Raw genomic sequence first — 56,540 nt, 5'->3', positions numbered from 1 at the left:
ACTTGAATGTTTATTTCATGTCATATTATAATGTTTAATGACTGTCCAGACATTAAGATGTGAATATATTAGAATATATTATATATAGAATACATTAGATGTGAATATATTCTCGGTGTAGATGCGAATGTAGATGCAATAGCATTTAATTTCTCAAAGCTCAAAACAACAGCTGACCAAAGTGCTGTACGATAAATGTGAAAAAGAACTACGTGTGTGTGTGTGTGTGTGACCCCACTATTCTAATCTTTAGCCTCTGGAGGCGCCCCTTGCTTTGAGCAAAGCTTTATTGGATGGTATTCACAGCATGTGAGGAAAATTATAACTAAAGTCCTAATAATAATTAAATCCCGGATGTGGGATTTAGGCTCTTTGAAGGGAGCCGTTTCCTTCAAAGAGCCATTTATTGAGCCAAGACTCTCATTCATAATTATTTATTATTTAATTTTATTATTAATTCTTTAATTATTTATCTTAAATATATATATATATATATATATATATATATATATATATATATATATATATATATATATATATATATGTACACACAGTACCAGTCAAAAGTTTGGACACACCTCCTCAGTGGTTTTTCTTCAATTTGTTTCAGTACAACTGAATACATCCACACTATGAAGGAATATATGTGGAATAATGTAGTAGACAAAAAAGTGGTAAATAAACCAGAATATGTTTTATATTTTAGATTCTTCAAAGTAACCACCTTTTGCTTTGGTGACAGCTTGGCACACTATTGACATTTTCTCAATCAATTTCATAAGGCAGTCACCTGGAATGATTTGTCATTAACAGGATTACCTTGTCAAGAGCTAATTTCTGGGATTCCTTTCCTTCTTAATGTCTTTGAGACCATCGGTTGTGATGTGCAGAGGCATGGTTTCTACAAAGGTCTATACAGTGGTTTCACTGTGTTTGATCTCTGTTATAATCCATATTATGGCAAGAACCAGTCAACTAAGTCTACAGAAATGACACTACATCGTTACTTTAAGAGTTGGTAAGTCCATCAGGAACATTTCAAGAAGTTTGAAAGTATTCTCTAGTGTAGTTACAAAGACCATCAAACACGATGTTGAAACTGGCTCTCTTGAGGACCTTCTCAGGACAGGAAGAGTTACCCCAGCTGCATAGGATAAGTTCATCAGAGTCACCAATCTCAAACATGAGATTTTTAGTTACACTTGCCATGTTTTTGTGAGATGCAGTAAAGGTGAGCAGATGGTTCCTATAAAAAAAAAAAAAAGTTGAATGAACTTAAAATTTCAAGGCAACAAACTTCGATAAAATTTTAAGTTGGAAGCTAAACTAAATATTTTAAGTTTTGCTTTTGCGTTTGCTCAAATCTAAATTAGGATTTTTTACAACTCAATTGTAAGTTCCACTAAATTATAATTTTATATTGTAGTAACTTTCATTTCTACTTCTGGTAACTGTTCCATAAGTTTTACTAATTTAAAAATGTGCATGGTTATAACTTCCAATCCTTACTTGCTCAAACTCTTTCACAAGTTGTTATAATGTATAATTTTACACTGTACTAACTCAAATTCTTTCACAAAATCCCCTTGAATTTGGTTACGTTAGTATTGCAGAATAATTTAAGAGCAATTTAAAATTGCACACTGCACACCACTTACTCAACTTCATAATTGAATTTCAATAACTTCTAATCAAATGTCAGTCATACTCATAAATAATTACAGATGCAACATACATCCTCAAAACCTTAGTTTTATTTAAACTAGCAGCACTGAATCCCTTCCAGCGTGGGCGAGGCAAATGAAAAACAGCTTGTGCTTTTATCAATATAAGAAAAATGAAAGACAACTTGTGCTCTCATAAAAAAGAACAGTTTGACAGTCCTATGCAGTCTTGAAAGATGTGATTTCAAAGCACTGATGGTTCTGAAAGTGCAGCAGTCCCTGTGTTTGCAAAGCCGTGTTGAACCTCCATGATGTGGCCGATAATGTTTCAGCTGAACAGCTTCAATGGCGTTGGTAAACTTGCAGAACTTGAACTGCATTCATTTCAATCTGAAAAACAAAGATGACAATTTGCTGGGAATTAGTAAGGCTGTTGGCCGAAATTCTATACATTACACATATATAACGTTTTATAAATTTAATGACAATGCAAAGACTAGACTAGACCCTTAAGCTGAAAAGAGTACACATCCAATGTTTTTATTTTTAATAAATTTTGCTGCAGTAAACATTAATTACAAATAACATATATTATTTAAGGTTATCAACCTATATCTATACCTAAACCCAACACCTACATCAGATCAGGTTAAGAAAGTCAGCAGTCAGTATAAAACAGGGCAGTCAATGAAATGCATTTCAATGTTTTTAAACAGAAGGAAAATATATCCAAGCCTGGGAGCCCACAGTGGGTCATAGTACAAATATTTAAACCTTTTTTTAATCAAAAGCAATGTAGTAAATTTGAGGTAGGCGTGTATTATGACCAATACAATATTTTAAATAGGTAGTTTAGCCTTTCCTACCATTGCACTATAATAATTTTATCAACTCTGACATGACTTATATCTTATCTTTTTAATACGTAAATGGTAGTAGCATGAAGTGTTTTATTGAACTTGGCATGATGTAAATGTTAATACAAAAAAGTGTGACACAAACTGCTCCATGTTGTCCTGATACTTAGTACATGAATTATCAGCCAATAAAACCCTAATGGCTACTCCTTTAGCTGCAGCTAGTAGCATGAATTAACTGAATACTAACCAGTAAAAGATAACATGTCTTGTCCTGTTTGAACAGTATCAGCCCAGATAAGCTAGCTGCTAACTCATGCAGCAGTTCTGCTGAGTGAAAAGCTGTTTGTGTTTAAATGTTGAAAATGTGTGGGTTGCCTCCTCCATAAATCTACAACATACTGCACAACACTAATCAACACTCCCATACCATTTAAACTTAATTTAAATAAAAACTTACCTGCGTGGAGTCCAGCTGGAGGCAACACAGCCAAGGGAGACTTAAAGTGAAAATTGCAAACTCAAAAAGTTGGTTTTCCCGCATTTTTCAACAAAGAAATTGAAGTCAGCAGAACTGTTGTCCCTTGTATTGAACTCCAACTTAAAGTTATCATTTTTAGCGACTCACCTAATTGTTTTGGATAAAACAACTTGCTTGTTTTGTTGTGATTACTAACATTACTGCTTTAAATGCCATTAATACATATTTTCAAGTTTAACCGACTGAAAGGACAGTTTCAGGTCAACCAATACAAGTTGGATTTTTTGCAGTGTAGATGTGTGGTTTCCAAGGTGAATCATGCCGGAGAAGACATGGTATGGTATGAGGGTTCTTTGCAAGTGAAACAGTTGATAAATTAGTCAACAACCAAAGAACACTTAACAAGCATGGCTACCACAGCATCTAAAATATAAAACATAATCTGGTTTATTTTAATACTTTTTTGTTTACTACATAATTCCACATGTATTCCTTCACTGTGTGGATGTCTATCTATCTATCTATCTATCTGTATAAATAATATATTGCTTCACACGCCAAATGAAGCCAATCATTAAATGCTTTAACACAAAAATAAAAATATTTGTCACCTGTGGAATGGACATGAATGAAAAACACCATCCTATGAAAATGACTTCTGGAAGGTATGTGGAGTTTCTAACTGACCCCGTTTCTTCCATGGTACAAGAAGAGTTGTGCTTTCTGAAACAAAATCGTGTTCGTGCATTGTTATGCATGAAGATGATTTTGTATAAACAATGATGATGGTTTTCCCGATACTGCAAGAAAAACCTCTGCATTACTGGCTGCATGGGCATAAAAGGGAGACAAACCCATGGTATGACCCCATCCGCTCTTGACCTCAACACTATTGAGAGCCTTTGGAGCATCCTCAAGCTTTAGATTGAACCCCACTGGAAACATTGATCATTGCTGGTGCCTCTGGAGTCCAACAAACACCAATGTGCAAGATTCTCTTCAGGTTTGCAGTTGTGAATAAATCTATTTGGCTCATCAGAGCAGGAGGCAGTTCACGTCCAAAGAGCATCTCTGGGAGACTGTTCTGACATCCTGCAAAGAAATTCAAGCAGAAACTGTCCATAAAAAAAAAGTTTTTCACATTGAACAATACAGTCTGTCACATCTTTAATGGAGTTTAGTTCAACCTCGCACATGTTATTGTAATCCCGCCAATTACACCATGCTGGAAGTGGAAAAAAAGGCAATTGGAAACATTTTGAACGCTTTTTCCAAGGTGTAACTAAGTGTAAGTGGCATAGTGAGTAATGTCAATATGCTTAAATACAGGAGGTCATGGGTTCAAATCTTGATGTGGGGCAAAAAATATCAGTTGTGCTTTTTTTGTTTAATTTCTTAACTTGTGCAATTTCATTTCAATCATTTAGCATAGTTAAATTAATGGGCATTGACATTTTTGCTATTATTTCAATAATAGCTGTTTCTAGTTTATACTGCATCATATTCACCACACTTTTCCTATACTGATGGCATAGAAACTACATTTGGTGCTGGTTATGCAAATAGCCAAAATACTTGGGTATTTTTTCCCTATTTGTTGTCCATCTCTCCTACTCTTCAACTTTATTCTAATTCAATATCAGTGTGAAGTGCATGTGTTTCCAAAAAGACATGTTTCCAAATTATGCAAGATATGGAACAAACAGAGCTAAAGCAGACAAAGATGTATGAACAGAGGACATTTCTTTTCAAAAGAAATGGGAGGAGCTTAATGGGAGGCGATGAGTCTGATGAAACAGGTATTTAACATATTTCATCATCCATATTTGAAGCATATAAAAGCCAGGTTTTAAATGACAGTTTGCTCATTAATTGAGACAACTCCTTACATTTTCAGAACTCTTTTGACGACATGAACATGATGATCTTCGTTCAGGTGCGCCTGACCCTGTGCTGGATGCTCTCTGTGGACTCCATGAGGGTGAGTGCAACTTCAATCATTCCAAAACTTCTCACCAGTGAAGGTATGTTTGAGCAACTGATGGACAATTGAGTCCACGAGTGGCCGCAAAAACCAAAATAAAATGCACTGAAGTCATAATTTTCTTGGATGGATGGAGGAACCATCAACCACCTTTGCACATGTGGTGGCATATTGCAAATATGCCATCCCGGCAATTTAACCCAGGGAATAATTTGATCAAATAAAGGCACCTAAATTTGTTTTAATAAAATACGGGATACTTGTTAAACATTTTTTTTTAAAAAACAATAAAATAAATTTTTAATGAAAAGGCTAAAATAGAAAGGAAACTAGTAAAAACTGCAGTCAAGGCTGTATAGGGAAGGCTGGGTAAAACAAGGGTGGCATCTAAAAAAAAGAAACAAAAAAAAACCCCCAAAAAACCCTACAACACATCTACGACTCACCCTCGTGCAAGATAGCGCACAACAACCAGAAAGGAGATGCCGCCACCTGGAGGACCTAACCACCACTGTCAGCTCTCATCTGCTGAAAAATTAAGAGTATAAAAAATATAATAGCTACATATAAAGCACTGCTCACACTAAGATCAGCAGCTATATAAAGGCCCCATTAAGTGGTGAACTAAGAAGATTAATTAAACTTTGTTTTTCTTTGTATTGTTTATAGATCCCTCACAGTACAGTGTTCCCATTAGACATGGCTGAGCAGTCAGTGGATGACATGTATGATGGCTGCAGCGACAAAGCATCGATGGACAACATAAAAAAGAAGAAGAAGAAATGCTGAAACATGTGCTGATCAGAAGTATAGCATCAGGAGCAAAGAGGACATGGCTCTGACCAGAGATCACATGCAAGCAATCTGTGTGTACACAGCTAATGATGTGTATGCAGATTTCAATCGAGCAGTCAGAGAGAAAAGGAATGATTATGGTAAATCTTTCCAGTTCCATATTTTACATTTCCTGTTGACAACAGCCATTAAGGTCTTAAATCCTAAAAACCGCTGTCGCACCACCTACAGACGGACTGGAGCTGCATTTACTGGTAAAGTCAACCAGAAAATTCGTTTGGGTTCCTTTGCATCCAGCTCTTACAGAACGGACCTGGTCCACTTCGGTAAAGAGACATGCTTTAAAATGAAGACCTGCTTTGGTGGATATTTGAAAAGCTATTCAGTGTTTAATAAAAATGAGGAAGAAGTGCTCATCCCACCGTATGAGGTGTTCACTATTAAAGACATAGTTGAACCACCACGTAAAGTCAAAGGTCTGGAAGACTGTAAAGTTGTCTATGTCTTGCAGAGTGCAGGAAACAAAAGTAATCTGAACTGCAAGTTATTTAAACATTGTTGACTGGTTCATTTTGGGACGAAAGTTAAAAAGCTTTTTAAACAAGTCTCGTTTCAACTTCTTGTGAGCAAAGCCATGATAACATCTGGTGCAGATGCCAACACTCAAAACAGTGGCTGTGGATTTTTAGCTTATTCTTAGTCTTCATTTAATTCCTTGTAATCTTATATTGTTCATACAACATTGCGAAAGAGTTTCAGAGTTTTGGGAAATTTTTGAATGTATCCTGTATTTGTGTTCTGCTCCTCGTCGTATGCATCTCAGTTACTCAGCTTCTTTTTAGGTCTTTGTATCTGTATAAATGAATAGCTATGGTTTCTCGCTTTATATTTGCTTGCCAATGGATTCTTTATAATTTCATGCCAGTAATACAATACAATACAATATAACTGAATAGTTTAATAGGAAATATTCTTGTCCTCATATATGTCTAACATTTTTGTGCCTTTGTTTCTCATCCATGAGCATCAATATTGTCCTGCAGCTGTATTGTTTGTCCAACAGAGCTGCTGGGCTGCTTCATGTTATGAGCCATTTATGCAAGGAATGAATGTGTAAAAATCTAAAAAAAAAAATCTCAATATTATTGTGTGTGTGTGTTAATACATGATTTGCACACTATGTAAACAATTTGTGTCATTTTGGGTATAGTTGTATGTGTATAACATGGTTTGTAAACTGTATAAACTGTTTTGAGAGCAACTTTGGGTACTGGCAAAAGTATTTTTAAATGCTCACACAAATATTTAGAGATTGCAGTTGCAGTCAAAAATAAAAAGCATATTGCAGTTCTTTCTGTCTACTTCTCTGAAATTTCTAAAGTATCACCTGAGAAATTTGAAATGATTTCCTTTGGAATATCTTTAACCAAAATCCCTGATAAATCCATGAGTGTTCAGTCTGCGCACTTTCACTATTTCAAACACTGTGTTTAAGTGAATAGTGCATTTACACTAACATTTAAGCAAAAACTCAGTGTTCTAAAAGTACCAGAATGCTGGCCTAAAAGTGGCCAAAAATCCAGTGTGAAACAGTGAACACCATTCACACTTTCCAGGTGAATACCTTCTGCATTAACTGTATTTTTGGCACTTTGTTGAAGGTGAATAAATTTGGTACACAATTCCCAGGTTCTCTAAGAAAGAAAAAAGCAGAACACGTGAACACAGGGGGAAATGAATATTTTTAAAGAATATTTCATTTTTCTATATTGTCCAAAACCACCAACACAAAAGTGGCCTCTAACCTTATTTAACCCACAAGTTTCTTATCAGCCAATAATCAATAATCAATATTTAACGCTAATATTGATAAATTGTGGTTTAAAAAAATCATTTTCTCATGTTCAATGAGATATATTAACAGTATGAAGGACAAACAAGAACCGAGTTCAAGTCTGCCTGGCTTAGATTAAATGAGAATTTAATGGATTCCTTTAATCAGAACAGAACCTGCTCGTTGTCAAGCTGTGCTTATCATTCCAGATTCAGCTCCCATCATGATCTGTCATGCAAGTGTGGCGTGGAGCCAAGGGAGAACTTTGATTGTCCAACAATGCCAGACTGAGGGGGATTGTACTCTCGCCCCAGTCACGAGAACTGAACCACAGGTCCCGTTATATACACCATGGTAGGTGGATTCGTTACAAAAACCACAATATTTTATTTAACAATTCAATAAAAGTATTAAAAATCTCCCACCCTTTTTGTGTACACAGGTACAATTAGCTTGGGTTTTGCCCTGAAAACAGAAAAGAAACATGCAAAGAAAAATAAAACAACACACCTCAGTATGGTTATTAGAAATGCAGGCACAAAACAAACAAACAAAACAAAACAAAACAAAAAAGTCCTGTTAAAACCTGGGCTCTAACCACAGTCAGTGCTAGAGTACCCGTGGTACTTCAAGATGGGGGGATACACAGTTCAAAGTCTGTATATATAAACACATATATATATATATATATATATATATATATATATATATATATATATATATATATATATATATATATATATATATATATATATATATATATTTGGCAGGTTGGTAATAGCATGGGCAGTAGAGTGGGCCATCAAATAACTGTAAGGTTAGAGGCTCAAACACTGCTTATCCAATTTGTCTGTCGTTGAGCAACGCACGTCACTGTCAATGCCTCTTTAAGGTTCAACATATGACTATAATTGTCTCTCTTCATACTCATGGATAGAGCAGAATATGCTGTCAACTTCAATTTTCATCCTTGACTGGCAACATCAGCAGGCAGTTTATTGGTTTATTTTCTTTCAGAGAAGGGAAATTATCAATAAATTGATAAATTTATTTATCAGTTAACTTGTCATGAAATAAGGGAAGCAAAAAGTTTGAGACGTGACCAAAATGAGGAAACTAGCTTAGACTGTGGCTGAGAAATTTATTTTAAAGAAGTCTTTTGTGCATGTCATGTTTGTAAGAACCTAAGCACCAAGGTTTTAGAGAAGTTGTGTCTGAGAACAAGTTGATTAAAAATTAGGCAAGGTTTTTAGGGAAGTCTAAGTGAAAAACAAGTTAATTGGAAACTTTATTTTTTATAATTAGAGTAGCATTTAAGGGCCATGATATATTAAATGGAAAATACATTTTGGCACTTAAAGCACATTACAGTACAGGAATCACAAAAAGTAAATGGTAATAGATGTAATACAGACTGTTATAAATTTATTTGTGAGGGTGTAATTTTTTTATTCTTTAACTGAACTGGAAAACTGCTGATCTTCCATCTTCTTGTCTTCAAGCTCTGGTCTCATTTTAATTCAACAAAGAATATTTTACACTACATCATATTTACCACACTTTTTCTGTACTAAGTAAGGATTACACACGAGGAGCCGTGCATTAGACGGTTATAATGCACAACAAGGAGTGTAGAACACCATAATGCGCAGCAAGATACATTATAACTGTCGAATGTGCAGATCCAAGTTCTTTATTTTATACCATGGTTCCACACAGTAAACATTTTATGACAAAGTTTTATTTCTTTTGTTACAACACTTGCTAAATATGTTTAGTATAGGAATGATTTCATGTTGGCCTTGCTGTAATCTTTATGCTAAACACCATGGTCAACCTATGGCGCGTTTGTCTCTTTCACCTGTCCAAAGCCAGCTGATCTGAATCAGTTGATTAAGGTGTTGCCATGGTGATGCCCCATAAAGGAGTGATGTTACACTGATTTAACTTGCAGAATTACGTGAGCGTATATGAAAATAATGCACGCCAGTTGTCATTAGAATTATCACTGACCATGGTATAATGTAATGGCATTTAATTGATCTGTGAGGGACCGAGCCGAAAAACCAGAGAAGCACAAGGAATGTTTTTAGAAAAATATAATGTCTACATTTATTTAACAAAACTAACAAAATAAATCTTTTAGTGCAATAACTTTGGGCCCATAAAAGAGGTCAAAGAAACAAACATCAACCTAGGCATTAACATAAGGAACTCAAACACTAACTGACCTACCTAACTGACACACAAGGGACACATACATACTTGCTGATCAGGCCATTTTGACACATGAGGGGGGAGACAAATACAATACTCTATACCAACTGTAACATAAACTTAACTTATCAAAAAGTGTTAGATGTAATCAGTTAAGACAATAAACTTAACAATCTGAAAATCCTAAATAATACAAACCAAGTGACAAACAATCAATAGAAAAACCTAAACCCCTCCTACACTTCCCTCCTATGAAAAAAAGATGGTTCTGCCTAATTAGGCCTCAGCCTGATTTAAGGAGCTCCAGTGCAGCCAGGACTCTTCTTTGGCAGGCTTGGGAACACCAAGGAACTGGCAACTCAAAAGGAAAGTATATTAACTGAAAGCAAAGCAAATTGATAAGGTGACAAAACAAACCAAATTAACAAGGTGACCATATAAGTTAACTAAGTGTGTGCACCCAGTTAGTTAACCCCCTGTCAACCCAGCTAATAAAAATATGAAAAATGATAAAGTATCTTTAAAGTGTTTACAAAATTGCGGAAAAACAAATAGAAAATTACCAGACCTTTACTGTGTGGCAGCTCATGCTGCCCTCAAATGATCAATCAGTTAAATGGACCCCCATTAGTTAGCAGCAACCAGCTATTATTCCTGTGGCCCTTAGATATATGCAAAAATACATCACATATCTTATTAGGGATGGGAATCTAACAATAACTCACGATTCAATTTGATTCCAATTTTTGGGGTGACGATTCGATTCAGAATCAATTCTCGATTCAAACAGATTTTTAATTCATAATTATTACATTTGAGTAACAATAGGTGCTAATTTCCCAAGTAACTTAATTCTTCTATAAGCTAGAAAGAACTGAGAAATTATTAGGGCCAATTTGATTTAAATTGCGACATGTACAAAACTTTTTTTTGCCCGTCATTTTTCTTAATTTCAATTAGGAAAAAACAACACAGTAGCCAGACCATCATTCTGCTGCTGTATTGACCAAGAAGACAAGTAAAAAGATCAATAAAATCAATAAAAATGACAAAATATTTTGGAATGGATTATTTTTACTCATTTGAAAAAAATTTTTAAACAAAAATATCAATTTTAAAATTGAGAAGCAAAAAATTTCAATTTTTTATTTTTATTTATTTTTTATTATTTTTTTCCCCACCCTTAATGCCTATACAAAGTCCATAAACTGTTAGTTAATATATATAATCTATGCCTATACATACAGTACATGCACAGAAACATACAAATATTCATACAAAATACACATGAAAGACTTTGTCTAAATGATTCTAAAAAGCTATACTGATACATATGTACACATATTTGCATTTATACACATATCCTCATACATATTTACACATATGAAATTTAGTAAATACATTTTATGCTTTCAAAAGACTCAGTAAGGCCATTTACTGTTAATATGCGATTTGGAAAATGAATGAAAACTATATTTTGTGCTGGTTATGGAAATAGCCAGAACAGAACATTTCAAAAGAAGTAAGAGGAGATTAATGGGAGGAGATAGGTTGGATGTAAACTTGTACTTTAAAAAAAAAAAAAAAAAAAATTTCATAACTCATATTAGAAGTGTATATAAACCAGATTTTGGATGGGAGCTTTGCTCATTACTTCAGACAACTTTTTAGATCTTTAGAACTGTTTTCTTGCGGACATGAAAAACATGATGATCTTCACTCAGCTGGGCCTGACCCTGTGCTGGATGCTCTCTGTGGACTCTGTGAGGGTGAGTAAAACTTCAGTCATTCTGACACTTCAGCAGTAAAGCTATGTTTCAGCAACTCATTTTAATGATCGAGTCCAGGAGTAATTATACAAGACAAAAACCAAGACCTTTGCACAGGTGGGTTTTATCTGTCTTTAATGTACAGAGCAGAATGAATTTTTGCTGTTACACTTGTTTAGGCTGCATGAATATGGATATGTGCTCTCTCTTTATACAGCTAAAGACAGTGTATATCTTTTGTTTAGTACAAGAAACAACAAAAACAAAACACGGAAACTTTAACAACTTTTTGTAAGATTTTGAAGCTTTTATAACATGCCTCTGCACTGCAATAAGCAGTCACCAAAGTCACCAATGACATTGCCAAAAACGTCCTAAGGTTTTTCATGTGTTCCTGTTTTTTTTAGGTATGAAAATCAATAAAGTCTTCAGCTGTGATGGGGAAAATAGTTCATAGCATCCACTCATTATGGAAAACATCATCACCAAGCTCTCATTCAGGAGACTGTGCCCACTTGCTCACAGAAAAAAAAAAATCTTGTTGAAGCACAGTTATAAATGTAGCCCCAGGCAATGAGTTACCTCACAGGACACAATAACGGGTATTTTTGCAACACTTTATTGTCTTAGACAATCTCACTGTACCCAGTCCTAGAACTTTGAACATTGGCAGGAAAATATACAAATAAAGACAATTATTTACAATTCATTCAAAGGCCATTACAAAAAGGCAAATGTACAATATAAAATTCTGCATGCACTTACATATCGCAGCAGTTTCTTTTAACATGTGCCTTTTATAAAGTGTTGGCAGAAAAGGTGTTAACTCCTGGGGCATTCTGGTGGGCAAGATTTACAGCATAGTTGGCACACTTTTACATCTCATGAAATCAAACAATGCAAACTGCAGCAGAGGACAGATAAACAATAAATGGCACTTGAACATTTATAAATACTCGAAGAAAAAGATTTCCTTTGCCTGACTGAGAGATTACATTAGTAATTTATCACCTGACTACATAAAGACAGCCCACAGGCATGATTCCACCGTGATTCCCTGAGTGAGCCTGTGTCTGATAGATAAAACAGAGAGATCATATTGTCATTGTAAAGTTAACATCCAGTAAGTGCACCAGTAAGCAATCATCTCCATTTATTTGTACATGTGTGATAACTGAAATATTGTTTCCACATACATTTCTTTATGAGAACAAAAAAGAAGGCATCCTTCTTAATCTGATATCAGTTTTTATTTACTATTTAACCATGTTTCTAGATGCCAGCAACACCAAACAACAATAAATGTCTCTTTCATAGTTTCTATTGACATCTTTCCTTTTCTTTCTGTTGTTTATAGATCCCTCGCAGTCCAGTGTTCCCATTAGACATGGCTGAGCAGTCAGTGGATGACATGTATGATGGCTGCAGCGATAAAGCATCGATGGACAACATAAAAAAGAAGTACGCTAAAGAACTGACAAGTGGAGTGTACATGTGGGCCTGGAGAAATGCTGAAACATGTGCTGATCAGAAGTATAGCATCAGGAGCAAAGAGGACATGGCTCTGACCAGAGATCACATGCAAGCAATCTGTGTGTACACAGCTAATGATGTGTATGCAGATTTCAATCGAGCAGTCAGAGAGAAAAGGAATGATTATGGTAAATCTTTCCAGTTCCATATTTTACATTTCCTGTTGACAACAGCCATTAAGGTCTTAAATCCTAAAAACCGCTGTCGCACCACCTACAGACGGACTGGAGCTGCATTTACTGGTAAAGTCAACCAGAAAATTCGTTTGGGTTCCTTTGCATCCAGCTCTTACAGAACGGACCTGGTCCACTTCGGTAAAGAGACATGCTTTAAAATGAAGACCTGCTTTGGTGGATATTTGAAAAGCTATTCAGTGTTTAATAAAAATGAGGAAGAAGTGCTCATCCCACCGTATGAGGTGTTCACTATTAAAGACATAGTTGAACCACCACGTAAAGTCAAAGGTCTGGAAGACTGTAAAGTTGTCTATGTCTTGCAGAGTGCAGGAAACAAAAGTAATCTGAACTGCAAGTTATTTAAACATCGTTGACTGGTTCATTTTGGGACGAAAGTTAAAAAGCTTTTTAAACAAGTCTCGTTTCAACTTCTTGTGAGCAAAGCCATGATAACATCTGGTGCAGATGCCAACACTCAAAACAGTGGCTGTGGATTTTTAGCTTATTCTTAGTCTTCATTTAATTCCTTGTAATCTTATATTGTTCATACAACATTGCGAAAGAGTTTCAGAGTTTTGGGAAATTTTTGAATGTATCCTGTATTTGTGTTCTGCTCCTCGTCGTATGCATCTCAGTTACTCAGCTTCTTTTTAGGTCTTTGTATCTGTATAAATGAATAGCTATGGTTTCTCGCTTTATATTTGCTTGCCAATGGATTCTTTATAATTTCATGCCAGTAATACAATACAATACAATATAACTGAATAGTTTAATAGGAAATATTCTTGTCCTCATATATGTCTAACATTTTTGTGCCTTTGTTTCTCATCCATGAGCATCAATATTGTCCTGCAGCTGTATTGTTTGTCCAACAGAGCTGCTGGGCTGCTTCATGTTATGAGCCATTTATGCAAGGAATGAATGTGTAAAAATCTAAAAAAAAAAATCTCAATATTATTGTGTGTGTGTGTTAATACATGATTTGCACACTATGTAAACAATTTGTGTCATTTTGGGTATAGTTGTATGTGTATAACATGGTTTGTAAACTGTATAAACTGTTTTGAGAGCAACTTTGGGTACTGGCAAAAGTATTTTTAAATGCTCACACAAATATTTAGAGATTGCAGTTGCAGTCAAAAATAAAAAGCATATTGCAGTTCTTTCTGTCTACTTCTCTGAAATTTCTAAAGTATCACCTGAGAAATTTGAAATGATTTCCTTTGGAATCTCTTTAACCAAAATCCCTGATAAATCCATGAGTGTTCAGTCTGCGCACTTTCACTATTTCAAACACTGTGTTTAAGTGAATAGTGCATTTACACTAACATTTAAGCAAAAACTCAGTGTTCTAAAAGTACCAGAATGCTGGCCTAAAAGTGGCCAAAAATCCAGTGTGAAACAGTGAACACCATTCACACTTTCCAGGTGAATACCTTCTGCATTAACTGTATTTTTGGCACTTTGTTGAAGGTGAATAAATTTGGTACACAATTCCCAGGTTCTCTAAGAAAGAAAAAAGCAGAACACGTGAACACAGGGGGAAATGAATATTTTTAAAGAATATTTCATTTTTCTATATTGTCCAAAACCACCAACACAAAAGTGGCCTCTAACCTTATTTAACCCACAAGTTTCTTATCAGCCAATAATCAGTAATCAATATTTAACGCTAATATTGATAAATTGTGGTTTAAAAAAATCATTTTCTCATGTTCAATGAGATATATTAACAGTATGAAGGACAAACAAGAACCGAGTTCAAGTCTGCCTGGCTTAGATTAAATGAGAATTTAATGGATTCCTTTAATCAGAACAGAACCTGCTCGTTGTCAAGCTGTGCTTATCATTCCAGATTCAGCCCCCATCATGATCTGTCATGCAAGTGTGGCGTGGAGCCAAGGGAGAACTTTGATTGTCCAACAATGCCAGACTGAGGGGGATTGTACTCTCGCCCCAGTCACGAGAACTGAACCACAGGTCCCGTTATATACACCATGGTAGGTGGATTCGTTACAAAAACCACAATATTTTATTTAACAATTCAATAAAAGTATTAAAAATCTCCCACCCTTTTTTTGTACACAGGTACAATTAGCTTGGGTTTTGCCCTGAAAACAGAAAAGAAACATGCAAAGAAAAATAAAACAACACACCTCAGTATGGTTATTAGAAATGCAGGCACAAAACAAACAAACAAAACAAAACAAAACAAAAAAGTCCTGTTAAAACCTGGGCTCTAACCACAGTCAGTGCTAGAGTACCCGTGGTACTTCAAGATGGGGGGATACACAGTTCAAAGTCTGTATATATATATATATATATATATATATATATATATATATATATATATATATATATATATATATATATATATATATATATATATATATATATATATATATATTTGGCAGGTTGGTAATAGCATGGGCAGTAGAGTGGGCCATCAAATAACTGTAAGGTTAGAGGCTCAAACACTGCTTATCCAATTTGTCTGTCGTTGAGCAACGCACGTCACTGTCAATGCCTCTTTAAGGTTCAACATATGACTATAATTGTCTCTCTTCATACTCATGGATAGAGCAGAATATGCTGTCAACTTCAATTTTCATCCTTGACTGGCAACATCAGCAGGCAGTTTATTGGTTTATTTTCTTTCAGAGAAGGGAAATTATCAATAAATTGATAAATTTATTTATCAGTTAACTTGTCATGAAATAAGGGAAGCAAAAAGTTTGAGACGTGACCAAAATGAGGAAACTAGCTTAGACTGTGGCTGAGAAATTTATTTTAAAGAAGTCTTTTGTGCATATCATGTTTGTAAGAACCAAGGTTTTAGAGAAGTTGTGTCTGAGAACAAGTTGATTAAAAATTAGGCAAGGTTTTTAGGGAAGTCTAAGTGAAAAACAAGTTAATTGGAAACTTTATTTTTTATAATTAGAGTAGCATTTAAGGGCCATGATATATTAAATGGAAAATACATTTTGGCACTTAAAGCACATTACAGTACAGGAATCACAAAAAGTAAATGGTAATAGATGTAATACAGACTGTTATAAATTTATTTGTGAGGGTGTAATTGTTTTATTCTTTAACTGAACTGGAAAACTGCTGATCTTCCATCTTCTTGTCTTCAAGCTCTGGTCTCATTTTAATTCAACAAAGAATATTTTACACTACATCATATTTACCACACTTTTTCTGTACTAAGTAAGGATTACACACGAGGAGCCGTGCATTAGACGGTTATAATGCACAACAAGGAGTGTAGAACACCATAATGCGCAGCAAGATACATTATAACTGTCGAATGTGCAGATCCAAGTTCTTTATTTTATACCATGGTTCCACACAGTAAACATTTTATGACAAAGTTTTATTTCTTTTGCTACAACACTTGCTAAATATGTTTAGTATAGGAATGATTTCATGTTGGCCTTGCTGTAATCTTTATGCTAAACACCATGGTCAACCTATGGCGCGTTTGTCTCTTTCACCTGTCCAAAGCCAGCTGATCTGAATCAGTTGATTAAGGTGTTGCCATGGTGATGCCCCATAAAGGAGTGATGTTACACTGATTTAACTTGCAGAATTACGTGAGCGTATATGAAAATAATGCACGCCAGTTGTCATTAGAATTATCACTGACCATGGTATAATGTAATGGCATTTAATTGATCTGTGAGGGACCGAGCCGAAAAACCAGAGAAGCACAAGGAATGTTTTTAGAAAAATATAATGTCTACATTTATTTAACAAAACTAACAAAATAAATCTTTTAGTGCAATAACTTTGGGCCCATAAAAGAGGTCAAAGAAACAAACATCAACCTAGGCATTAACATAAGGAACTCAAACACTAACTGACCTACCTAACTGACACACAAGGGACACATACATACTTGCTGATCAGGCCATTTTGACACATGAGGGGGGAGACAAATACAATACTCTATACCAACTGTAACATAAACTTAACTTATCAAAAAGTGTTAGATGTAATCAGTTAAGACAATAAACTTAACAATCTGAAAATCCTAAATAATACAAACCAAGTGACAAACAATCAATAGAAAAACCTAAACCCCTCCTACACTTCCCTCCTATGAAAAAAAGATGGTTCTGCCTAATTAGGCCTCAGCCTGATTTAAGGAGCTCCAGTGCAGCCAGGACTCTTCTTTGGCAGGCTTGGGAACACCAAGGAACTGGCAACTCAAAAGGAAAGTATATTAACTGAAAGCAAAGCAAATTGATAAGGTGACAAAACAAACCAAATTAACAAGGTGACCATATAAGTTAACTGTGTGCACCCAGTTAGTTAACCCCCTGTCAACCCAGCTAATAAAAATATGAAAAATGATAAAGTATCTTTAAAGTGTTTACAAAATTGCGGAAAAACAAATAGAAAATTACCAGACCTTTACTGTGTGGCAGCTCATGCTGCCCTCAAATGATCAATCAGTTAAATGGACCCCCATTAGTTAGCAGCAACCAGCTATTATTCCTGTGGCCCTTAGATATATGCAAAAATACATCACATATCTTATTAGGGATGGGAATCTAACAATAACTCACGATTCAATTTGATTCCAATTTTTGGGGTGACAATTCGATTCAGAATCAATTCTCGATTCAAACAGATTTTTAATTCATAATTATTACATTTGAGTAACAATAGGTGCTAATTTCCCAAGTAACTTAATTCTTCTATAAGCTAGAAAGAACTGAGAAATTATTAGGGCCAATTTGATTTAAATTGCGACATGTACAAAACTTTTTTTGCCCATCTTTTTACTTAATTTCAGTTAGGAAAAAACAACACAGTAGCCAGACCATCATTCTGCTGCTGTATTGACCAAGAAGACAAGTAAAAAGATCAATAAAATCAATAAAAATGACAAAATATTTTGGAATGGATTATTTGTACTCATTTGAAAAAAATTTTTTAAACAAAAATATCAATTTTAAAATTGAGAAGCAAAAAATTTCAATTTTTTATTTTTTATTATTTTTTTCCCCACCCTTAATGCCTATACAAAGTCCATAAACTGTTAGTTAATATATATAATCTATGCCTATACATACAGTACATGCACAGAAACATACAAATATTCATACAAAATACACATGAAAGACTTTGTCTAAATGATTCTAAAAAGCTATACTGATACATATGTACACATATTTGCATTTATACACATATCCTCATACATATTTACACATATGAAATTTAGTAAATACATTTTATGCTTTCAAAAGACTCAGTAAGGCCATTTACTGTTAATATGCGATTTGGAAAATGAATGAAAACTATATTTTGTGCTGGTTATGGAAATAGCCAGAACAGAACATTTCAAAAGAAGTAGGAGGAGATTAATGGGAGGAGATAGGTTGGATGTAAACTTGTACTTTAAAAAAAAAAAAAAAAAAATTTCATAACTCATATTAGAAGTGTATATAAACCAGATTTTGGATGGGAGCTTTGCTCATTACTTCAGACAACTTTTTAGATCTTTAGAACTGTTTTCTTGCGGACATGAAAAACATGATGATCTTCACTCAGCTGGGCCTGACCCTGTGCTGGATGCTCTCTGTGGACTCTGTGAGGGTGAGTAAAACTTCAGTCATTCTGACACTTCAGCAGTAAAGCTATGTTTCAGCAACTCATTTTAATGATCGAGTCCAGGAGTAATTATACAAGACAAAAACCAAGACCTTTGCACAGGTGGGTTTTATCTGTCTTTAATGTACAGAGCAGAATGAATTTTTGCTGTTACACTTGTTTAGGCTGCATGAATATGGATATGTGCTCTCTCTTTATACAGCTAAAGACAGTGTATATCTTTTGTTTAGTACAAGAAACAACAAAAACAAAACACGGAAACTTTAACAACTTTTTGTAAGATTTTGAAGCTTTTATAACATGCCTCTGCACTGCAATAAGCAGTCACCAAAGTCACCAATGACATTGCCAAAAACGTCCTGAGGTTTTTCATGTGTTCCTGTTTTTTTAGGTATGAAAATCAATAAAGTCTTCAGCTGTGATGGGGAAAATAGTTCATAGCATCCACTCATTATGGAAAACATCATCACCAAGCTCTCATTCAGGAGACTGTGCCCACTTGCTCACAGAAAAAAAAAAATCTTGTTGAAGCACAGTTATAAATGTAGCCCCAGGCAATGAGTTACCTCACAGGACACAATAACGGGTATTTTTGCAACACTTTATTGTCTTAGACAATCTCACTGTACCCAGTCCTGGAACTTTGAACATTGGCAGGAAAATATACAAATAAAGACAATTATTTACAATTCATTCAAAGGCCATTACAAAAAGGCAAATGTACAATATAAAATTCTGCATGCACTTACATATCGCAGCAGTTTCTTTTAACATGTGCCTTTTATAAAGTGTTGGCAGAAAAGGTGTTAACTCCTGGGGCATTCTGGTGGGCAAGATTTACAGCATAGTTGGCACACTTTTACATCTCATGAAATCAAACAATGCAAACTGCAGCAGAGGACAGATAAACAATAAACGGCACTTGAACATTTATAAATACTCGAAGAAAAAGATTTCCTTTGCCTGACTGAGAGATTACATTAGTAATTTATCACCTGACTACATAAAGACAGCCCACAGGCATGATTCCACCGTGATTCCCTGAGTGAGCCTGTGTCTGATAGATAAAACAGAGAGATCATATTGTCATTGTAAAGTTAACATCCAGTAAGTGCACCAGTAAGCAATCATCTCCATTTATTTGTACATGTGTGATAACTGAAATATTGTTTCCACATACATTTCTTTATGAGAACAAAAAAGAAGGCATCCTTCTTAATCTGATATCAGTTTTTATTTACTATTTAACCATGTTTCTAGAAGCCAGCAACACCAAACAACAATAAATGTCTCTTTCATAGTTTCTATTGACATCTTTCCTTTTCTTTCTGTTGTTTATAGATCCCTCGCAGTCCAGTGTTCCCATTAGACATGGCTGAGCAGTCAGTGGATGACATGTATGATGGCTGCAGCGATAAAGCATCGATGGACAACATAAAAAAGAAGTACGCTAAAGAACTGACAAGTGGAGTGTACATGTGGGCCTGGAGAAATGCTGAAACATGTGCTGATCAGAAGTATAGCATCAGGAGCAAAGAGGACATGGCTCTGACCAGAGATCACATGCAAGCAATCTGTGTGTACACAGCTAATGATGTGTATGCAGATTTCAATCGAGCAGTCAGAGAGAAAAGGAATGATTATGGTAAATCTTTCCAGTTCCATATTTTACATTTCCTGTTGACAACAGCCATTAAGGTCTTAAATCCTAAAAACCGCTGTCGCACCACCTACAGACGGACTGGAGCTGCATTTACTGGTAAAGTCAACCAGAAAATTCGTTTGGGTTCCTTTGCATCCAGCTCTTACAGAACGGACCTGGTCCACTTCGGTAAAGAGACATGCTTTAAAATTAAGACCTGCTTTGGTGGATATTTGAAAAGCTATTCAGTGTTTAATAAAAATGAGGAAGAAGTGCTCATCCCACCGTATGAGGTGTTCACTATTAAAGACATAGTTAAACCACCACGTACAATTGAAGGGCTGGAAGACTGTAAAGTTGTCTATGTATTGGACAGTGCAGGAAGCAAAAGCAATCTGAACTGTCAGTCACTGAAACATTCTCTGTTGGTTGCTATCAAGCAGAAGCTCAAAAAGCTTAAAAATTTGTTCAGATAATGTTTAAACTTTTAAATTCACTTGTCACCAAAGCAGATTATACAGTGGAAACAACAAAAACAATAACATACAAAATAATGTAATCGATGCAGCTGTAATGTTTGTCTGTCACTCTTTCTGTAATTTGCAACTTTCTGTAATGCAACATTTATTGCAATAAATATTTATGTTAAAAAAGCAACTTTGTTGTTTGTCTGCTTTTTAGAACTCACTGCAGAAAATTTCCACAGCAAAAGTCTAAAGTGTTTAGAAAATGAGCCAGAAATCAGCCTGATGGTATATGACAGTTGTGTCAAACAAGCCCAGGCCACAAAAACCTGACCCACAGGACTGGTCTCCCATCTGTCCCATTTTTAAAAGGTCGGAAAACTTTTGATGGCATGGGTTCGATCTAGTCAGTATTAGGTGATCATGAAACAACAGCAGGTGTACACAGGTAATTTGGTGCTGAACCGATGAGCGCAATATAAAACCATAAAGATTTTGCAGCTGTAAATGAATGACTATTCTGTTCAAAACCAATAAGGCTATAGAACAATATTGGGGCACTTTTAAGAACATTCTTTTAAAAAAGTAACTAAAAAGTTGCTTTTAACAGCAAAGCATATTTTTAGTGTAAATAATCAACAACGCAATTGGGTTACTTTTAGAATAAAGTTATTATAACTGTTACTACTTTTACAGTAACTATCACATTACTTTGTTGACCCAAATAGCACTTTGACCTATTTGAAAAAGCTGGACAGATTTAATAAATATAACATGTTTTTTTATTAGGTTCTGCCAACCGAATCTCGGGGGAAAATAGGAAATTATTAGAATCAGGTTTTATGTGCACACCTACAGAGAACTTGATTGTAGTTTTTCTTCTCTTTACATACACTCTAATTACAAAACTTCATAAGCTAAACAATGAAGTAAATCAGTAGACTAACATTCATTGATTTTATTAATGGACATAATTTTTGCTGTTTGTTTTTCTTTTTTCCAGTGAACCACTGTTAGGCTGGTAAATTTCTGTACACTGTATTTGGTTAAGGTCAAGGACATAGTTTAGATTAGATCAAATATGCTGGATATGTCTTGTGTATCTTTTTCATTACCATTTGATGCTTTTACTGGTATAAATTTGAAATAATCTGATTATAGTTACTGATTCAAATTTTTCTTATTTTGAATGATAAGAAGTTCACAATAAATTACATTACACTGTAAACTTGTCTTGCACAAGATCAGTTTCAGCTGATTCAGTTGGGAGATCAAGTCTTAGGTGTAATCTTGGTAATCACTGTTTACTGCCATAATTGCTAAACATCAAACTATCTCCCTTCCCCTTACAAAAAACAAACAAACAAAAACAATTTTGTAACTGAACTCAGTGGGAACATCCTGCTATGCCAATCTATGACCACTAGAGGTCACTCCCGCTCCGAGCAAATCTTTTAGGACGCGGAACAGAAGGCATGTTGCCATGGAAACTCAACATTTTAGCAAAATGGCTAATGGACCGTCTCCGTTGACAGGGACATTGCTTACAACTTTATATAAAAAAGCAATGTCTTTAAATCTTAATTCGAAGAAATTAAACAATGTCCCCGAGTCTGTGTGCAGATTAACAAACCTGTCAGTCCTCTTGTTGTGCAACAACTTCATCAGTCGCCTCCCCGCCGAGCTGCTCTCTTTGCAACAAGTAAGTCTTCTTCGTTTGTTTGCTCATCTGTTTACTGGAAGCCTGCCAAAGTGGCACTTGAAATGTTGAACACACCACACAGACATGTGATTACATAGGCCTCTTTTCCGTCTGCAATGCCTGCAAGCTGGTTGAGCTGAATCTGGGAGGTAATGCACTAAAGGAGGTTCCCGCTGTTCTGGGCCATCTGGAGTCCTTGAAAAAACTGTACCTGTTCAGAAACCAAATTACTGTAGTGCCCCCTGATGCGATAGGTAGGTCCTTACATTTTTGCATGATTAACAGAAAGGCGAAATGATCCCAATGATGTAAATATCTGTTGGTTTTTTTTATTTTTTTTTAGGTTGTTTACAAAACCTTGTTGTCTTAAATCTAAACCACAACAAGATTCAAAGACTTCCACCAGAGATTAAAAGGTACACAAATATCCCCATGATGTCTGAATTGACGCTCCATGCCTTCACTGGTGCTATAAATGGCTAATTATGACACAATAGTCACAAAAAGTCATTTGAACTTGTTTTTTTTCTGGTAAACTTGTTTTTACAGATACCAGTTATACTGTAAACCTGTTTATCTTTTCAGTTTAAGCAAGCTTCAACACCTGAGTCTGCTGGACAATAATCTGGAGGAACTTCCTGAAGAAATCTGTCATCTCACTATGTTATCTGAGCTAAACTTAACTTACAACAGGTTGTCTCAGCTACCCCAGCAGCTGTACCAGTGCAGAGAGTTGACAAAGCTGTATGCAGCCAGAAACGAACTGACCAGCCTGCCAGAGGTAAATATTCACTACTCAACACAAATAGCAACCTGCTTTTTTATTTTTTTTATTTTATCATTCTAATTACTTTTGTTATTTGTATTGGGCACAGCAGTGGTAAATCACAGCTTTCACATTTGCCATGTCAGTTGCCAGGAATAAGACAGCTTTGAAAAGACTTCACCTGTAATTTTTTCTGTGTTTCAATCTTGGCCGATTTCTCATCCAGGGTATTAAAGTACTGACTAAACTTCAAGTCCTTGATGTGGCTGGGAACAAGTTGACCATATTCCCTGTCGAGGTAAACCATGGAGAATGATCCAAATGTCCTCTATGTTGACTTTCTTGCCTATAAAATCATAGAAAAAGACATGGAAATGGCACCTCAATCTGTCTATGGTAATGCTGTCTAGTTTCACCTGCTGTCGCTGAAGGAACTATACTGTGAGGATAACAGGTTTTTGCAATGTCAGCCGATGCCACTGATGCAGGATATTGAGGTGCTTACATTAAAGGCAAGTGTGTAATTGTAACAGATAAGGCATCAGATATTTACAGTCGTTTTGTTCCAGTTTTAACGGTGCATTCAGGTCTTTGTGTCTCAACAGGAACAGGTGTCCAGATTTATTTTGAGAGAGCGGAGGAACAGGTTCTCTCTGATCCACAAGATGCTTCCTCATTACCCATGCCTGACTACCTTGTTGGTCTTTAGCAGCTGTTGCGCAGTTTGCCAGGGACCTTTCCTCACCACTTGGCTAGAGTGTGTGCATTTTATAAATTTAAAGAAGGTCAGGTGTTTTACTCATAATGAACTTTCCTTGAAAAATCATGAAAATAATAACGTGATTTTTACGGCGTTGACCTGATCAAAAGTTTCTGCTTTCCTGCAAACAAATGTCACTTAAAGAAATATGATTGTCCCATTTAAAGTTTTAAAAGCAGACATATAGAGCCTTATTATATAAATTTATATTTGCCTATTTTATTGAGGAAACATATCTGTCATTGCGTGACTGTTCATGATCTCTTAGTATCATCCTTTTGTTCTTTTTATTCTTTTTTCACGCTTTGCTGAGAGATCAGCTCGTGTTGGCCAGCTGTGTGACCCATTCTCTATTAAGTTTCAGTTCACAGACCAGTGCCCTGACACTTTTATTAGAATTTGTTGGTGTCATTTAGAATTTATTGTCCTATTAATGATGGCAAGCTGTTGTGTGCAGAGGCACCAACAGTAGTAATACTTTCTACCATGTATCAAAAGTTCAATGAGGTTCTTATGCAGGTGTGCAGTATTTTCCATGTCTGGCTTCTTTGTGTGATCTTTACAAACTGCAGATGTTTGCAGTTTGCAATTCTCCTGTGGTTGTGCAGTGTTCTGCTGATCATAAAAGTTCACAAACCTTTACTCATTACATATATACATAACTATTTTAGAGATAGAATATAAATGTACTTGTATAATGTTGTTTCAGTGGTGTTTCTGGGATGGTTTTATCTTCCTGTGGGATTTGTGAATATCTCATGATGTTTTAGGTTATGCTTTTAACAGAAACAGACAGTTAAACATCAGTAATTTAAATGAAGAAAGTAAGATAAACATGTACCATGTTGTGTGAATAATTCTGTTTCATGTTTTAGGACATGAAGATGAGGAACTGGCTGACTATTCCAGTGCGAGCTCTTCTCTGTTCATATAAGTGCTTTAACACAGATGGACATTCATACTATGGTGTTGCTACCAGATGATATTCAAGCACATTAATAAAATGTAATAGTTATCATTTAAGAACGACGTTGTTTAACTTAATTTACTGAATCAGTTACTGCATACACTGGTTAGATATTGCATAGGTATTGTATTATGTTATAAGTGACATTTTGCTATGTGGTCACCAGGTGGCAGCACAGGATCGTTACAGTTTCTACATTTGACAGCTGTCTCATTGCCCATCACAAGTATGCACAGAGAATCTGTGCAATGAACCGTGCAGTTTTCTTAGAATTCATTATAGTAGAGCAGACTTAAGTGTTACAAAGTGAATCTGGTGTGTACGGTTGTCTTATGTAAAGCATATTACTTTCTTAGATTTCGATTTAACACAGCATTTTGCACTGGAATGTTCCACAAATGCTTCACTACATTTGTTGGTTTCTGTAGCTAAAAATATGAACCATGATTGCTGGATCAAGCCTCTATAAAGACCAATTGTTATATGCAGTTATTAGGAATATCAGAATTGAAATTACACGTATTGTAAGAGTTGGGAGAGCTTCTTTTCCTTTCTGCCCTTTCTCTACATCCCATCTCCAACTACTGGCATCTGCTCCAACCTGCCAGACAACAGAAAGAAATAGCGAGAGGGAGGGATAGAGGGAACTTCATTGCTAGTAAATTAATTTCTCATCCACGCCTCCAGAGCTTACCAGCTCGTTCACTATAGCTGCTGCGGCCGCTGCTGCTGCGTGTGTCTGCTGAGTCGGAGCCTCATGCATAATGCATCAGGTTTAATTGCAAACCCAGAAACTAATGACTTTAGACTGGTTAACAGCAGGGGAGCCATACATCTCGAGCAAACTGAATGAAAAATCAGCTCAGAGGAAAGAAAAAAAAGGAGCTGAGCCCCTAATTGATGAATAATTGAAGCGGCGAGCTACAGGGCATAATTGTGACATTTTGTTTCAATCAATTTCCAAGTGGTGTGGGCGAAAGTGCACTTAAAGGGAAAAGGCAATGACAATGAATGAGAAAGAAAGAAAGAGAGATAGATAGAGTGGATTGAGATGGAAATGGATGTTGTGTCCTCTGTCACTGGAATGACATTTTCTGGGGTGAAAGACTGAACAAAATGACTCTTCTCTCCATCTACTTCTTTCATATAGGGTCCTTTTTTATCCCAGTTAATAGGCTTATGTTATTATAAAATTATATATTTTGTTCAGTTTTATAAGCAAGAATGAAATATCAAGTTATTTAACTTACCATGTTTAGGCTTTTAGTCTGATTCATCTCAATTTTACGGGATATGGTCAACCTAACTCTTGGGAGGATTAAAGAACATATCTGTGGGTCACAGCAATGGACAACAGCACTGAATGGCCTCTTAGGGTTGACTCAGAAAGAATAATTCCTCACAGTCCTACATGCTGAAATGTTTGACTTTGCTACAACAATAAACAACTTGGTTAATGCTGGCCACATTGACACACAGAATGTAAATTCTTATTTCACTTTATAGAAATGTTATTACTGAAGTTAATGCTGGAAACCCTGGAGATAAACTGCACAAAGAAAACGTTTGTTTAATCAAGTTACCAAGTTCTGATTTAAAACTTGAATCCTGCAGTGGTTAATACTGCAGGTTGCATGGCAAGCGAGTTTCCTTCTGCTGCTGTGATTTGAGCGAGGTCATGATGCCTGCCTATCATGTCAACAAATGGTCAATAAATTTTAAATGCTCAATAAATCATAAAAAATATTATATATGTTCAAATATTCTTGAGAATTTCACTAGTGTCATGTTGCCTGTTTTAAATACACAGAATTCACATTTATTGCTGACATCATTAGTGAGTCACTATCTCGCTGTTATCACTGTCCCAATTCACAAACACAGGAGGGGAAATGCTTTGATCAAAGTCCACCCATCTCTGCTATGATAAGTTTCAGCATGACATTTTTTGGCTTGTTAATAATCGGGTTTTTTATGTTTTGGTCTATTATATGATAGACTGGAATGAAGTAACTCTGATTTCAACTTGTTTTGTCATTGGAGCTCTTTACATTTTGTAACTGTAAAATCTTTTTCATGATTTATAAATCAGACTACAATGTCATTTATGTTTATTCTCTGTTTTAGGTTTTTTTTTTTTTTTTGATGAGCTAGTTTCTTCCATTACTTCCAGGTCAAAGCGTAGGGTGGGAATTGTGGAGATTACGGAGCATGAGTTGAATATTTTACACATCGCAGCCCGACAGAACCTATACAAGCAGGAACAATTTCACTTTCAGAAATCTGAGTAAGAAAAAATAACATCTGCACTTTATTATTTATGTCAAAGTCAGGTTTTAGTCACATAAACACATATACTGAGAGTGTAATAAGATGATTAATAAATAGGTCATTCCATTCTACTGGCACCATGCTAATGGGGGAGAGGGCAACAGTATGTCCCTTCTTGCAGGCAGCAGATGTTGGGTCCTGCAGCAGTTGGGCAGCAGCAGTAGCAGCACCAGCTCAGCAGCCTCAGGATTTGCCTGTTAGTCGGTCTGGTGCCTGGTGTTGAGCCTTATGTATGTATTCACGCATGGATGCATCTCTTTAATACACTGCAGAGAAGTTAACACAGTCACTTTTACCCAGCGTGCTCCGATTGCACACATCACGCTAAATTTATTGGGATTTTTTGTTTTAACTGAGTTGTTTCTGTAAATAAAAAGTCACATCCCGACATGTGTGCAGACATACATTTTCCAAATCACTTAAAACAGTCTCCTTATGATTTCTACATTCAGAGAGACCTTCTTTTTGTACAAAATACTACTTAAACCCCCATGCAGCATGACTGACGTACATGGAAATGAGAAAGTTGCATCCTCAAAGGATGCACCATACGGATGGTAGCAGCACGCTGATGAGAGGTGCTTGTAAATTCCTGACATGCCTAACATATGTTAATGAGCCATTCTTTCACTCTGATATAATTACTGTGAGGGGATATTGCCTTTGGTGAAAATATCCGTCTCGTATGGCATGGCTACCTCATGGGGGGAAAAAAGTAAAGAATGATAAAGTAGTGGGTACATAAATTCTCATTTACCATGCTTGGAGGTAGAGAGTGGCGTTGGCAAATTCACTCAAGATGATATATTGAGAAGGCATGTTGGGTCCATTACCTTCTTGCTTTGTTGAAGAGCTTTTTGCCATCTTGTATCGTTTGTTCGAGGGTATTTAGTCTGTCTTGTCTGCTGGAGCATTTACTCAGGGTGTCTTCAAAGGTGCCTGTGGCTGATTGAGTTCACACTGCATATGTAGGCTGGAAAGCTAAGCTAAGCAGACTTTGCTGCATTTGTTGGATCTTATCTTTACTTTTAACTGTGGTTTATTTGATTTGATCTCCTCCGTGCATCATCATCACCAGATCTGTGTTTTGTGTTGAGTCTGTGTTCCTTAGGCCCAGAGGCACACAACACATGTGCATTTCAGATGATACATTGTAAAAAACACTTGAAGGAAAAAGGGAAATGTAACCAAGTTTCAGTAATTTGCATTGAGAAAATAACCAAAATATCACAACTAAATACAACTGCAGAAATCAACAAGTCTCAAATGTCATTCAGTCAAAAAAGACATGTACTGTGGAGAAAATGCTGAGACTTCCCTTTTTATTCTTGGGATTTTAGTTTATTTTTTATTTCATTTTCCAACAATTTAGGTTTTTTGTAAATGTTACTTTTTTTTCTTTTATTTATTAACATGCTTGTAAAAAAATGTATTTTAGTTTAATTTGTTGAGGTTTTATTTACCCAGTGTTGTTGCACACCAGGAGCCCACACTTTATGTATGATTTCAGTTTTTCATGCATCGAATAAAGCTACATTTTAAGCTTGATAGGATTGTGCTTAAACAAGTACTTTCCACTGATTCCAGAAAGAAGTGCCATAAAGCGTGACATGTCTTTTGCAGCAGACTCAGTCATTTTCAAACAACCGTGATTGCGGTCTTCACCTTGGAGGAATGATTTGACACAGACTCACCCTGATTCTCCCTCTTCTCTTCTCAGGTCAACAGCAGCAGTTCTATTAAAATGAGTTGCATTGATTGTGAAAGTAAGGGCAATGTGACTGGAGAGAAAGAGAGAGAGACAGAGAGAAGTGACTATTCAGTGGTGAATAGGGGACTAGTGTCATAGCCAGCGTGCACCACTCCAATCAGTGCAGCCTGTTGTAGTGCCTTGCTGCTCGTGACAGATCTTGGTATTGAGCCACTGGCAGAGGACCAGGGTATTGTCTGGCTGACAGCTGCAATTTCTATTCTGTGGCTGTTTTTGGTGGTGGACAGTAGGGGGCAGTGTGATTCTCTGCTGGCTCCTGAGCAGATGGGAAAGGCATGCACTGACGCACAGCACAGTGATATGCCTGATGTATCTAAGAGATAGAGCAGTTAATAAAAGCAAGAACAATGAGCTGTTATTGGAACCAGACTTTACTTGAAATCAAAGCATCAGCTCAAAAGGTTCTGAGACTATTAAAACAAATTATTGCAAGCAAAAATGTCTTCTTTAAGAAAAGGGGCAAAGTTTCTTTGCACTCGTTGCTTATCAACAGAAAATAATGGTGCAAAGACACCAGATGTAAAAGACGATACATGTAGAATATCTATGTCAAAACAAACACAACAAAACAAAGAAGCTTCCTTTGTATTGATTACAAAGAAAAATAAAATAATCTAGACAAGCTTGACCTGAGATGCGCCAGACTACTAAAAGATCCACCAAAACAAAACCATGAATATATATATATATATATATATATATATATATATATATATATATATATATATATATATATATATATATATATATATATATATATATATATATATATATACATATATATATATATGTATATGTATATATATGTGTATGTGTGTGTGTGTGTGTGTATGTGTATTAATAAAAAGCTAAAAAATTATATGAGAACACACAAGTAAATTGCTTGTCCTTTGGGATTACAAGGAAAAGATGCCATTACCACAACATTCCTCATTAGAGGAGTTCTGAGACAAGAGCCCGACCGTCAGGCCAGCTCTCTCTCCCCGGCAGTTCTGGGTCACCACCAACCACACTGCAAAAATACCCTTACCAGACTGCATTTGTTGCAGAAATACAGTGAAAACACTGCTTCAACTTCAAAAGAACAAATAAATCTTTAATCTTGGGTGTCTTTGAATCTCTTGGAAAGTTTCCTCGGGTTTGGTAATAACAAGGACCGTGGAGAGGGATGAGAAATCTGTGTGTCTGCATGCTTGTGAGACAGTAGCTGTTTATTTGTTTGGGGAAACTGGAGGGAAAACGAAGCTGAAAGAGATGTAGATGCTGCATTATATCTTTTGATGTTACTTCAGATAGTTCACTTAGGATGGTCCTGTGAGGTATTTCACTATTTTGATGTTATTTCATGCTTTCTTATATATTCTCCTTGTTTGATTCATTTTTCCAAACAGTTGAGTAAATGAATTCAGCCTGTCAGACACGCCGTGACGAACGTGCTGGTTTGACCGCAGGATGTCTTTCAGTTCCACTCCGATCTACTGTATCATCTATATGACTGACAGCCCACAGTAGTGAAACCTAGTTTTGAGGTCATGTGATGGCCACTGGAGCATGCCCACTGTAGCTGAACGGCAGGCGGGTGGGACACCAGGTAGCAGCATCTGGTCTGGGTTTTTCGAGAACACACACTGCCTGTGGGGCTGCAGAACATCTGTCTGCCGTGTGCAGGCCGGCTGGATGAACAGACCCACAGCCAACCAACCAATGAACGTCCTGCGCACATGAATGTCCTTCAGGAATTTGCGGGTTAATGTCTCTGTCATTTTAATCGGACTCTGCTCATTTCTCTATGATCCAGTTTAGTCCGGTGATCCCCGAGGAGTGTCATGTTTGTTATCATTTCTTTTCTTGTGAGGCAAATCAATACTTTCTCCACAATCACAATTTTCACAAAGCAAAATTTTACCTGTTTTCTTTTGTTTCCGAGACAATTCATTTCAAAGTTAGATGCAAGGAATATTTTCTTCTAAAATGAAATAATTTAGTAGTAATGAAAAAGTTACTTTTGCTGATAAAATACTCAACATGTTTCTGTCTAAGCAGAGCCTATTATGTACACAGCCGTTACACAATCTTTTCCAATGCAATGGATGTGAATGTTGACTCTGCACATTCCAAATATTTTGGGCAATGAATTAGAAAAAAATGTGCTGTTTAGCGTTCATCAAGAAAATCAATGCAAAACTGCCGGTTCTTATTGGAGAAAGTAATCTTTTTATGCCTATTCTTGCACATTTGGTTTTACTGTCAAACCAGATGCAGATGCCAACAATATTCACACATTGCAATCAGATGCATATTGTATTAATCTTTCGTACTAGCAACAAAAAAACCCCACAAAATGGGGCATTATTATTATTTTTAAAAGCTGCAATATACAATATTGGAAAACAGTTGGATTTCACACTTTCATAGCAGAATCTCAAACTAAGTTGGGAATATTGCATACGTACCTTTGTCAGTTACAGATGTGGTTAAATCATAAGTCACTGTAGGAGAATCACATGAGTCTGTAAGATCTATCTTCTGATGATGTATAAACAAGTTTTAAATAGCTTTCATAAACATGGTGTAAAGACAAATGTTTGGTATACCTGTGCTCAGAAGGACAAAGGCCTGCTGTAAAACAGATCGGCATCTTAACCTTGTCAGGATAATTGAAAATAAATTGCAGCCTATCATGTCCATCAGCCATTGATGTGCCGTCTCCCGATGAAGATGGTTCAAGACAATTAGAAAATAAGTACTGTCTGATGAAATACAACATTTTAGGAGTGGTTTTAATGTGCTTAAAGCTTTTATCTCAGGATATTGTGTCTGTGTATTATCTGATGTTAAAAAAAAGGCCATTAACGACCCCAACAATGGCTGCAGTTACTTGTAATATCGTGGCAACAAGATTACAGTTGATTTGCAACCAACTCAATATGTAATGAATCGTTTTGCTTGGAGCACATACAAAAAAGAAAAGAAAAAAAAAGAACAATAACATCATCACAGCACAAACTCCTCACAGACGTCAGACCAACAGAAAAGAGCAGCATGATGCATCGCGCCCGCTTGCCCCCTTCTAATCCAGCCTTGCCGACAACAGATGGCCGTCTCTCCCACAATGCCATGCGGTCGCAGATGTCAACACAAGAGGTGACAAACACTCTGCAGGTGTCTGTCCCTCTGTGTCCACGGTGTGTGTGTGCATGTTTGTTTGTGTGTGTACAACAGGGGGACAAAGATCATCTTTCTTGCAGGGAGAGGGAAGTGTAATTGATAGCAGAGGACAACCTGCAGGAAGGAAGTGCCATCATATGCTAAATTGATGGGTTGGCACAGTCTGGCACCAAGTGTTGGAACAGATGCAGAAAGAGTCAACTTTACTCATTAGGGTGGATGTAACTGACATATTTTCCTGATATATTATGAATGAAGCTTGCCAATGAATTTGCCAAAACACTGAGCTCTGTGGTCACTAGAATAAAGCAGCGGCGCTCTTGTCCGATATGTGAACTTTCCCAGTAAATGTCAATTCTTAGGCATCTACAAACTCTACACAAGCTGCAAGTATCACAGCATTATTTCTCACCTCAGTGCTGGTCTACTTTTCACTCCCCCATGCAAATGCAATCTGTTTCCTTGCTGTGTGTGCTAGCTAGGCCAGGTGTAGTAGTTGGCGGGGACTAGCAAAGCCAGGTGAGCAAGCTGCTGGCCAGGTGCCCTCCAGAGGATTGCTAGACTGACCAGATGCCAGATGGCTCTGGTGCACCAGCAGGCAAGAGCACTAACACATACACACATGAAAACACACAGTTATTCATGCAACTGGACCTTCAAGCCCATACTTTATACACGCACACTTACACAGACACTGATGTGTGTGATAAAAAAGAGAGCATTAGGAAATGTTGCAGCCCTCCAGTGAGTTTGTAAGTGAAATGCTTAATGTGTTTTTACTGTACTTCTCTCCCAGTGGCCGAGGTAGAAGTCATGCGAAACACAGCGATATACAACACGCTCCACCTCAGAGCTCACATAAATGTCGCTCAGCAAGTCTGGAGCTGGACTAAATCAGCATGAATTTTCAAGTTTATGGGTCTCCAGTTTAGCTGCTTAAAACATATTTGGCATGTAAGGCAAGCTGCAAATGGAAACTTTTGCAACACTGTTTGAACACAGTTGAACACAAGGAGTTTACACTTCACGGCTCTGTTAACATGTACATGTTTGTGTATGCAGTTTTATAGGCATGAGCTAAGCTGAATCAAAGCTGACTTGTTTTTGCTTTGCTGAGTCGAATATAAGCTGCTTTACTATTATTTTGCAAAATAAATTGTAAATAGAGTGGTATTACTGTTTTCACATAAAATATTTTATCTCTAAGGAGGTAAGTATGTTAAACACACTGTCAAATGACTGCTTTGGACAGAGGGGTTGCTAATGTTGCTATCATGGTGCTGGAAGGTTAGAACCATCACATAACCTGGTTCGAACTTCAACTGGGGTGTTTCTTTTGTGGAGTTTGCATGTTCTCCACATGCACAAATGGATTAACTCTTTTTGGTTTTTTCCACAGTCTCAATACATAAATGTCAGGTTTATTGGTGTCTCAGTTCTTCTAGTCACTGGGAGCATGAATGAGTGCAGTCTTGATGACCCTGCATTGTAATAAGCAGGAATAGATAATGGTTGGATGGGTTACACGTTTAGATTTCTGGATTTCAGGCCAAACCTGACTGGTGTAGCTTGGCTTAATCCAAAATCTAACTCAAATATAGAAATGTTTCATTTTAGTTACTGTACTTTTTCTAAACTGAAACACAACTGTTTTGTTGTGTTTAATGACATGTTTTTTGTTAAAGAAATGAGATGACAGCAGTACATTCCTGATGCTTAATTTTAAAGAATGATGGTAATAACTAGCTATCTACTGAGTAGCAGCACTAAAACACTCCTACTTCTCTGGAAAATATAATTTTGCATTTACAAAATAAATTTGGGGTTAAAGTAAAATAAAATATCAATAAAAATCCGACCATGTTCACACTGATTAAACAAGTTGGCCAACATTTGAATTTTCTGGCAGGTTTCATTGCTCCAACACCAAAATACATGTTTTAAAGGAAAAACGGAATTTCCTTTGTGATCATTCCTTTAAACAAATTTCTCTTACTTATTTGCATATCTGATCATGCATGACAGCTCTTAAAGCTAATAACCTGTAATAACCTGGCAATACTTCTGTAGGTCAATGCAGGATCAAGAACCATTTCAGCGTAAGAGCAAATTCCACCCAGCAGTTGGTACTTCTTTGCATGCAGACCTGAGCTGCTATAATACATGTATCTTATAATATTCAGCCTCCATACTGGAACTATGACAACCGTTTCTTCTGCATTAACTGACGGTTCATAAATCAAAGTTGTAGACTTGGCCTGAAGAAGATGGATCGGCCATCTGTAAATATTTATTCAGCATCTCTATAATTAAACAGAGCCAATGCATCATGTCAGCCGTACATCTCTGTTACTCATACCAGCTCACACACAGCACTAAATAATACAACTGGGAACAGCTTGGTCAAACATTTGTTGTAGAGTGAAGAGATAAAGGATGCATGAGTCCAGCAATTTAATCCAGTGAATGCTGTATTGATAAATGCAAGATACTGTTTGATAGCATGATAGTTGGAAAGGGATCCGCAGATGAGATGATAAATACAACATGCTACAGAGGAGGGATGTAGAGTTGAGAAAAAACATGAGTGGCAAAAAAAAAAAATGAATCCAGTATGCCAAAGCAAAGAGGAGAAAGCCAGAGGAGACTGTTGAATGAAATAGCTCTATGACAGTCTCTCAGTCACTGTTTGACCTAATGCAGCTTCACACTGATGGAGTTTTATCTCCATGTAACAGAGATGAAGTGGAACCAGGTTACACCGGGATCTAAATTGAATTCATTGTCCAGGTTTTACCACTTGGAGCAAAGTTAAAGTGGAGCGCTGATTTGATCTTAAATGATGATAAAACTATGAGAGCAATGTGCTGTGCTTGTTGTGTGTGTTGGAGGGAGGAGAGGGAAAGTTGTTTGACTTAGCTGATTTATTTTACTGATGTGTTTCAGATGTCCTTGTCTTTAATTACAAGATGCTCCACATCAACAGTGAAGTCTTCTAGGATTTATAAAAGCTAGCTGAAGACATGTAGGAAGCATCGGTCACTTTACAACCCAGATTTATCTTGTAGTGTTCTGCATAAACATTGTGCACTTTGACCAGTTATGTGACGAGCTGCATTATTGACTGTTTGGGTTTGAAAAGTCATGTAATTACACAGACTACACAGAAATGGTATGTAGTGATTAATTGTTGTAAATAAACAGCAGACTTACAAAATTCTACTGTTTTTAATACTGTAGAGTACAGCTGAGATTCCTTCTGATTCTGATAAATGAACAATTACTGAGGTCAACAGTAACGGTAGATAACTGTAATATAATGACATTATTTCTGCCAAACATTTACCTTTTGGTCGGCATAGCTTTGACCCATAAGTACAGTAAGTTGCCTCATTGGGCTAATACTTGGTAATGACAAAAGCCATATCTTATGGTGGCATACATTAAAACCAAAGAGTAAATGGCATTATATAAATTGTGTCCGATATGTGATTTATTTAAAGAGCTTCAATTTCAGCCAGATGAGACTTTATTCTTCACTAGTCCTGGATTCATTGCATTAACCAATTTGCAAGACATAAATGTAATTTCAAAATCTTTAATGACCAATTTAAATTTATTTTTTATTATAAGTTAAAACATTGTACAGCAATTTGCACCTTCCAACTAAGAAACTTGTTTTCAGACATCAAAATGAACCTTGAATTTGTTAACTTCCATGGAGAATCTTCTCGAGAGGTTTCCATTCTATCCTCGTATGGGTATGGAAAATACTAAGAACAAATAACTCATCTAAGTTGCCATGTCACTGTCGCTCACTTTGACTTGATTTACCATTCAAACTAATAAACAGATTGATTGATGAATCCATCACTGGAAATGTGGTGTTCAGTGTTTAGCCCAGGAACACTGTGAACATGTGGACTGACAATCTGATAGGAAATGGATTGCTAACACGTCTCTACTCTAAGCACCAGCTGCCTACAGTACTACAAATACACTGTAGATGTGATGTGTGATGATGCTTCGTGCATGACTCCAAACTCCAAAAACTGTCAACCAGGTAAAATGCACAACAAAAAGCAAAACTTGAAACTGTTTTTCAAATATATTTTTCTCAGGTTAAGAGAAATAGATATAGGTATTACTTTAAAGTCATGTAGTACTTGTGCAAAATGTGGTTTGAATATAAAACTTAAATAATAGGGAAAATATTCTCATAAATAACGTGATATAACATACAAATTGTGATCAATTGAATTAAACCTTTTTTTTAAATAAAGTTTTCACTGCACACAAACATGAGCTCACTGTGAACATGTAATTGTAATGATCAGATATTTAACAAAAAAAACCCCAAACAACTTTTGAACTGATTTTGTTGCCAGCTGACAAAGCTGAGCAGGGTCATTTGTCCTTATTTACAGTCAAAGAGTCAAAACCCGTTTTGATCAAAGCTGCATCAGATACTAAACAAGGTTACTGCAATAACACATGGATCATTGTTAGAAAGTTTATGCAGTTTGTTGCTGCTTTACGAGTGTGTGCCTGCTATGAACATCTCTCGCTGTGCTCAGTTTGTTTATTAGTATGCTGCTTGTGTCTGGATTCCAATCCATATGGGAGCTGCCATTTCTGATCTGAGACATTTCATGCAGATATATAGAACAATGCTGAAGCCTGTCCCGTGGGAACAAAGCTACAGAAAATCTTCATCCATCTTCCTTCACTCTCAAACCAATCATATTTATGTGCCATGGGAGAGTAAAGAAGTCCCATTTATATTTCAAAGAACGTATCTCAGCTTATCTGCATTGCAAAACTCGGAGGAATGTGACATTTAGGATGAAAAATTGATCTTACAAACAAACTGTTCATGAATAAATTGCTTTTAATTAAGATGTTGGCCTAACGTGCCTGCAGCGTTTTCCACTTTTTAGCGGTTTTATTAATGCATATAATTGGAATGATCTTTTATTGCCTGCTACGACAACCTAATCAAATTTACCACACTTTTCCACTGTTTTCTTTTTGGCAACTTTTATATGAGAAACAAAACATGAACTGTATTGTGTTCGTGATGTTTATTCTCTTTTAAAGGGAAATGTTGAAAGAAGAGCTAAAAAGTTCTTCATGATAAATGTATGATGAATATGCATGTTATGCCTTTTTACTTAAAAAAAAAAAAAAAAAAGAGGCAAGTCGACGAGAATGTTTTGAGAATAACACGGAGATATGAATCAGTGTAGACAAACAAGGATGTATTCAGTTTAACAAGCTTAACAAATGAGAAATACACAAATGCAGAGTAAAAAAATGATAGAAAAAAATTTTCATTATCTAAAATACCTAATCAGGGGGCTCCAATATTTGAGTTACAGCTCAGATGCAAATCAAAGAAGAAGGGAGGCCTAAAAAATATAAAATAAAAGAAATGATACAGTCATTTTAGATTTTAATTACAACATCATGCTTTGGTATATTATTTAAAAGGCCGGATGATAATGAAGAGTTACAGCCAACGTATCAAAACCCACTTATATTGATTTTCAGACTTGGCTTCTTATCACTGATATTTCTTTAACTGTCTGAATTTTTTCATATCATACATTAAGTACTGTATATAATTAACCTTTGTGGACTGAGATGAAGAAAATCATTCTGCAGTCCGACAAATTCCCAATAAAGCGTCTGCTAAATGACTGTAGAATAAAGAACTTTTTTTTCCTTCTTTAAATCATGGGCATCACATCCTTCCTGTTGGAGACAGGTTTTATGCAGTTTGCCATCAACACATGACTCAAAAGTCAGCATCGATGGTGCACATAGCCTGCATAACTTGCATGTGGGGGAAAATTAAATCAATTCTGAAAAATATATGCAATGTTCACCAGGGAAACCCATTCTTATTTCATCAGGACAATACCAGAACAAATTCTTTATACATTACAGAGCAGGTCATTTGACCCATTACTAAGCAAAGTACACACACATTAAAAAGTGCTCCAGAACTTCTGGCATCTGAAACCCTCTTGAACCAAAAAACTGTGACAGTTTTCTTAGTCAATGGCATATTTACAATAGATTATTGGTTTCACATTGTATGTAAATCTTTCTGTTTTTTATGAGAATATGCATTATCTTATGAGATAATTCATGAAGCCAAAACTTAGTTGCTTATATGCCTTTTGATGCCAATTAAATGTTGAAGTCTGTCTTCAGTAAACAGTATGTTTACACACCCTGTATAGGCCACAGAACTGTGGGACCACGTGTGACTGTATCTCAGTTTAAGTCAATGATGAATGTACAGTATCTGTATGTAATGTATCACCAAACGCAGCTTGAACGGTGTCTTGTTCATGCTTCATTTGCCACATCTCAGTCAAACTTTGCCTGACATCAGTTCTCCCACTCTCAGACCTGAGCTGAATACTGATTCCTGTTCAAACTTCCGCTTTCTGTCGCAGCTTCCTTGTTAAATTCAGACTAAAATCCCAATATCATGACATTTACTTTGGATTAAGGACTGTGATTATATTTAGAGATAATGCAGCAGCACCTGCCTAAAACCCCTTCTCTTCATTTTATCTACAAGCCAACTTTCACCGTGCTTTTCTGCTTCACCGAAACTGCAGTTCCACCAACACATACCTACACACCACATGTGCCCTCTCAGAGAGATGGATGGCATGTGTCCCCATTTTTCTCCTTGCCAGCTTCTCACACATAGCAGCTGGGGAAGAATTTCTTCTTTTTTGTTTATGTGCCAGTATCTGATGTGTTTGTATCTGTGTGGATATCTTTATGTCTGGGGAATCTGAGGAAGACTTGGGATCTAGGTTGGGTGGTTTGGGTGGAAACTGTGAATTGTTTTTGTGATTTATGGTAATTGTTAGTTTGTAAGCTGTAGATATCTTCTGGGGAGTCCCATTTTTACAAAACATACTATGATTCCATGTTATTTGTATTTATATTTTTAAATGACTTGTAAAATAAAGAAAATGAAAGGAAAGCCAGGCACAGGATGTTGGGGTAAGCGTGGACAAAGGATCTGGGATGGGTGGATGTTTATGGGGCTATGTGATGTAAATAAATTCAGAAACAACATATAACTTTCCTCTTGAGTGCTTACGACTTGTCCTGGTAGATTGCAAATTTTATATTCTGATTGTAAAAACTGTAAATCCTCCTGACATTAACTCTGTTCTTTTATATTATCTCATGACAATGAGCTGAAAGGACAGAGCTGGATATGAACAAAAAATATAAAAGAACACATATTTGTTTAAAATAATAACTTGCTTTGAAAGAAGAAGTGAAAGGAAAGACAAGTTTAACTCAGTGATCTCAAACGCTTGTCAACATGGGTCTTGCAGGTTTCAGAAAACATTACATGATTTTACAGATGAGAAAAATCTCCACGACTCAAGTTATCTAGCATCTAGGTGGCTGTAGAGATCGATTCCAGGCTGACTATGTGCCGAAATGTCCTTGGCCAAGACACTAAACCCCAAGTTGCCCCTCGGTATGACCCTGTGTGTTCTCAGTCTCATATGAAAGTTGCTTTGAATGAAACTGTCTGTGAAATGACTGCAGGATAAAATAGTATTGAGAACCTTTTCAAAACAAAGAGCTTGTTAATGTTAAATGTTTTTTTTTTTCTGGTTGGAATCAAGTTAATCTCATGACAGAAATAACAGTTTACAATTACGGCATTTGTATTTCTCTGATCTGCATGGCTGGAGGTTGGCTTTTACTTTGCATTTATTTATGTCCCATGGCCTTATATGTACTCTTTCACAATATTCTTTTCTTTTTTCTTTTTCTTTTTTCATCTCTCACTGTTCTTTGGGCCAAAAAGCTCAAAGGAAAAGGGTAGGAGATGGCAGAAGATTTAATCAATACATTTTCATTTGAGACTTTCCTGCATTGTTTTCCCCAAAGTCCATTCGCTTTTCTACTTCCCTCTCCCTTCCCATCACTCTCTTTTCCACTGGACTCTTACCTATAATCTAATAAAGTTAGAGGTTAGAAATTAGCATTAAATTGAGTGATCACAGTTTGGGAAAAAAAAGATAGTTACTTGAAACTACAGAAAATAACAGCCTATAGGGAAATGTTGCCATCTCACAATTTACAACCATGGACTGTGACATGACTACATCACAATGGTTATATTTTATTGTCATATGCACAGTGATAAAACAGGCTTTCCTCTACAGCAAAAAACTTCCTTTGCCCCGAGGAATGCCAGTGCAAAGGCATACACTTGCACAATTAATATAAAAGAAATAGATGTTGTTAAATTAAAATATATACACATATACATGTCTGGAGAATAGACTGTTGTCAACCTAAACATGGGACATAAATATCTGAGGAAGGACTAGTTGATATTGCGGCATACTTATTTACTTGTTTTTTGAGCATATAGACAAAGAATCAAACTTTTTGTGTGTATGTTCACTTAGGGGTTATATCAAGCGGTGGGATGAGTTTTAAGCAGCACAAACACGGAAGTATTACTTTACCAGGGCTTTATGCTTCACCCCATGCATAACTTTGCCAAAAATAATTGTGCCATTTGGAAGTTTTACTTTCATTCGACTTTTTACAGCAAAAGTTTGCTTTTAAAGCTGGGGTAGGTAATGTAGGGGAGCTAGCAAGATTTGAAAGTGGCTGGTTTTGCTCCTTGCATGATCCATGGTTATGTTTTTACCAGTTTGTTTGTTTGTGTTTAAAATAACTCAAAAAGTCATGGACGGATTTTAATTACATTTTCAGGAGTATTTGGAAATGTAAAAAAGGAAGAAAGGATTTAATTTTGGTGTTGATCTCACTCACCGTTTGGATCCAGGAACTTTTTAAAGGCCGTGGTGGAGGTTTGCGCACTGCAAATGCTTTTTCTAGTTGCAACTTTTTCCGCTAACGATTTTCTTGTTCTCGGCTGTTTAGTGGGACGAGGCAAATAAACTGAGCCGGGTCGGGAAATCCTTCCTGCATTTTCTCAGCCATATCAGCCATGTTTCCAGAGTAAAAAGAAATGTCTCTGAACAAGATCACCTACCCCAGCTTTAAGTCAAGTTTTCAGAAATATGTGATAACATGCTTCATCCTTAAAAGGACAGCACATCTGTGGTTTCAAAATAATTATCAGTATTTTCTCCACCCGTCTCTGCTACACCGTTCTCGTCACGGATGTTTCTTTTACATTATTTTCTTCCTTTGGCACGGTCACTTTTTTCTCTTTTCACTTTTCTTTGTTTGAACCCTTTCACTTTTATCAGTAATGTCACCTACTTCTCTATTTATATGTTTCATGGCGCACGCACAAGATTAAACATCGGGCACAACGTTATGCATGATTCACACATACACTCACAGTTCAGTATGAGGAAAGCACACATAGAGACACTTAACGCGCAGATCCAGGTACCGCACACAGCTGACAGGCGCACAAGCAGCGGGTTACACACAGACACACGCTGTGGTAATATGCACATAACCTCCATCTCTGCTGGTTTATGGATACACTGAGGTTTGTAATATGCAGATAGTCTTCGTTTTTGTTGGTTTATGGATGCACTGAGGTTTGTCTCTTGGAATGTGCGTGGAGCTGGTACAAGAGAGAAGAGGTTAAAAATTCTTAATCAGATGCGTGAAATGAAGGCAGACATCGTTCTCCTGCAGGAGACTCATTTATCTAATTCAACAATAAATCTTTCAACGGACCAGTTTCCACATGTTTACTCAGCTTGCTATAATTCCAGACAAAGAGGAGTAGCCACTCTTATTAATAAAAGTTTAAAATTTGACATTGATCAAACAATCACAGATCCAGAAGGCAGATTTTTAATAGTTACATTATCTATTCAAAATGTTAAGTTAACTATTGCAAATGTTTATGGCCCAAATGTTGATGACTCCTCCTTTTTTCACTCCCTCTTTACTTCGCTCTATGATCACTTAGATAACACAATCATTGTAGCAGGGGACTTAAATGTTATTTTTGACAAATACAGTTCATCAGGGAAGTATCGAGGTTGGAAATCAGCTGAAACGGTTAAACAGTACATGAAGGATTTTGGTCTTTGCGATGCATGGCGTTCTCATCACCCGACACTGAGAGAATACACTTTCTTCTCTTCAGTTCACCATACCTATTCTAGACTAGATTACTTCCTAATCAGCAGTTCACTCATGAGTGACATATCAGAGATAAAGATCCATCCCATAATCATCAGTGATCATGCACCTGTATCATTAACCCTTAGAAGTAAAAACTGTAAGCCAGCCACTAGAAACTGGAGATTTAATACATCATTACTTACAGATTCTGAGTTTATCAGTTACTTTAAAAGAGAATGGTCCTCATATCTAGAAAACAATAACAGACCAGAAACTTCAGCGTGTGTTCTGTGGGAAGCAGGAAAAGCAGTAATGAGAGGGAAAATAATATCCTTCTCTTCCCATAAGAAAAAGAAGGAAACTTTGAGAACATCAGAATTAGAACTCAGAATTAAATTACTAGAGGAAGCTTACCATGTCTCCCCAGAAGAACACACACTGAATGATATTAGAAAAGCCAAATTAGAACTTAATGAAATAATAGATAAAAGAACACAATTCATGGTGCAAAGACTTTGATTGGACAATTTTGAACATGGCAACAAACCTGGAAAGTTCCTGGCTAACCAACTAAAGGCAAATAAGGAGAAAACAACAATTTCCTCTATAAAAGATTCAGAAGGAAATATCAGCCATGATCCTGACATGATAAACAATACTTTCAAAGAATTTTACAAAGCATTATATTCATCACAAATAAATCCAACAGATGAGAATATTAACCAATTTCTTAGCAGCATCAATCTTCCTAAAATAAATCAGGAAAATAAAATGGCTCTAGATTCACCTATTTCAGTTCATGAGCTCCATGAAGCTCTCCACCGTATGCCAAATAATAAAGCACCGGGTCCAGATGGTTATCCAGCTGAATTCTACAAAGAATTCTGGACCACACTGGCTCCAACCTTTTACAGCATGGTATTAGAAATAAAGGAAAAGCAAAAAATACCCTCCAATATGAACTTGGCGAATATTTCAGTCCTATTAAAACCAGGAAAGGACCCTACACTCCCATCCAGTTATCGTCCAATTTCATTAATAAACGTAGATCTCAAAATAATCAGCAAAGCTCTAGCCAGAAGGATAGAGAAAATAACCCCTTCCATTATTCACCCTGATCAAACAGGCTTTATAAAAGGTAGACATTCCTACACTAACATGCGCAGATTAATTAACATAATAGATTATTCAACTCTACACAATCTGAAGTCCACAGTTATATCTTTAGATGCAGAAAAAGCATTTGACCGTGTAAACTGGAAACTTTTATTTGCAACTTTAAAAGAATTTGGGTTTGGGTCATCATTTATTGACTGGATAAAAATATTATACAACAACCCAAATGCATGTGTGAATTCTAATGACAAAACTTCTCCAAACTTCTGCTTACAGAGAGGCACCAGACAGGGCTGCCCACTTTCTCCATCACTCTTTGCCATTTTTATTGAACCTCTGGCAGCTGCCATAAGACAAAACCCAGAAATCAAAGGAATTCAAGCTAAAAATATTGAATATAAAATTAGTCTTTACGCAGATGACATTTTACTTTTCCTTAACAACTCACAAACAACACTTTCTCAAACAATCACACTAATTAATACATTCTCTTCAATATCAGACTATTCTATTAACTGGTTAAAGACTACAGCAATGCCCATTAACTGTGACTTTAAAAACATATCTAACACCACTATACAGTCAGGAAATATTAGTTATTTAGGTATAATAATCTCTCCCAGACTAACCGAACTAATAAAGTTAAATCATGATCAGCTAATAAAAACAGTAGAGGATGACCTCTCAAGGTGGAACCGCTTGCCCATATCACTTATGGGGAGGGTTTCCACTGTTAAAATGATGGTTTTACCAAAAGTTAATTACCTTTTCTCAATGGTTCCCATCAGACCATCCTCCACTTGGTTTAAATCACTAGACTCCCACATATCCAGATTTCTCTGGAAAAACAAGCCATCCCGCATTAGTCTAAAAACTTTACAACAGACCAAAGACAGAGGTGGGTTGGACCTGCCAAATTTTAATCAATATTTCTTATGTAATAGGCTGCAATGCATCTCCAAGTGGCTTAATCCAAGTTCTTTGGATGAGCCATAGCTGGATGTTGAGCAAGCATTGTGTGAGGATTTAGTCATCTCTGATTTACCATTCATCAGCTCAACTGTCAAGTCATATAAGTGTTTCAAAAGCATTAACATCAGCTCCAGTTTAACGGCTTGGTGGGAATTCCTGAAAGTAACCAAGTCTGCGCCTATTCCATGTAAGCTCACACCCATCTGGAACAATCCTGACTTCCTGCAAAACAAAAAGATGATAAACTTCCCTCGGTGGAAGAATAAAGGAGTAAAGCAGTTAGAACATATAGTAGAAAATGGAAACTTTCTGCCATTTGATGCAATTTCTTCACGGTATGAATTCAGCAGCACCAAATTCTTAGAATACCACCAACTTAAATCTATCATAAGTAAGAAATACACCACTGATCAACTAAACTTACAGTTACCTATAAGGGTTGCAGAATTCCTAAATCTTAAGGCCCCGAAGCTACTATCCAAAATATACAGATTACTATTGAAGCTAGAAGATTCCATCTCTCTCCCAACTTCTAAATGGGAAGCAGACTTATCCAGCAACTTCAATCAAAATGAATGGTCACAAATCTGCTTAAACACATTCAAAATGACTAAGAATTCAAGCATGCAATTAATACAATTCAAAATTCTACACAGAACTCATTATACGGGACACAGGATGTTCAAGATGGGTCTGTTACACTCACATATCTGTTCACACTGTACTGACAACATGGTTGACAGCTACTACCATGCCTTATGGTCTTGTCCACCTGTCCAGAGATTCTGGCTCCAGGTATGTAAAGATCTGTCAGACTGGTTTAAATGTAATATCCCTGCAAACCCCAAATTGTGCCTATTGAGTCACTTAGGTGAAAATAACATAGGGTTTAATTTAGCAAAACCAATCCTCAGCAGCCTGTGCATTGCAAAGAAAACTATCCTTGTGAACTGGAAAAGCAAACAGAATCTGTGTATCCAGCAGTTTAGAAATCTGTTATTAGATTACATCAGCATGGAAATGATGTCTGCCTCCTCAAAGGATCAGTCAGTTGAATTTCACTCTCTCTGGTCTCCTGTGATCAACTCCATCACTTAGTGTAGGGGGGAGAGTGTGACCTCATCCCGCTCGGGGCTGGGGAGTGGCTGGGTGGCTCAGGTGGCTATGGATCTGGGGTGGACCCCTGGACGGGGATCTTGGCTGCTTCATTACTGGGGGGGCTAGGTTTCCAGACCTGGTGGGAGGCCTTGGGTTGATCAATGGTTGGAGTTGCCTTTTGGCGGTGGGGCGAGGTCGCTGGCGGGGGCTGGATCAGCGAGTATTGGCTCCGTGACGGGTGGCCGTGCCACTGTGGGGTGGGCGGGGTGCGGGTCCTGGGCTCCGGTGCCCGGGGCTGTCCCCTGCTTCTCGGGGATGGGGGGTCGGCCCTGCCGTGGGGGGGTTGGGCTGACCTGGACCTGCCGCTGCAGCGGGGGCGGGTCCGTGCCCTGGTGCCCGGCAAAGGGACCCGGGCCCAAGATAGTTGAGGATGGGGGGGTGCCTGTGTATATATGGGGTGTGTATGGAGGAGTGTAGTGGTACATGAATGTATGGGGGGTAGGGGTGCGTGTATGTGGGAGTGTGTTGAGGCATGTATGTGTGGGGGTGTATGTATGAGGGAGTGCGGTGGTGTATATGCGGGGTGTGTATAGAGGATTGTAGCGGTACATGAAGGTATAGGGGGTGAGGGGTGTGTGTATGCGGGAGTGTGTGAGGGGTGTTGGGGTGGAGGTTTAGGGGACTGTGATAGTACATGAGTGTGTGGGGTGTAGGAAGTGTGTGGTGGTTTATATGTGGGGGGTTTATGGGGAGTGTAGTGGAGCATGAGTTTGTGGGGGGTAGGGTTGTGTGTAAGGGGGAGTGTGTTAGGGCATGTAGGTGTGGGGGTGGAGGTTTTGGGGCGTGTGATAGTACATGATTGTGTGGGGGGTTGGGGTTGTGAATGAGGGAGTGGGTGTGTGTGTGTGTGTGTGTGTGTGTGTGTGTGTGTGTGTGTGTGTGTATGGGAAGGGGTAAGGGCTTGTGTGTGGATAATCTGGTGTTAAATGCATGTGTGTATATAGAGGAGTATTGAGGTGCATGTGTATGGGGGGTAGTGGCCCGTGTGTAGGGGGGAGTGGGGGGGTGCATGTGTATGTAGGTGTATAGGGGGGTGAAGGGTCATGATTATGAAGGGGGTAGGACTTCAGTGAGAGAAGTGGGGAGTTGTAGTGGTTTGTTCTAGGGTAGGTAGAATGAGAAGGGGTGTTTTGTGATGGGCAGGGAGGTGAGTGGGATGTAGGGTTTTGGAGGTGGACTAATCTTTTGGCCGTGTATCTGTTAGAATGGGTGTGTATGTATATAGATGTATGTGTGGGTCTGTAGGTGTGTGTGTGTGTGTGTGTAGATGTGTGTGTATACCAGGCTGATGGTGAGGGGGTGTGAATGTGTTGGTGTGTAAAGGAGAAGGGAATGCAACGTGTCTCTGGGTGGGGGCGTCTCCTAGGGGTGTGGGGGCGGTGGGCCCTTGGTCTGTCTCTCCTTCTCCCCGCCCCTCCTCTTCTTTGCCCCCCCCCCCCCCCCCCCCCCCCCCCCCCCCCCCCCACTTTTGCATGTGGTTCGTTGGTGCCTTCTGGGGCCGGTGGCGGCTCCTTTATTGGGGTTGCTGAGGGCCCTGGTTGTTGGGGCAGCTGCCCTTGGCCTGTCCTGGCCTTCGGGGGCCCCGGGAATGGGGGACGTGCCTCGTGCCGCAGGTGGCTCATCTTCTTGAGGGAGGCGCGCTTCCCTCGGGACCTAAATCCCGGACTCCCCTCCTTCCCTTCTTCCACCACACACAGGCAGGGCGTTGGGAGGTGGACACGTTGATCTGGATGGTGAGAGAGGCCATCAAGGTGGTTTCGATCGCTGCACCCAGCATCGGTTCACCTCCCAGTTTTAATTACACTTAGTCAACATAACACAAAAAACACACACTGACAACACATGGACATATTTTGGGGGGCGGGCCATGCAGTGTGCGGTGGGCGGGGCTGCTTTGGTGGTCCCGCTCCCAACATGATGTGGTTACTTCTTCCCAATTTTAATTGCAAACAACACACACTTCACAATCATTCATAAGCTGGGAGGGAGGGGGTGACAATGGGGTCCTGCCACGCCCCTATTTCTGGGGCTGTGCCGGAGGAGTTTGGGCGGGGGAGTGGTGCTGTTCAGGGGGCCTGGGTCTGGGCTGGCCTGGCGGGGGTGGGACTGCTGCTGGCCCTGGGTGGTGCTGGATCGGCTGCATGTGTGGAGTGGTGGGGGGGCATTGACAGGGGTGGGGGGTAGTTGTGGGGCCCTGATCGGGGCCCTCCTATCCCCTGCTCCCCTGGGGGTATCTCACAGGGGACACGTTGGGAAAGAAAGGTGAGGGCGTGCATGAGCCAATGGATGAAGTGGTGACTGAATGTTAGGGTACAGGGGGGTGGGGGGATCAGGGTGAAAGAATTTAGGAAAGTGGATGGCCGCTGGGATAGGAGGAAGGGGGGGGTGTATGCAGATGGGTGGGGGTGCGTATGTGGGGTTATGTTGGTGGTACAGGGAAGTGATGGGGTGGGTGTACAATGAGGACTGTGAATGTGGATAGAGGGGTGTAGGGAGGTGTGTGTGTGTGTGTGTGTAGAGTGGGGTATGCGTGTATGGAAGAATGGGTGATTATAGAGGGAGCAGGGATGTGTGTGTGGGGGGTGTGTGTGTATAAAGAACGGGGGTAGGAGAGTGTGAGTTTGAGCGTGTGTAAGAGAATGGGTGTATAGGGTGTGTTTCAGGAGGAAGTGTGGATGCGTGTGGGTGTGGGTGGGGGTAGGTGGGTGGGTGCATGTGTGTGTGTGTGTGTGTGTGTGTGTGTGTGTGTGTGTGAGTGGGTACATGTGCGTGCATGGGGGGGTCTTGGTGCTCGGGGAGCGCTGCTGGTGCACTGGGGTGCGGCCTGGCTGCCGCTCGGTGGCGGTCTGGGGATCCCGGCCCTCCGTCGGTGTGGGCTGGGCCCTCTGCCTGCGGGGGTGGGGGGTTGCTTCTGGGCTCTTGGGGCCGTGGGGCCCGCGCTCTGTCTGCCCTGGGTGGCCGGTGCCCGGCGGGGCCGGTCCTCGCTGGTCCGGGCCTGCTGGGGCCTGTTCCCCCTGACTGTGGGGGACTCTGGCTGGGACCCCCCTCTGCCTCCTCCTGGGTCGGTGCATGGCTGGCTCCGGGGTGGGGCGGTTGGGGTCTGCGCCTGGGGATGGCTGCCGATGGCCCTGGTCTCGGGGGTACTCCTGGCGTGCCTCTTGCCTTTGTGTGGGAAGGGTCACACTGGCATGATCACCTTTTCCGGAACACGTTCCACTCTGCATGTTCTGCATGTGACACAGTCACCGAGTCGTCACGCAGTTTTATTCACTAACAGCAGCTAGTTTTCTCATTTCTGTTTGTTTCTCATTTATATTTAACTTTTTAGATTCATAGTTTAGTTACTATGATCTAAAGTTGGCTTGTATGTGTATGTATATGTGTTAATACTGGCAAGTGCGTATATGTTTGTACGTATGTATGTGTGTGTATGTGTGTGCATAGAGGTGTGTGTGTAAATGTATGTATGTGTATATGTATATGTGTACATATGTATATATTTGTGTATATATATATATTATGTGTGTATACGTGTGTGTATATGTATGTGTTTGTATGCGTGTGTATGTGTGTATATATGTATGTGTGTGCCTGTATGTGTGTATGTATACATCTGTAGGTTGTTTTCTTTCTTTTTGTTTTTGGGTTATTTTTTAGTTGTTGTTTTTTTCTCTCCCTTTTCTCTCCCTTTATCTCTTTCCCTTTTCTTATGAGGTGTTTCTTCTCCTTTCTCTTTCTGTCTTTTGTCTGTCCTCTCTGGTCCAGCAGTACAAACTCTACAATTCAAACAACAATACAAAATAAATATAGAAATAAAATAAAAAATCAGAAAGTCAAGGGGATCATTATATCTATAAAGCTTCCCTTGGCAGAGAAAAAAAAAAAAAAAAAAAAAAGGACAGCACATCTAATTAAAATGTACGTCCGAGATCTTTATTTTGCAACAGTATAAACAGTTTGATTAGACTTCTGTAACAGGATCTTTTTGATCAGTCTGCATGATTATTTGCCATTTTCACTGCAGCTGCCATTGATTATCTGCCTTTGTGAATACACTATAAACATTTACTGAAGGCACTGATGTCTATTATCTTTCTTGGATACCCGAGGATCTCAGTCAAGGTTATTAAGCTGTGTATAGACCATTTAATAACTGATCAAATGAACTTGGCAAAAAAAGCACAATTTCCCAGGCATCCATATGTTACAGGATTTATGTGAGACTTCATGCTGTGTCTATAGGCAACGCCTGTGTGGGCTGGATTCAATGAGCAAGAAGACAGTGGGGTTCAAGGTGACTGATGGACTGTGATGTCCCACTGTGTATGGTAGAAAGCTTTTCCCTGGCAGTGATTTGGCTTAATATCAGTATGAATGACTTACAGCAATGCTCACACAGGTAAGCCGCACACACTTCCAATGTGTATGTGTGGGTTCTGTATCTCAGCATACCATCCATCATGTGGTAAAACCACAGTAGGCAGTATACTGTGTGTTTGGCCTCAGCTCCTCATTCAGCCCTCATCAGCCATCAATCAACTCCTCTTCAGTGGCTGCCTGCATGGGAAGAGACCTCCTGACTTAAGATCAAAGCAAGATGTTCATGTTGGCACTTAAGCAACCGCCCACACACAAATACTCATGCAAAGGAGTAATATATGTTGTAGGTCGCACCATGAAGTCAATGTCAATGAAGCTCAGTAAAGCACTAACACTGTGAGGTTAGTTGCTGTGAAAATGCAAAAACAGTGAAAGAAGATCTGCCAGTTTGTGAAGGTAGAACATTTCTTTATCCTGCACAGTTCAGTGAGGAGTTGGAAATGTCAAGTGGAGCCCTTAGTCAACACTACAAGCATTGCAAAAAGGGCAGCATTCCCCATTTAAAATGGCTTATTGGGCTACTTTTGATACGGCTAGTAATCTATTTTGTGCAAGAATAATGCAAGTTTGCAATGTGAGAGTTCAACATACGTGTTACAATGTTCATACTGAACGCATAGATCTGTCTGTGTGTCGTTTGAACTGTTAACTGCACAGTGAACTGAATGATGCTGCTGCAATTCAGGAGAAAAAGCAGTGGGAAGGAGTGTAAACAAAAAAACAAAACAAAAAAACACCCCACTTTTTTTCTTAACTGAATACTTTTAATGAGTTTTTACCTTCCCTCATGGGCTCAGGGGACTTTGTGTATCTTTTCCTTCACTTCTCTTGCTGGGCATCCGAATAGAGGCCATTAATTGTCACTGATAGCTGCATTGTGCCTGGCGTATAAGTAATAAATAAATAAATAAGCAGCTCAATATACTGTACTGATTGTGAGAAAGAAGGTCAGGGTGAACCCTGACGAGTATTTGTTGGTCACGGCTTAGTCTCATGCCAACATGTGACATGAGACAATTCTATAAGTTTCTCAGACAAAACTACAACAACATGCAGACGTTTATGCACATGAAGCAACAAAACAAGTCCAAGTGTATACTTTTTACAACAGCTTTATGTTGTCTCCCTGCTCCAACACACCTGGCTGAAATTAATAAATCGTTTGACAAGAAACCGCGGGATTTAATTGATTTGAATCAGGAGTGTTGGTTGAAGGAAACAACAAAAACATGCTATACCGGCACTGGAGGACTGGAGTTTGACATCCATGGGTTAAAGCATCACACTATAGTTGCAGTTAACACACTTTCATTTAAGAAAAGATTCTGGTTTGTGTTCCCCCCGTTCTTCATGATGTTGATAGTTACAATGGGTTAGCATTTAACTGGAAAGCGTTTAGATCATTATCATATTTTATTTAAGAAACCAAAATAAGCAATATGGTTTACGTTGTCTCGTACACAAACACACACACAAACACACACACAATAGATATCAAGAAAGGCACATGTCTAACTAAATACTGACTAATGTAAATGCACCGAGCTTTCTTCTGTTAAAGTAACTAGTTATTCTGTTTGGTTGTACATGAATCAGTCATTAAAAGGACTTGAATTAAAAAACACAGTAACATTTCTACTGAAAACAATAAGAAAAGCCCTTTATATTTGATATATTTGCGTTCAGTCAACATAATATACTAGTGCTAAATAAACTTATTTACCAGGGCTGGGTAATAATGTGTCAGCTGAATAAATTTTACATTCATTTGGGTTTACTCATATCAGTCTAGCTTCATGATCTCTTTCCATTCATTAATGGACAGATGGACAAAATGCTTGTTTATACCACAAGACTCAATTTTTATCTCAGTGAAGACTTTGTTTAGCATGATATATAACTTAGACACAATAAATACACAACATTTCTTCATGCTGAGAGAAAGGAATATAGTTGGAAATTAGTTCATATTTATTATGTTGATTAAACAAATTATTCATCTGGGTGCAGATTATGACAAGAGCACAGCGCTGCTGTAAACAGCTGGCAATGTGCAACAACGTGTTGCTTTTTGAAGAAAAATGCAGTGATTTGCTGGTGATACTGGTAGGGGGGGAAATTTCAGTTTAATTTGGACCCCTCCTCATTGTGATGTATCCTTCTTCAGCCAACAAAACTATGTTATAATCTAAACTTCCTTAATCATAGAATAATGTTTGGATTTAAAATAAGATCTGATGTTTTGTCTTGGAGGCTGGTTAGACAAGCCAACAGGACCTGTTGTAGACAGTTTGATACATTTTCTAATATAAAGTCCCACCTGAACCTTTTTTGGAACTCACCATGTTTATTGCCCTCAAAACTTCCCTGAACCATGAGCTCAGCCCAGAGTAGCGTCTACATGGTGAGTAAAAGCCCCACTACACAAGTGAGTGGAACAGCTAAAGAATATCTGCGCTCCATACCTGAAAGCTTGTCAGAACCTTTTTCTTTGCGACGGCGAGGTCTCCGTCCGTTGCGCTCTGTTTGAAAGACTATTTCTCCTACAGCTCTGATGCAGGTTTTTTTTTTTTTTTTTTTTAACCCAGAAGGGAATCAAAATGGTTTGTGAATCACAATTCACAGTGCCCAGGCGTTCAGTTATTTACTCTCAGTGATTTATAAATCATTTCGAACTTTGATATTTGCGGGGCTTCTTTCTTTTGAATAAATGTCACTGATAAAAAGAGGACATTCCAGCCTCATACCCTTCACCTCTTGACTTCTATGCTTGCACTCGTTCCGTGTTGCCTCAATCTTATCTCCTCTGCCAGTTCTGTTCGTTCATCTCTTCTTCCTTTTCTCATTTGCTGCTTTTTTCTCCCCCCTCTGTTTCGCTGTGTGCTGCAGAAACAGGCAGACAGAGATGGGCCTGACACACGGGCCCAGTTCCTTAATAATGTCATTCGCTGCGAACACTATTAGCAGATTACCCCTGGCCCAGGGCAGCCTAACCATGTGCAGGAACTAGATAACCTTGTGTTCTGTAATTTAATATCAACACTTGCCCTCTTCTCTTATGATGCTTTACAGCACGCAAATACCCAGCTTGTCCCCTTCGGCCTTATTTCTTTAAAAATGAGGGAGGGAAGGAGGACAGGCTATAAGGGTGGGCAGGATTACAAGATAGGGACTTCTTGAAGATTCTTTGCTCTGCAGAGAAGTGTGGCAAATTGTCCCTTGTACATTAATGTGAGAAAATACATAAATAGGCTTATAGTGAAAATTCCATCAGTGGATTTAGCTCAGTGCAACATCAAAGTAGCCGCCCATCTCTTCTGGATGCGGCAATGTAATTCTCTCTCTGCCTTCTTGCAGGCTACGACCAAGGCTGCATTTAACATTGACAACATATCAGGCGAATATGACAAACTCAGGAGAAATTCGCTGTCGCACAGTTTGATTGTGTTGGAGTGAAGAAGAGAGGCAGGGACTCACTGGAAGGCAAAGAGAGAGAGAGAGAGAGAGAGAGAGAGATCTACAATTTAAAGGAAAAAGCTGTAATAGAATGAAATCTCTATTCTCCACAAACCGAATCACAATCCTGCATTAGTGCTTATATCAGCTTCTGTCCCACCGCTGTCCTTTCTCCCACTGCCCGTGAGCCAGGCAGCGTTCGCAAGAAGGCCAGACGGCACAGCCCCTATCACTCACCGGCACTCAGTCACACCAGCATTACCACGCCTTTATCTCATCTCCTGCAGCCCGCCACAGACGGCTGCCTCTTGGTCCTCCAGGCTACTTTACTAATAACCTACTCCTTATCAGTCTCTGTGCACCTCTGCCTGTGATCAAAGAACCAATTAATGAAGCGGGGAAAGGTGAAGCATTCAAATAATGGAGACAGCTGTTTTTCTCTGTTTGAGAAAATCCATATTGTATTGTTATCAGCTCCGAGCAGCACCCCCCCCCCCCCCCCCCCAACACCGTCCAAGTAATGCTTAAGTCAAGTCACCATCTCCTTCTGCCTTACTTGATAAGAGAGAGGACGAGAGAGCAGACAGGTGCAGACAAGAGGAAGATGTGGGGGAGAAGACGTAAAGAGCTCTGGTCACAATGAACTTTATGTAGAAGAATGTGGAAGGAATATCAGGGCAGTCCAACTCATCCGCGAGCTTTATCAACTCCGAAGTGGTTTTAACACAGAGATAAGGAAAGGGGATGGGGTCATAAAAAAAGGCAGCCCTTCCAGAGCTGATGAGCTGCTTTGTGACTTCACTGTCATTCGTTTTGAATGGGACCTGCTGATTCCAGCTCTTTGAGATCTAGCACAATCTTGTCAGGTGAAAAGGTTAGTTAAGGGATTAATTGCACTGTTGTCAGAGCAGCTTATAGCTGGTTCCATCACAAGCTCGTGTCTTAACCACTTTGTCGTAACGTATCACACTTCTTCATTTCAGTTGATTTAGCTCAGTAACTCCGTTTGGAGACATGTTGATGAACACGTCGGTGTAGCAGAAGTTTAGTCTCTTGAGCATCTGAGATGCTACAGCTTGTGTACTAAAAGCAACTAAATTGTTAGCCAAGTAGGCACAAAGACATCCAGAAGTTCTAGTAATGAATGAGAAGCAGAGCTTACTCCACCACCTATGACTTCAGCTCAGCTGGGTCTGAGAGAAAAACATGGAAAAACAATGATCTCTTAACACCACATAGAGACACATAATGTGTGAAAATGCCCTGCTGGCTTTAAAGGAAAGAATAAGTTTCATCTCCATTGTCTCTGTAACCAGGTGACAAATCCTGCCCAGTGGTTCATATCATGGCTTTTGTGGAAAGAGATTTTACATGCATTTATTCAGAACAGGTGAACAAATTGAAAACTTTCACAAAATGTTTATATTTATTTGCTCTGGCCAGCATCATACCAAGCAGAATGATGATCTGGCTGCCGTGTTGTGCCAAACACGTTTGTTTAAAGTGGAACTATTATGTGCATTTTCGGCTGATTTATTTTTATTTCTGAGACCAGAAGGGCTGGGATTGATCGAGTTATTGTCACAAATCGCTTTATTTACTTCAGACCGACCCTCTCCGTAGGCTGCCAGATCAGCCTGTGGGCAAAACGAGTGGATTGAGACTCTTCCGCATTAAGCCCCGCCTCCTGCCACTGGACTCTCATAAACAGAAGGATTAGGCTCATTTGAACTCAATAAAAAAAAAACAAAATACAATGTCAACACATAGCATACAGCCCTACATGTTGGAACCTGAATCAGACCCTGAAAACGAAGTGGAAAACAGCAACCCACAGCAACGAATGCAGCAGGATGTCTCTCTTTGGTAAACTCACCAGCCATCGTTGGAAATAACTTTATCCCACATTTTCCACCCGCCTGATGTATTTGTACATGCCCTTGTTAACCAGTAGAAGGTAACCAATCACCAAACCTTATCCCCCGGGACGTCACAAGGATTTCCAAGTAGAAAAAAACTCTCTAAAACGACACGTTTTTCATTGCCATGGAAACTGAACAGAGAGCGTGCTGGAACTCAAACTCAAACATGCATTTAGGTGATTAAAAAACAGTGCTGTTCACATGTCTGATGAGGATTCAACACTGTAACACTGTAGAAAGCTCAGAAAACTTGAAATACCATAATAGTACACCTTTAAGTATGCTTGAGTATTTTTTATTTTGATAATTGATAAGTTACATTAAAGTTGGACCACTGTGGCCCCCAACACTGGTTAAGCCAAAAGGGATGACAGCTTTTTGAATACTTGAAAATCATGAGCTCATTCTCTAAAACTCCTTTTACACCGATGCTTCAAATGCAAACAGCCTGAATGTTATGGTTGTTTTTCAGCTCCAGAGACTGTTGATAGTGTATATACAGTCAATATTGTAATGTGACACCTGGATGCACATGTTAGTATCATACATGTTCTAACTGTCTTTTACTGAAGAATGGACAAGCCAACATGCTACAGCCACTGTACATGAAGAAAAGTCCACTTCTAAGAAAAAGTCATGTCTGACTGGAAACAGGAAGAATAGCCATCATCATGATCATCATCATCGGGTTTGAAAAATGAAGAAAATTTTTATATGCTTAGTAGTTTTTTAGGGTTTTATATACAGTATAAAGAACTATGCAAAAGCTTATTTTAACACCTTAAAACCTAAAGTATAGCAATTATTAATGGAAAAATAATACATACATATATATATATGTATGTATGGGGGCACACTGATAAACTCACTGGGCCAGGAAATGTTAATAGAATTAGATAATA

At 38.1% G+C, this 56,540-nt stretch overlaps 1 protein-coding gene across 1 annotated transcript; it reads left to right on the top strand.

The window, feature by feature from the left end:
- Positions 1-18,845: 18,845 nt before the first annotated feature.
- On the top strand, positions 18,846-25,249 carry lrrc69 (leucine rich repeat containing 69; the record flags this gene model as incomplete). Its single annotated transcript, XM_079258728.1, has 10 exons — positions 18,846-18,917; positions 20,274-20,577; positions 22,574-22,740; positions 22,868-22,994; positions 23,084-23,156; positions 23,326-23,521; positions 23,733-23,804; positions 23,917-24,024; positions 24,118-24,291; positions 25,142-25,249. 10 exons carry the CDS (start codon positions 18,846-18,848, stop codon positions 25,247-25,249), a joined length of 1,401 nt encoding a protein of 466 aa, XP_079114854.1.
- Between the last annotated feature and the right edge of the window lie 31,291 nt (positions 25,250-56,540).

The sequence above is a fragment of the Telmatherina bonti genome (genome assembly GCF_933228915.1).
Source record: "Telmatherina bonti genome assembly, chromosome: 19".
NCBI classification, from domain to species: Eukaryota; Metazoa; Chordata; class Actinopteri; order Atheriniformes; family Telmatherinidae; genus Telmatherina; species Telmatherina bonti.
The sequence above is the reverse complement of the archived record's forward strand: the minus strand, read 5'-3'. Positions and strand labels throughout refer to the sequence as shown.